Here is a 60,948-nt window from a genome sequence, read left to right on the forward strand (position 1 = left end):
GGGGCAGACATGGTGCTGTAAGAATACATTTCCAAAACTGAGCCAAAAAGTGTTAGGAAGAACTTGATTCAACCCAAACACAATGAGGTTGCTGCTAAGTATCTGTACTACTTATTTTTTTCCCAGACAAGTGAATACTTCAGGCCATCTGAAGTATCTGAAGCAACCTGACCATCACTCAATCCAGCAGATTCAGATTCAGCAGGTATGCTCAACATCTCAGCTCCTGCAAGCCCTAAGCCTTGGTGCCAACGAGTCACATGAAGGGGATTGCAGCTGACATAAACACAACCACAGGCACGGAGATATTTGCAAATTTAAGACTTAACAGGGATGATAGACTGAAGGAAACCAGGAGAATATAACCATCCTCTGCCTCTCATTTGCTGGCCAGACAGGGCTTTGTGAAGATATCTTCTTCTATTTATTTGCCTTTAGAGCCTGACAGGGACAGTGGTTCTCCAGCGTGGTACTGAATTAGGAGGCACTGTGTTTGTATTGTTAGAACCTTAATTGAAACAGTCAGAGAGAAATGTTTTATTACAGAGAGAGAAAGGACCTTTTTAATAAGACTCTAAGGAGACTTGGCTTTAATGATGCTTAACACACTGTTTTAAGCCACACGTTAAATCTACAGGCTATTTCTTGTTAAATGTTGGTTGTTTAACAGCAGGCTGGCATCAGATTGCCTGCTGTGGATAGTTAGGGCTGCCTTCTGCAACTTCTGACAGTCTCAACACTGATGAAAGACAGCACCAATTTTAATTCTTACAGTGTTTCCCTTCCTGACACTTTCTTTCCCAAGCTGCTTTTTATAACAGATGTTCTTCACATGGCACAAGCACAAATATAATCAATTGTATCACTTGAAACACTAGGTAAGAGACCAGGATTATAAAAAGTAGGTTCATCTGTTCCTCATCAGTGTTTAACACAAATGTTTGATATGGATACAATAACACAAGTAGTGAAATAAACTCTCATCATTAAAACCTTTAAATCATAAGTCAGCAATTGAAAAATCACAATACAGAAAACCAAATTTAATAGTATATTAGTAAATCAGCTTTCATTTAGAATGATGTGAAGACTAACAGATATCAAATAAGCATGTTTTTAGAAAAACCTAACGAAGTATGAATTTTCAGCTGAGGTTTTTAGCCACTGTTCAGTTATATTTCAAATCAGTTGACTACCTTTGTTTTTCCAAACTGTTTTTTTGTCTCTTATCCTACCTACTTGGGGAATTTGCACATTCTCCATTCAGAGAAAGGAATGAGGAGAGTTGGTTGTAGTGGGGTGGCATTTTGTTATTGGGCATTAAAAAAAAATTCCCTTACAAAGGAAAATTGCAAATAATGTCACAGATGAAGAAAACATAAAAATTTTGTCTATAGTAGATCAAAGTATAAAAAACCCAGATGTAACCCATTACAAAATTCCAGAGCATTAAAATTTGGATCTTTCCCCTTCATACACAGAGAAGCAGGAAACAAATTTTAAGGCATGACTGTTTTAAAAATCTAAGTTGCCTTTTTGCAAAAATATACTTTTTTTTGTCTAAATGCAGCAACACATATTCATCTGAGGGAGCTGATCTATACAGACAAAGAAAAGATGACAGTTCAAAGGGTAATTTCATGGACTGAAAATCGCATTTCTACCCAGCTTTGAACAGGAAAAAGCACTCAGAGTTCTGCACTAGTTTTGGTATATAAAATAAAGTAAAACACCTCAAATATCCTAGCACCATCAAAGACTTACATGATGAAGTTAACACAGCATAAAGAGGTCACAGCAAACAGCTCACATAACCAAGGCCACAGAAAGTTCTTTCTGCCATGTGTTTTGGTGAGCAAAGATTAAAACTTCAATAACACATTGAAAACAAAATTTCTTTTCCAATTACTAGAAGACAGACACACAAAACCAGCCAATGAAAAAACATCCAACTACACCAGCCAAACAAAAAACAATAAAGGAAAAATAATAGCCAAACTTCTTTAAATATTTCTAGCCTGGAATGTTTGTAATTCTATGTATGGAAGAATAATTTAGCAGTGGAAGCCCACAGTTGCCTGGCTGGGACATTTGTTTGGAAATGGAATGGTTTCTTACTGAAAAGCCAGCTGAAAGTGAGCTGAAATGCATGGAGAACTTGACAATATGAATGAAATACAGAGCACCAGAAGTAGGATGAGGGCAAAACCTTGCATTTCCACCTTGTAGGCATTCTTAAGTCAAACATTTATATTAGCAGACAGCAACCCCACACACAGGACCTATCTTTTTCAAGTATTACTGCACTCACTCTTGCATAAATACACACACAAATCAGAGATAAAAAACAACTCTGGAGCATTTCACAATTCTTTCAAAATGCCTGTCCCTTCTAGCTTTCACATTTTTAATGCTTGGAAAGCAGTCAATTTTAAGTTCTCCCACTAATGGATTCTGGGGTGGCCATTCTACAGCCTAAAGAATCTGATTTTCATTTACCATTTTTTGTTCTCCTTTTATTTCTATTCTCTTTTTGTTACTTTTCTGTACTTAATTGTTACTTTTCTGTAGTTAATTTACCCTTTTTATTTTCTTTGTTTTTTGCTCTGAGCTCCATTTACAATTTCTTCTCTATTCAAGCATTTGAGATGGTTATAGTATCCCTTCAGTTCCTGTGTCTCTGATTATGCCTCCTTTTTTGGTTGGGGCTCCTCCCTCCCTCCAAAACCAAATACATAATCTTCCATTGAATTTTGCCTGCATGAAAAGGGTACAATGAGACCATTTAATCTTCTCCCACTAATTGGTCTCTTCAAATCTCCAATCTCTTTTAACAGGTTTTTTTTTTCCCCCCGAGTTCCTTTCAGCAAATTCACATTTTGTTGTGCCAGCTCCAGCAGCACGAGCACGCATCCGGCTAATGCAGGACCGTTTACATATTAAAAACGTACATGCAAATGTTGAGCACAAAACAGAATGACTTCAAAACAGATTTTAGATGAAATCACACACCAGTGCAAATCCTTTGGAGAACACCCAAGCGTCCTAGAATTAAACTTTTACCCCAGGAAACAGCTGGAAGCATGTGGTAACATAGAACACTACCATGATTTGGGTTGAAAGGGACCTTAAAGATTACCTGGTTCCACCTCCCTGCCAAATGCAAGGACATTCTCCACCAGGTGAGGTTATTACCCAAAGCCCCAGCCAACCTGGCCTTGAACACTTACAGGGATGTGAATTTATGCCTATTTTGAGTAAGGGAGGCAGTGAACAGTGCCTGTTTGTGTCATACCAAGATCCAAGCTGAATGTTTCCATATTTTACAATTGTGGGATATATACATCATTAATTTAGGACACTCTGGTCTCAAACATAGGAATCATAGAAACCACAGTATTTAGATTTGGAAATTAGACAATTAATGCACATGGTGCAAAATGCTTTTGTACCAACATGTGCTGAATGACTCCAACTTGAAGGGTTAAAACATCTCACACGATGGGGTAAGGAAATAGGGAACAGTCTTCTTCAGAATCAATTCCACCGATCTATTTAAACTAGTCTAAAATACACTTGGATGAAAAGGAGTTTAAAATATAACTGCCTGCTAAGAGTACGTCCATCCAGAGAGGACAGTAATCCTGTAACTTCTGTAATCCTACACTCAGGTATTTTTAGTTTGGACATATCAAAAGTACTAAAACAAACCAGCTTGGTGTTTGCCAGGTGAAACCTGGAACCTAAAACCATCTCTGCTCACCATGGACTTGTGGACATCTGCATTTTTGCCTGTTTGAGCTTCTCATCCAGAAAAATGATTTCTGCTAGGAATAAACCAACTTTCTATTATACATGTATGCTCCACCTTAACCTTGTGTCACATCCAAGTAATTCTCCACGCTGATTTGTTCCAGTCTGACATCTGTGTGCTAGGATTGAGGTTAACCTTGTACATTTCTCTAACAGCTGCTCCATACACTCCAGTCAGGGATTTTAATTTCTTCCCTAATGGTGAGGACACCTCAACTTCAAGGGATTAGGAAAAAATGAGGAAATCAACAACAGGTGAATTAGAAGCGGATCAGACACTTCCCCATTGGAAAAAAATGTAAATTATAAAAGCTAAGTTTGATCCTCATGTTCATGCATGCTTTCAAAATAGGATTTGTCAATTGCAGATTGCAAAGCAATTTCAATTTTATATTAGTCACTTTGTCTAGTTTATATTCTGAAACATTAAAGCTGCATAAATGACCTGTCAAGTATTGATGTAAGCTTATTGACAAAACAGAATGCTTTACAGTAAAGGCATAATCTCACAAGACTCCACACAGTGACTCTGTAATTACTGTTTTAGCCTCTGCACATCAGACCTCTAATATACTATGCAAAATTCAGCAAAACTTAAAAACAAATAGCTGATTTGTGTAGGAATAAATTATCTGAAAGAAATATTCATTGAGAGTACTCAGGTTCAACAAGACTTTTAAGTCCATAAATTATATCTGTATTTAGTTTTCTTCTCCTGACTTTTATTGTCATCTTGTATGTGCTCTCTGCATTTCTACTTCCACTGTTCTTGCTTAGCGTGTTGCATACTTATTTTATCAGGAATATTTCCATTACTCTCTTTCTTGATAAAGAAATTAAGTGGAAAAAATGTTAAATGTTTTTCATAATCTGTGAAATGTAAATTATTTTATGCAAGCTCTTGGGACTGGATATTACACTTCTTTTATCAGAGAAAACATCTCTAACAATTGGTTTGTCAAATACATGTATTTTTACCTGGTTCTGGTTGCTTCTTGGCCAACCACTGCACAAACCTGCCCGAAACACAGAGCACAAATTAAAGACCCAAAGGTTTAATTCATGCTGCTTGCATAATAATGACCACTTAGAAAATTAATTTTGAAGACTGGCTTAGCAGTTAAGGAGTTGTTCTATGAGGATTCACTCCTTTACACAAAGAGCAGGCATCAGCTGCATCCATTCTCATCAATGCACTGCTCAATAATCCATCATTTCTGTATCAATGGCATTTTTTTAAATTGTACAATCTTTCTTCAGTTGCTCTATTTCAGAAATTTTTTATTCAGAATATCTTCAGGTCTTTGCCCCTATTAATATTCATCTACAAGAATGATGCCTTTAAATACCAATAACTGTCACTCTTCATAATTTATGACCTTCTTAACACAAAATCCATAGGTTTGACTTTTTGCCCCTTGACTCCAAAAATTAAAGCCAGACAAAGCTATAGGGAACATCATAGGAATGTAACTATCATTATCTGCAATCTCAAAGACATCTGCTGTTTACATAAAGTTCTTTTTTTTTTTTTCACATCTGGGCCAAAATCCTATTAAAGGCACCCTGTGGCTTCAGATCAATTTTATTTACATTTTAACAATGTTTGACAAGATAAACCTCTTAAGAAATATTGTATCATTTATGAAAAAGGGCACTGAACCTTAAGAAAATAGATAAACTGAACCCTTATAAAGGCTTCCCTCAAAGGGATGTTTTTGAGCCACAGCTGTCCATCAAAAATATGTCTTTGTTCTTCATTATGTGGAGAGTAAATTTCAAAAGAAAGAGTGATGTGGAAATATGAGGAAAAGCTTTACTCCAATGAGGATGAACCGGAGAGAGAAGGCAAAAGTCAAGTCCGTAAATCAACGTGAGAAACTTTTTAGAAACATTTCTTAATATGGATACAAACTTATTTACAAATTAAAAGATTTCATTCCTTTTGGTGTCTTCCAAATCTGAAGAGCATATAGAGCAGATTATATGAGGTGAAAGACAATGTTAAGATTAATTTTGAAAGAAAAGGAAGGACATTGGGTACGAGCCAATGAGCCTGCACAATCATGTCCAGTATATGTGAGGCTGCAAGATTGCATTATACACAATCACGCATGTAAAATACTAGCACAAAAAAAGTTACCCCTGCCTGAAATTCCAGTTTTATGTATGCAGATGGTCATGAAGGACTGGATCATGTTTCTGTTAAGATTCTTACTGTGTTTCCCAAGAAAATACATGTTATCTCATACCTAACACAGCAGCACAGAGACCCCCAAACTGACTGGGACCCAAACAAATCAGCCGACACTTTGAAGCCCAAAACGCACCTCAGCCATGTTCTCAAAGCACCAAAACCAGCCCAGCAAAGCCCTGCTTCCTGGCCCTGTGCTGACACACATACACACATCCCAGCAAAGCTTTCCTATCTACACACCAGCAATATTTATCAATATCCACACACAACTGCTGCTGTCACAGGAAAGCAGGAAAAAACAGTTCAATACCAACCTGTCGATTTCAACATCCTCCATTTTCTTACCATTTTTATAGTGTTTACTATCTGGACTTCAGGTAGTCATGTTTTTCTACAATTCTATCTTACTAACATAAAATCATGACAATTGATTTAAGTCCTGTATCCTTGGTTTACAGGCTGATTTCACTTTCCAGCATGAAAGATGAACTCAGAATCAGTATATAAACTTAGAATTTGTGCTGGTTTTAAATAAAAATCAATGAAATTAGCTTTCACGTTCAGCAACAAAGACACAGCAAGACAAGGGAAAAAAAAACCCACGTAAAACAGATATTTTACTAACATAATCAGTCTTCTAAACTTCTGTTTTTGCAATGACATGCTAAGCTGTTCAGCTTCCTGACTCTGCCTTACAAATATGGATAAAGATACCACATACAGACCAAGCACCTACTTCCCAATGCAAACTGTGCTTAATATAGGGAATCTCAGCACAACAAAGCTTGGTACTTCTGAATAACAAAGCACTGACTGACAAGGCACCACTCAGGAATCCTATCACTTAGGTTTTGATGGTATATGGGATGGATATTATCACTGGGCTTGGATATGATAAAAAGATAGACTGAAATTCTAACTGCAGGCTTTAATTTGCAGTAAGAAGTAGCTGAATAGTACAGCCATAGATCCTTTCTTTATCAAACATTCATTTAAAATTGGATAGATCAAGTAGCTGTAGAGGGTTAATTTCACAACTTCAAGTGGTCTATTTTTTCTGCTGGTGGATTCAGGCTATCAAATTTAAATAACATTATGTTACTCAGAAGCTTGCCCAGTGTTTCCTCAAAGGTATTGCAGAAGGACTTCTTATTGAAAATATTAAATATCACATTTTTCAATCTCTCTCTTGATAATTCTTCTTTGAATTTAGAGATGACCAAGCTGTCAAAAAGGCATACTCTGCAGCTCATACTGAACATGCACAGATCACAACCTGGAAGGCTATCTGTACAGACACACACACATGCACATAAAATCAGCCAAGTTGTTCCAACAAGGCTTGCATGAAGCCAATTTGTGCAATGTGCAATGATAACATACCCTATTAAATGATCTGTGTTGATCTGATGTATTTCTTAAAAATAAAAAGCTCCCCAGGGAAAGGACAATAAAACTTTAACTACCCTGGACAATCCTCAGATTCCACCATCTAACATGGAAATAAAGCTCACAATAAGGATTTCTTACAAGGTTAAAATCCAGAGAGAATTAAGCACTGTTCAGAAAACACACATGTAGAAATGCATAACCAACTGAAATGTAACTGAATGAGAAGCAGGCATCATAGTGGATTTCCATGCTGTTCAATTTACAGAGTCCCTTCAGCACGTATAAGATTAATTACATTATTCGTTTTGGTAGAGGTATGTTCAATTACTACTTCAGATGTAAGTAATACTTTTTTTCTTTATATTGTAACAGAAGGGAGCTTTTACCTGGCCAGCACCAACAAGTAGAGGGTTTCCTGATTTCATGACTTCTTTGTAATTCTGGTGTGAAGGATTATCGTGTATCATTATCAGTAGCTGTCACTGATTATAACTGGTTTACCAGATCTTTAGCAGTGGTTAGGGGTCAATTTGCTCTGTTTGCATTAATGTCAATATAATGTGAATTTGTCTAAACCAGGATCCAAAAGCATGCCTACAATTCTTGTTGCTGTATCCAAGCGAGGTCTGATTATCTGGGTTGTGGACCAAATTCAGTTTCCATCTATTTGAACTGGAAGTGTATAACCTACAACCAAGGGTCTCACTGCTGCAATTGCCCTCATTTCTGCACTGGCCAAGCAGGGTGACTGCATCTACAAGAGCTGAAACAGCAGCCTTGCAGCCAGGCTGAACCCTTTGGTTCCTGACTCTGGTGCCACTAACCTGCCACCATGGGAGCAAATAGCAGAGGTCACACTCCTGGTGGTTCCTATCACTCGGGTGCCTGAGGGCAGCACGCAGCACAGTGACCCAAAATCTCAGGAAAAAGCCCACTTCAAGTTAAGTGATCCCTTGCCTGCTGTTTTAAGCTGACATCAGAATATTCAGACACCGAAGCACTCCTGGCTGCAAAATGGAATTTTGCAGCCTGCAAAATCATCAGATTAATTGAGGAGGAACAAGCAAAGCAAAACCACTGAGTGGCTGTTTTGCACTACAAAGCCTGAAAGACAAGCATCAACAATGAAATGAACTGAGGGGAAAAAAACAAAAGCTGCCTTCCTCTAGAGTTGTAGAGTAAGCCTTAATGCAGTCAGTAGTAAGTGCCATCTCCATAACTGTTTGTTTCCACTCTGTTTCACAGTTTAGAACACACTTAAGTTTCTTCTGCTCTGGTAAATTGATTTTGTACAGCATGAGGGGATGTGTTCTGCTTCCAACCATAAATTTAAGGAAATAATACACATCTCCTTACACTAAGTAAAAATCAATTTTCTACCTGTAGGTGATGAAACTATTTCTCACACCTGCTGAGCAGACATATATCTCATAAGGCTTAAAGCTATAGCCTGGTGCAATTCAGCAAGAGCAAAAATAAAATGTAATCTTTTTAAAGATATTTTACATGTGACTCAACTCAGGTGTTCCATTCCAAAAGTTCTCTTTAGTTGTATTTACTGTTTTAATATTAAGCTTTCTTCTCTTCACTCTTGTATGCTCTGCTGTCATCAAGAGACTTGGTAAAACCCCAAACCACATTACATCTGAAAAATGCAAAGCAGCTGTCTCTCCCCTTCCCCTGATGGTAAAGGGCATTCCAGAAGAGCTGCATTAAAAACTCAGATCTGAATCTGAACACAACAGAAAGACAGCTGTTAATATTTGGCTGTAGACTGCGACAAAATTATCTTATTTGCAAAGCTTGCTGTGTGCTAAGCACATAAATGATAACGCCATGACACAGGAAAAAAAGCTTTATTCTACACATATCTGGGTCTGCCTTCAAATATGATATTCAATATGCAGCTCTGAACATGTATTAATACTCATTCACTCCAAGCAGTTCTGCACATGCAGCATTTTAATATGGGGAAAGCAGTACTGAACTATTTCCCTGTATAACAGTACAGAAACAATATTTTAACATTCAAGTGGAATAAAGTGCTCAGAAAAGGAATGGCTGGCAAAAAATTGGCTTGTTTCTGGCAAATGCAAGTCCAGTCAAATAAGGGAAACTTCTGCCTGTCAGTCAATTAATCAGCATTTGTTTATATTAAAGTGGTGATAATATGGCTTTCAAGATAGGAAACTAGTGAACAAAGATTATATTAATTTTCCTTAAAAAATAAAAAACCTCCAACAATCAAGCAAAAAACTTAACCATCTCTATCAGGTTCAAAATGGAAAAACTGTTCAGAAACAGTATCTGATATGAACTTGGTCAGTATAATGAAGCAGAAATAAACAAAGCCAGATGAGAAGCAGGAATTAGGTACTCCACGTCTGAGTTGGAGTAGTTTATTATCAAGGTTTCTTTTGTTAATTCCCTAATTAACATAACCATGGAAATACAAAATAAAGAAAGGGAAATTTCACTTCATAGATAGCCTCAACCAGAATTTTCCAATTTTGATACTAAGAAATTGATTGCAAAGATGCATATTTAGCACTTTAACTATATCAGTGTCATTTTAAAATCAGTGTCCTGCTTTTGGACAAGGCAACACCATGCCAGCTACTAGAAAGAAAATTAACTCTATGTTGGACTTAGAAGATTGATAACACATTGATGTTTCAGCTTACCCCAAAATCAAGGACTCTTTATTCTACCTCTCCCCAACACTGAGGAAAAGCACAAGAAGCTAAGAGGGCATGTGGCCAGAAAAGCTGACCTGAACAGGCCAGAGGGCTGCTCTCTGTGCATAGACTGCTACCTGCTGGGCTTAAACCCCAAAAATCAGGTAAGCACCCACAAAATGGAACGCTGCTACAAGTTCAGTGCCCAGAATACAAAGCAATTTTGATTTAAACTCCTAATTTTGAGTTTAATGTCAGGCATCCACATTTGACAAATTTGGTCCATATTCATCTTCCAGCATGAAAAGCATTGGAGATGTGCTATCCCATAGTAGACAGAAATTATCTCAGCCATGCTCTGGGGAGAGGTTGCACACCATGAGGATGATTTAGGAGCAGAGCTGCTCCCCATGCACCCCACCAGTGTCCTGCAGGTCAAGACAAGGCACTCCAACTTGAGGAGGAAGGACTTCAAGCTCCCCTTTAAGAACAGACCCTTTTCCCAGCTCCCCATGGGATGGTGACCACGGGCAGCCTCAGGGCTCTGCCTCAGCCTAGCGAGGTGCAATCTAAAATCCAGCAGGGACAAGCTCTGACATCTCCCTCACATGCAACGCTGTGCTCGCCAGTGAAATGTCAAGTCACTTGGCTCCAAAAAGCAAACTGCACCAGTAAGGAGCTTTGCCGCATGTGCTGTTCCTCTCTGTACTATTATATTACAAAAAAATTTTAATCCCAAGCCCACTGAAAGTTCCTTTCAGTTTTGCATAAAGAAACACATTACTGCATTTTTGATCAGCCCTATCTTCATCAATACAGATAAAAACACACTCCTCTTGAGTCCCCTAGAGAGGCTTACAGCTCAAATGAGACAAAGATTATTCTAAATGGTGGCACAAACCCCAAAAGAAAACATGCCTTACAAATGAGTGCAGCAGCTTTTAATTTCTGCATTGTGCAGTCAAGCACACACATTCTTGTCTGATGCAGAAGAATATAATCACCTTGGGGCATGTCAAAAATAACTGTTGCTTTTTCCTTCCTTTCCATTCTTGGGAGACCAGAGTTTGGTGAGGCAATCAAGAAATTAAAACTGACATTTCACAAACTGATTGTCATGTTTTGGGGTGGTTGTGGATTTTTTTTTGGTTTTTTTTTTTGTTTTTTTTTTTTGTTTGCCTATTTAGAGTATGTATGGCTATCAGGCAAATACAATGAGAATCTGACACAGCCTGCACAGCAGAATCTAAACTAATCCTGAAGAAAATTAATTCCCTGAAAAAATAAACCAAGAAATCTCAGGAGGTCATTGTGACATCTTACATCTTCCAATGTGAACTGAATGCTTTAAACTCTCATATAAACAATTTCAGCTGCCTACACTTCATTTTAAAAAATTACATATTCATCAGTTAAAAGAAATTTCAAGTTCATCCTATTTCAAAACACAGTCTGACGTAGATAAAGCAACAGAGTTTTTTGGGTTTTGGTGCACAGGTTTAGTTTCCTCTTCTTAACTTTCAGCCATTAAAAAAAAAAAATATTTTGCAACCATTCCTTAATATAGAACAGGATTCTCACACCCTCCTTAAACAAAATGGTCCTAAACCGAATAGTACCTTTTCTTTTTCCAGTACAGTATAGAGAAACAAGACAATTTGGGTATTTTAAATATTCATTTCCAAAGCAAACTGCATGGTTTGTTGCCTTAGTTGCACAACAGCTATGTTTACAGAGACCCAAATTTGACAGTCAGTTCCAGGATTCTTGAAACCTGCTTCAGAGTTAAAAAAAATTACTTCAGGTTACACTACTGCTACAGCTAAAAACCTGGTTATTTCTTAAGTTAGTTTACTTTCCAGAACGGTTCATTTCCAGAACAAATCTGTGCAAGCAAATCAGCCTTGTCCTAGAAATCCCTGAAATATGAGGTGGGAAGTGTTTGTACAACTGAATTTAATCCTTGACAATAAGCCTTAACATACATGCATTAATACTTGCATTATAAAAACTATCAAGATGACATGGGTCTGAGATAAATATTACTGTTTTTTCCATTACAAATTATATCTTCCCCAATGACACTGACAGACTTTTCAAAATTTATAAAGAACATTTCCAACACCTGCTTATTAGCATCTACACTTAATTTATGCTAGAAGCGACAGTTTCCTAGGTTTTGCACTCCTCTATTCATTCCACTGCACAGGGAAAAAAACACAAAACAGACCAGAAAACCCTGAATATTCCAAAAATTCTCACCAGATAGTCACATTGATAAAAGTTCATGGAATTATATATCTCATGTTGGAGGGGACCCATATTACCAAGTCTGACTCCATTTAAAGTAGAAAGCAAATTTATTTTAAAACTACAATGAATGAAAGACTTCATCAGCCATTAAGGAGAAATTTGAAAATCTGAAAATTAAACTGTACCTTGGCAGGTATGAGTAATTCCTATACCATTAAATAGTTGGTCAAGTTAGTAACTCCATTTGACATTAGCAAATTTGCTGTGTTCAACAGAAGTGATTTTGCTAAATCCCAAATTAAAGAACACAGGATTTTTGATGTTTGGAAGGGACCACAATGGATCATCTCCATCAACCTCCCTGCTCAAGCAGGGTCAGGTTATTTAGGTGCATAAGACTAAAAAGAATCAGCTATTCATTTCTTTCCTGTTACAGAAATAGCACCATGATATTCCAATTCAGTGCAGAAATATTTAAAGGTGTATGTCTTGCCATGCAAAAATTAGATTAATTGCATATGTTTGTACTGGTAGAAATGCAGTAGTTTGCTTCACTATTTTGTAAAAACACAAGTTACGTAAGATTATCATCATCCTTCTGACACAAACTCTAAATTCTCATGTAACTCAATAGTTAATATTTGCTTTGTGTTTCAAAAATCTGATTCACCGAGATGGTTTCTAAACATGGTAAATAATTTAACATACTGCAAAGTCTACATGTGGAAAGGTTCACATGAACCTTGAAAATTCTTTTGTTGCATTATTTAGTATACTTATAAATGTCAGATTACTGTTCATAGAGGTATGTCTATTTAGAATGGCATTTTCAGAATAATATCTGCAAAAGTTCCTATTAGTATTCCTCTCAGTGCTGCTAAACCCAGTGTTGGTTCCTTCATTTCTTCTTTTTTTTTTAATTTTTCAACATGGCAGGTGCCTTTAAGAGATACAGAGCTAAAAAGAGAACAAAGACGAAGCATGTTCTATGTCAGGTCAAAAATGTTCCAGAACTGTACAATTGTTATTGCCATTGTCTGTCTAAGTTACACACAGAAGCTCTGATCAAGTAACAGCATTCTCCACTGAGCCCTATGCACTACAGTTACAATTAAAACAAACAAACAAACAACCTTTCTACCATTAAAAAAACCAACAAAAACACCCAAAAAATTCACTGTTCTAAGGAGCTTTCCCTCAAAATTCAAAAAAAAGAACATGACGACAGGGGAATTTAAATATATATATATATGTATTTGCCAGGATCTATCCAAGTGCCCAGAGGAAGATTTTATTTTAATTAACAACAATGAAGATATGGAGTAAAAATAAGTCAGAACCAATCACTTGGTATTAGTTTCAAAAGTACTTGTCTTGTGTTTTCACATTGAAATTCTTTTTCCAGAGCTGGAAGTAATTACCACATAGATTATTTCTGATCCTACAAGGAACCTGATTCAATGAGAATGCCAGCTAAGATACCACTGATTACACTGAAGTTTGTGTTAAAAAACGGCAGATGGGGTTTTTTTTTAACTCTTCACCTCTTCTATCAGTTCTTTATACACATCCAAAATATCTGAGCTTTTATGACCTGTATTTTTTTGTTCAAGGGCAATTAGTCACAAAGTAGTGAAACATGCTTTTACAAAGCAACAGATCAGAATAAATTAGTTAAAAAAACCTCACTCCCAAGCTGATAGAATACCAGAGAAACTCATTAGGCAACAAGGCATCAAAATAACTATCTATATCATCTTATTGACCACTTTCCCATGTTTTTCAGCACCACAACTCGTGTTTACCAACATAAATTGCACAAAACACCAAGAAAGAATATTTACCTGCAGTGTGTAATGGTTCATAAAGACCTTTCCTAAGTTTACACTCAGCCCAAGGCACTTTGGCCAACTGATCTATTATAGATCTATTTCCTAGATCTATAGATCTATTTCCTAGATCTATAGATCTATTTCCTAAGATACATGCTTAATTGGTATACAGAACTGACAACAGGAAATATCACAGAAGCATAAAAAAAATAACCAAGATATCCAACACTGGCAATGTCACAAGTTTTAGAGAAGTCATATAATACAACTTCCTTTTCTTCCAAGAAAAACTTTTCCTTATAGAAAACACAGAATTATTTCATAAAAATAAGAGAAAAAAATTCTTATCCTAATTTTGGTTTTTTTTAGACAAAGCAATTTGGAAGAATTGCAAACAGTATTACTACTGCTTGGAATTTCAGACTGAATTTAGTTGCTACACTATTGAAAATACAGTTGGTTCATGTTCTTCATAGAAGAAAAGAAACTGTCATATACCAGTCACTATAAACATTTTTTGTTTGTCAACATCTTTTTCACTCTAAAGCAAACAGAATAGATATTTTGAAGCCTTACATTTTTTTCACTACAGATACTTGTGAAAATCTCATGTTAGGCTTCAATTTTAAATTATACTTGCTTTATTTTTCCTACTAATTATATTTCTTGATGACATCTCATTAGAGCATCTCGTTAAGACAATCCATTTCTTTCATTTAATTTCTGCTACTTCAATAAGTAACAGCTGTTGCCAAATAGAACTGCATGAATTTTCTCTTTTCTTCTGTCAAAGCATTTTCCATTTATTTACTTCAACAAATCAAACTTCTTTAAAAACAAATATTTTCTTCATATGACCTACTAAAATTTTTTTGATCAAAATACTTTCTTGGTGACAGTTTTTCCAAGGGAAGAGTTCTCAGCTATATTACTCAGAATTTACACATATACAAGGCACAAGTGTCCTAGGAAATGTCTTTCAAAAAATGTTCAGGCTCTATTTGTTTTAACAAATGAAAAAAAAATACCTAAATGACAAAAGGAAAACTAGACAGTTTTAAAAAGGCTAGCCACCTTTAATCTGGCTCAGTCTGTGACTGAAGAGGCAGTGAGGCTCATGTGATTTATCCCTATGGTGTAGTTTGCACTATAAACTATGAAGTGCTACCTACTGAAGAACATGGGAGGAGCAGTGAAGCTCCTAAGAGCAAAATTATTGCAAGTAGTAAATATGACACATGCAGCAAGACAAATAAAATTAGATAAGCCAAGTTCCAAAATACCAACACTAGATGCATTCTTCATATATTTATAAATTCCGGCAAATGCAGTCTGACACCAATTCTACTCCAGAAGCCTGGGCAAGGCTTTAGCAGTTAATAAAAACATGAAATAGTGTGTTCATAATGTGAATGAAAGCCTTTATTCCAACCAGACTCTCAGGGAGCTCACAAATATCACAGTGACATCCTTTATCAGAATTTATAATAAATACTTACTGCTTACTCTGATCTCCCCTTCAACAACGTAGAACACATAGATATTTTTGCCTTGTGAGGTATTTCAAGTGTCCACTGGCCAGAATTTCCTCAATAACACTTAAGGACTTTTCAGCCTCAAATATTACTGGTTTACCTCAAAGCCATCTCAAACTCCCCCAGTAGGAGCAGAATTCCCACAAAGTCCAAAGCATGATGCTCTGTGAAGGCACTGCCATGTGACTGAGAAAATTCACTCCTAGGTACTTATGAATGCTTTGCACTCTTGTTTGGGCTTTTAAAATCCTTCACTGCCTCTTTGTTTGCCACTTTTTAACCCAAGACTATCAACACTTTTAACACCAGAAATCATTAAAAAAAAAAAAAAAAAAAACAACAACAACAACAAAAATTCTTCTGGCTGACATGAATTTGGCCTCTATTCCGAATACTTCTCTCTACAGAGGAATTGAATATCATCTTGTAATTCAGAAATGGCACTTATCCAAAATATTGATTCTCACAAAAGATGGTCAAAGAAAGAAAAATTTAACTACATTTAACTAGGCAGACTAGATTAGAGTCCTTTAAGCGAAGTCTCCAAAGAAGGGTGAAAAATTAAAGAGATGACTCATAGAAGCCCAAATGTTAAAGGATTCCAAATACTTAGGAGTATGAAACATACAGAAAAGCATTCTCTACTTCTAATCTGTGTACTGCTTTCTGTCTTGGCCAAGAAAACACAAATATACTAGTTGGAAAATCAGGAGTTTACTTGCCTTCACCTACTAGTCCCAGAAAACACTGAAGACTCGAAACAGTTAAAGAACAGTTAATAAATAGCTTTGAACTACTGATCTTGGCCTTTAAATATGGGAAATCATTTATTCAGCCTTCCAGAAATCAAATCTCAAGAGCAAATGGAAAAATGAAGTAGGACAATGAAGTATTGCATCCTATCGAAAAATAGTAAGATATCTCTTCCAAAACAAAAAATTGCTTTTGCTGAATTATTCTCAGTAACACCATCACTTTCAAAAGAGGGCCCCAAAACCAGCTGGTTTTTCTTTGCTTTTTTAAAAAAAACTCATTCTCCTGAAACAATTTAAACATCAAACAAGAAAAAGCTTTCTTAAAGATTTCTCTTAAAGGTTTGTCACACTCCACAAGAGCATTTTAAAACCATATGGTGTCGATTTTTTCATTCAACCCATGGTTTCCAACAGGACACACTCATTTACATTTTCACTGTTATCTATCTTCTTAAGAGATAAAAAAGTCCTTGTTTTTTTCCTGTAAGGTGAAAACAGTTTCTCCTACCCCTATCAACTTCAACAAGAAAAACAGAAAGTGCCCACAAAACTCATTAGTAGTCTAAAAATGCTGGCAACATAGGACCAAAGTACCTATAAGAGAAATCAATGTTAACTACATTTTCCTATCTTCACCCTTCTGTACCTAAGTTACTCTTTGCTGAAACTAGAAATGAGAGAGACCTAGTCTCAGCAGAGCAGCAGAAGGCCTGGGAAATTGAAATTTCAATTGAATTGAACATTTTAAGGTACTTTTCTATGAGCTAAGGAGGAACTGGTTTGAGTTTTTTCCTCCTCTTTTTCTCAATTTCTTTATCCCACAGTGCTTTGGATTCTAGAGGGGAGAGAAAAAAAATCCTCAGTGTCGTCATTTCTCCCACCCTTTTTATTTCATCTGTGACTTTAATTATATTTCTTCTCATAAGCTTGTCTTGACTTTATTTTTACAGAGATAAGAGCTTTTCAGCAAGGCTCCCTAAAAAACTCTTTCAGCTCTATATTTAATGCACACAGTAAAGTCAGAAGCATATATTTAAAAATACAAAGAGTAGCTGATTATTAATTCCAGTTAAACAGAGAGAATCACTGATCTGAATTATATTAATTAATTTTATATAATCAGTGTTTTTCTACAAGGGCAGCTTTGTGAGTACTTACAGTCTGTGAGACTTTGCTTAATGTTAAATCCTCACCTTTTCTGCTAGCACACTTTACAGAATTGTTGGGAAAATGTAGACAAAAAGTAACAATTAAACTTGAGGTATATGCATGAGCCAAAAATGGAATTCCTTTCTTTTGATATTTAATTACTGCTTTAGAGTTATGTAGGAAAAATGTTTACTAATCTATGTGCAAAGTTCTCTTTAAGGGTAATCATTTTATCACTGTACACCATGATTCCAAAACACAGTTCAGCACTTGACAGCTTTTGATAAGCTTGGTTTTGATAATTGGATACAAAAGTGGCTTTTGGCCATTTGGATTTGAGTTTCATGGAGCTTTTGAAAGCAATCAAACTTAAACACATCACTCATTCTGCTGAGCCGGCTTGACAGCTTTGATAGCCCATTACAGTAGTTTATATTTCATTTTTCAAAGATTTCAGTAGACACCTCAGAATTAGACTAGCTTGGAATATTCAGTTCCAAGGGGCTCTGACTTGGATCTCTGGTCATCATTTCTTAATGCAAATAACCCACAGAGAGTGTTTTCATATTAACTGTGAGCTATATTCTCGCGCCCTTCTCATAATAAATAACTACATTGAACAGCTCAAGAGACAGTTATGTGAATGAACACAAACACTTTGTTTGAATAAAAGCAAGTCACCAACAGCCTCATGGAAAACAAAGTTGTTTGCATTTTATTACAGAGAAAGTGAAAGAAAAAAGTACATTGGAAATTCTCTGTTCTTTTCTGGTTTTAACTGGTCAGAGTGATGCACTACTGCCAAACACAAAGACAGAAAGCATCCAAGAAATGTAGTCAGCAGGTATTTCTGCACAAGGCTACACAGAACCCAAAATCGTTCACTAAATACTCAACTGTTTCTTGAACCATCAGCAAACAAAATCCCCATACTTTAAAATGTGCTACTAAATAAAATTTCTGTGAAATATGGTCAAGGTTAATTTTTTAGGCACTCCAGAGAGATGTTCCACTGCCCTTACTATTGTTCTTGGTTCCTTCAGGGTTTTGGAAAGGATGAGTAGGGTTTGGGGTTTTTTACAAGTTTTTATATTCCCCCAACCTTCCCACCCACATTTTCATTAAATGTAAGCAGGCACTAACTTAACCCATGCATCCAGAGGTAAGAGTGGCAATTCAACGATCCTTTCCCTCTCCTAACAGTATAAACCTTTTTTTGTGAGAATCATAGAAGGATTCTAAAAGGGCATATGCCACACCATCCTGCCCTATATCTCTTCCTCATTTCAATCAAAATAAGTGAATGCTGCAGAAATTTATCAGAAGAGAATCTATTTTTTCCTACTTCAGGCCTTCCTCTATCAGGAAAAAGATCTTAAAACTTCTGCAAGGTCATACCTGAAGTCACTTCATACCAATAAGCACATAGCCCAGGGTTGATGAGGGCAGTGTGTTACCGAATTATATCCTCCAAATATTAGTATTACCAGCAGAGGATTACATGATCCTACCAGTAGCAAATCCTACTTCTTCTCACCAGCATGTTACAGAAATACCTCTATGTGTTTTTTCCTTTTCTGATAAATATAACGATCCTTGATGCTTCAGAAGCACTAGGGAATAAAGCTTTTCCATACTCATAACACAATACAGTTGTTTTTCTCATTTATATAGAGCAATAAATAAAGCTCAGAAAAGATAAATCAGTTTTAGCCTATCATGAAAAATGTCTTGGCAGAACTTGTTAATTACAGGGAAGAAGTAATAAAATGACAGTCCCAAACAATTAGACAGTATCCATACCAAGAGCAGAATAGGAGAAGATGTGTCAGCATCCTTGGCAGATTCCGGGTGTGGATTACACCAATGATTCTATTTTCCCCAGAAAAAAAATAGTAGATCCACGTAGAGATGACAAGGCTTTTTCAGGTCTAAGGGGCTACAGTTTGGGTGAATTTGAGAATGTGAGCGAGTGTGACTTATGACTTACATTTAAATTTGATTATCAATTCAGTAGACAGTCTCTTGGGCATCACTGTTTTGTCCCTGTTACAATGCATACACAGCATGAAAGACAAGCAAGCAAAGATGTCACACAATTGCAAAAAAAAATCTCAAGGTTTGTGCTTGTGCATGTGTGTGAAACAGGTAACTGTGTTGAAGTAAAATGCATCATTATAACAGTCAGACATTCAGGTAAATTCTTTTTTAGGTGTGCCTAAAATTTCTAATGTTGGATTTTGCAGCAGTTTAGCACCAGTAATAGAAACTGAAACTCACAGAGCCACAGAAGCCAAAGTTGCTGAGCACCTCTTAGGAAAACCTCGTCCAACCACTCTGCTCAAGCAGTCACCTAGACCAGGTTACTTAGGGACACATCCAGATTGAATTTTAAACAACCTCCAAGAGGTTTAAAGACTCCACAAACTCTCTGGCCAAGTTGCTGCAGTCCTTGACCAGAAAGAGAGGTTTTTCATTTTGTGCCCATTGTTTCTTGCATGTCATAAGATACGCCGAGACATTTGCCTCAGTATTTTTCACTCCTGACATAATTATAGATATTGACAGGATCCCAGCAAACCTTTTCTTCCCTAGGCTGAGTATTTGCAGCTCCCAGCCTCTCTCCAATAGATCTCTAATTCTCTTTTCCCTTCAACTTTGCCCTGTACTAGACTCACTCAAGCATCTCCTCAAGCATTCTCACTCAAACATTTCTTCTGTATGGCTCAACCCAAGTGCCAGCCTCCAGATGCATTTCATCAGTTCTTCCTGGAGAAGAGGGACCAATTTCATCCACCTGCTGGCAGCACTTATTGATCCAGCCCAGGAGGCTGCCAAACCTTCTGGTACACAGGCCCATCCTGGCTCATGGACACACTGGTGTCTACCTGGGACTCCAGGGTCTTCTCTGCAAAGCTACTTTTCAGCTGGCTGCCAGTGCAGGAGGTTATTCCTCCTCAGCTACAGGACTCTGCATTTTCCTTAGTTATATTTCACAAGATTTCTGCTAGACCACTTCTCCAGTCAGCCAAAATCCCTGTATTGAATTCCACACAGTTCTGACAGACCTTCTTCACACTGCCCCCAGTCATTTCACCAGATTTGATAATGAAGTAACAGCACACATCACAATACACACAGTGAAGATTTCCTGATAATTTTACCTTCTATTTAAAGAGCCCAAATCACCTGGTACTGTAAAAATTTCTTCACCCTAGGTATAGATTAACAAACTGATCACCACTTTTTCAAGATCCTTAAAAAAATCCACAAAACTGCAAAAAGGGTGGGATGTCCTAATTCTCCTTCTTAAGAAATTCTCTCACCCCTGCACAGAGAATTATTCTCTACCAAACCCTTCTTAATGAAATCCACACACACATCTCAATATATGCAGTACAAACCTAACAAACCACTCTGGTTTTAAACTTTCATTATGTATTTTAAAGCTTTTGATTAATCACTGGAAAGCAACATCAGTTGGGAACAGTGATTTTGAAAATAAAAGGTTAAATGCTGCATTTTAAAATAAACTTATTGTATTTTTTAGTTCAATCCATTTCTAATTTTATGGCATTTATAACATAATAGAGGTTAGTTATCTATTCTTATTAGCATAATAAAGAACTATAACCTGTAGCACTCAGGAAACTAAATTACTGCTTTTACATTTAAAGTACTACATTGACAAATACATTGACCTTTACATTACATTATGCTTAGAGGTTAGAAAAATGCATTATTGTTCATTTTATTTTCTTTTTGGACAAAGTTTTCTCTGAAAGGTCTGTTGAAGGATAAAAAATTGATATAAATGGGGAGGAAGGAATAAATTATTAATATTGTGGGATAATTTACACAGCAAGTCTTCCACAAGGTCTAAACTAGACATTCCCATGGGAACAAACCAAGAATCTAAGTGGGGAGAAAATAAACTTCTTTTGACTTTCTGACAACATTCACCTGAAAATGACATCTTGGGTACGGTTATTTTTTAAGCTTTATGTTGTACTGACCAGTCATAGGTTTTAGATACACATTTGTTCCCTTCGTTCATAAAAATTATATATACATTTTCCACAGCTTGTTTTCAGAGAGTTTAAAATGGAAACTGGAAGACCAACCAACTCTGCATGGCATTTCAGACATGTATGTGCAAGACACATCAATGCATGGGGTCTCTAAAACAGAGTTTATTGCCTTGCCCCTTCTGACAATAGTATACCAGAAAAGAACACCTCTATTGGAAGTGACCTACAACAATCATCTGGTCTGGGGCAGGTTCAGGATGTAACATTATCCATAATAATTACAATATTTACATTATATTCAAAATAATATTTAAATTCATTCTAATATCTCATAAGGCATGTTTGAAAATGCTAATGATTCACCAGGTCCAACCACAATCTTGGGAGCTCACTCTCAGGTATGGATGCTGTAACGATGAATTTGTCACTGGAAGAAAAATACACCAACAGAAGTTTAGTCTTTAGGGTGGAGGGGAAAAAAAAGAAAAATCAATCTTACTTCTGGTCCAGTTTAGGTACTTCTCTCATCTTTTTCTGTTTATTCCAGAGGCCCACTCAGAAGCACAAAGCAATGCAAAGAATAATGGGGTTGGCTGTGGGCTTTTTGTTTTGGGGGGTTGCAACTCTCCTCCAAAAAATGATGAGCTGCATATTCTGTAAAAAAAAAACATTCATTTTCTACCTTGTTTTAACACACTTGTGGAAGTGGCATATAAACTCAAAGACACGGGGCAAACCCAATGGAATTCTTTTTGTGGGGGGTGTGGAGGGGAAGGGATTGTTCCACTGGCAAACGGCTCTTTCCTTTGGCTTGCAAGCAGAACGCTGCCCTGGCTGGTAGCACTCACTGACTGATCTGTTAGGATGATGTCAAACCCACTGTGCATTTTTCACTGACTGTCTACAGTGTGGCATATTGATTTTGCTGTTCCCTGGTTCACTTCCAAAACCTACGCAGTCAAAACTGTTACTTACTTGAGGCTTTCTGCTTTTCCAGCCCTGTTCTGACAGATATCTCTGTTATGGCACCATCTGCTATCTTCATACTCCATGACTGAACCACAGGCTAGCACTTCTGCTGTGACAGTTTTTGAGGTGCAAAACACACTTCTCCCGATATCTGCCTCAGCTCATCCATCCTCCAATTAGAAAACCCTGAGAAAACAGTCTTGAAATGTTTTGTATTTTAATTGCTCCATAGGATCCTTCTTCAACACAAGGAAGCCAAGTCTCTGAAGTTTGTCTTTCAATTTTAAAGAGAGATAATAGTTTTTGTACACAAAGTGGTATAGTGTAGGCATGAAGATTTGATACACCAAATTAACAGTACTTAGTCCTGTCCAGCGTCTGTAAAAGCACACAGGAACAGGCACAAGAAGGCCAGATATTCCAACTCTTTTGACTGCAATGACACACCCCAGGTTAGATAAAACACCTGCTCTTCCAGAAGGAAAACACAAAACAAGCTGATTAAATGAATTTTGGTCTACTGAACTAGGAAATGGAAGTTGTTCCCATCTAAGGCTTTATCTCTGCACACAGTGAGTTCAGAATAAATATATTCTTTACAGGTAACATTTTGGTAACATTCACCTGGTTTTCTCACTTGGGTAGTGCAAGTTTGTTAGTGCTGCAAAATTGCTTTGATAATTCACCATCTACAATGGAACTTATTCTCCAGCCTTTATCAACCACGATGCAACAAAGCTACCTAAGAGGAAGGCATATTTTTAAATTATTACCTCATCAGAAGGAGAGGCACATGTCTAATCAAAGGAAGAATAAGGGTTGTGAATATTTCTTTTCAAACTATATCTGACCATCTACCAATTCAACATAGTCAAATACATGTGGAACATGTTAGAATTCCATGGAGGAAGTCATGAGAAGTAACAGAATGAAAGGCAACCTATGAAGGACAAACAAATCTCAGTTACAAAAAATGTAGTAAAACAAAAATATCAATCAAAATTATAAACACAAAAGACAGCATGGGGTTGGTGACCTTTCACCTTTACTAGACACATAAAGAGAACCCATACTACTGAACAGAGTGATATTACATTCCAAATTTGTGTAATGCAGCACAATGCAGAGGAGCACTCTTTAAATATTCCAATAAACAAAACTAGAAATCAAATGGGTTATTGCCATTCAGTTTGAGTTATTATTATGATTAATTTCTTATAGGCTTCTTAAAAGCATTCAAATACATTTCATCCATAAATAAGATAGCTGCATCTTAAGCTATCTACACATCTTAAGTAAAATCTGTACATGTTCACATCTTGCCAGCTTCAGTCACAACCAGCAACAGTTTGTATATTTTGTATTAAGTATATAGATTTCCACTACTCTCTCCATTGTTCCAGCTTCTCTCTTGCTTCTCTTTGTCTTCCATTGCTCATTTTTCCAAGCCATCCCTTTCAGCAATAAATTTGCACATAAGGAAAATATCCTTTTTCTCCTAAGTGCCACAGGAATACTTCTATTTTATACCTCCTCAGTCTCCCCACAAATAGGTCTCACCCTTCCTTCTCAGACCTCAACTCCTACCCCCTCTGGGTTCATCCACCTTGCTGAAGTCACCCATATTCATCTCCTTTTATTATCCAAAATGTGGGGAATTCCCAACTCCTACTGTGTCTCACAGCGTCCACTCCCTTGGCTGGTGCTACCCATCTTTCCTGCCCTTTGTTATCCCACAGGTATAAAGGTTTTCCCAAAGGTGTAAGATTCATGGCCTCTCCCACCCAGAGCTCAATCTGCATGCCAGCCTACATCTCATCCTGCAGCTCACAAGCCCAGCCCCTCAGACCAGATCTATTCCTCATCACTGTCAAATGTATTTCCAAAGCTCCCGCCTGCCTAATATATTGTCCTTCTGTCCAAATGAGCATCTGTTCTGCATCAACTAACTTGCTCAATGCCTTACTTACACAAGGTCCAGGGCTTTCATAATACTATTTGCAAACAGTTTGCCTAGAATAATTCCCAGCTGATCTAAGTGTATACATCAATCTTCATGCCCTTCCAGTTTATCTGACTGCACAGTGCCAGAATCCCTCTGTCAGCATTCATTCATGACACAGACCTAAGCCACACACAGTTAGTCAAGCTCTCTCACTTTTGGCTATTATAAAAACCCTTCCAGGAGAGGAGGACTCATTCATGAATGGTCACAGCAAATAAACCTATCAAGGCAGCAGTTCAAATTTCTTTCAGTGTCCTGTAAAATGAAGATCCAGGGACACTTATGTCTGTTACCTTATTTATTTTATCCTAGTTTATGATGCAGCTAATAAGTTTTTTCCTTCATAATTTTAAACAAGTGGACAGATTTTACTTGCTCTACTGGATTTTTTTTATTTCTGTGTCTAAATTTTTAATAAAAATTGTACAAAATTATCTATTACCTCTCACAAAGTGATTTCAACATCCTTCACATATGGTACTATGGAAAAGATCAGTGATTTGGCCTCTCTGTGAATAAAACAGACTTACAAAAAATATTTTCCTAATGACAAATTAAAACCTCTCTAACTTTCATTTTGACCCTGCATTTAGTTTAGAACTGAATTTTAATTGCTCTGCTAGCAGACCTGGGACTATACAGATTAACATCTTTTTTAATTAAAGGCTAGAAGAAAATCACATTTAATTATGGACACAGAGTAAAAGCATACTGTCACTACTGACTTAAATGACAGATGTGCTTTCCTGAGTGTCACCCAACACAAAACCATGCAGCTCTCACAGGCAGCACTCTAATGGTGCATGTGGCAGACAAGCAAATTGCAGGCTCGTGTCAAACCAGTGCAGTTACATCCTGGTCCCCTTCAGTGTCACCAGGCTTTGCACAACTCCACTTTTCCACATCTCACTGAAAGGCTGTGTGTTTGCCACAAAAACTTTTGTCCCTTACAGAGTCAACTTGCATCCAGCACAAGGACTGAAAAGGAACAACAAACAGATCCTGAGCAGAGATACTGTGGATGAAAAGAGCTTGTCTGGGACAACAGACCTCATGTGATGATGCCTGAAAAACTGGGGGCAAAAATATGCTCCCTGAACTTCTCCTTCCATAACAGTCTGAAACAGCTTTTATCCCTTTTCCTTCAGCTCTGTATTTTTCTCCATCAAAGTCCTTCAAATATAAAGAGTAAAAAGAGTTCCAAATTCTTATGCACACCCAACCTTGTCACTGGTTAAGGCAGTCTGGAGCAGAAAAGGCCTTGACCCTGTGTCAAGAGCACTACTCCCTAAATTATCAACACCATTTACAGCACAAATACAAAACACAGTCCTATACCAGACACTGCAAAGAAAATTAATTCTACTGCAGCCAAAACCAACACAAACACATTTGCAAGCCCTGGCAACAGAACAGTGCATTTGTACTCTTAAAACAGAGTTTTAGTGACATTTAGTGTCACCAAGATCAAAAATAATTGCTCACCCACTGGCTATAAATTAAGTATGCTTATTTTGCCAAGGGCAACATTTACTAGAAATTGTAAATAGCAACGAAGTCAGAAATCAAGTAAATCATAATCCCAGCCAATTAAATTCTGCATTTAATGGACTAATATTGACAGCTTACTAAAAATTAATTAAGAAATACAGTAACTTCATTTGTTAAAAACAACAGTGTTATTAGCGGGGGGGTCTTCTTGGTGTGTCAGTCGTTTGAGTTGTTGCTTGGTTGGGGTTTTGTTTTCAGTTTTTTGTGGGTTTTTTGCAAGCACTTAGAAGGTTGCTGCAAAATTCCCCCAGGCCATAATGTTAATATACAAAAGCCAACTACTATTCTTTAACCAAAAAACTCATTCCTGTTTATTGGAAATTAAATTACTGGGGCTGTTCTCACCCAGTTTTATTCCTGCTTAAGAGAGTGGACACTTACTAAACTTTGAAACCTAGGAAGGCAACAGCAAGATGTTAGCAAAGCACATGTGCCAGTTTAGTCTGTTAACTTGTTTTGGTCATTTTAGTGTTTCTGCCCTATACTTTGGAATTAATTACTATGAACATCTTTTTATTAAATAGCATTCAAGGCATTTTCTGACTTCACACTGAGATTTGGAATATGGGTGGGCAGATGATACTTTATCATGACTTGCAATGTACACTGACTTCTGACCTACCCATCCACCCACTGGTTTAAGTTTTAAGCCCAGAAACAGAAGTCAGAAAGTTCTAGCAAAAAAAAAAAAAAAAAAAAAAAAATTGACCAAAAAGGGAGAGGAACATTAATTAAATAAAAGGAAGAACATTCACTGTTCTGTGGTAAAGAGTGACAAGATGGGCAAAAATGAAATAGCAAATGAAAATTAAATAAAAAGAGGTCTGAAGGGAGAAAATGTGCAGCAGACTCAACACAGCAATTTGTTCTTGGACCAAAAAAAAAAAAAAGGGGTATTTTATAGCACATGCAAAAAGGGTATTATGAAAATAACAAAGAAGCTAAATGCAGCATCTGTAAATAACCAGATGTGCAACAATGGAGAGTACACAAAGGACAGGGGGGGAAACAGTAGAAAACTCCCAAGAAAACAAGAACATGCTTCTGAGGTTAACAATAAGTAAAGAAAAAGGAAATATACCACTAGCATCTGTGCTAATTAGTAGAGTTTCAGGATTTCTTTGGGAGTCTGAGGTGGTGACCTAAACTGCAAAAAACAAGCAGCCACTTATCTGAAGACACTTCTATATTAGCAGTGATGGTAAGGACAGAAATTTTGGTCAGATTAGAGAAACTGCCACAGGTGAGGATCTTTTATCTCCACTTGTGGATACCAGGCAAGGCACTGCTGCCCCAGGTTCATTCTCCCCATGCAGCAGCAGGACCACAAGGCACCCAGCAAACCACAAACAGAGGAGCAGGAGGCAAAGGGCTGTGAAGTCTGATGGGAATAAAGTCATGCAGGTATTAACAGCTGCAGTAGACCAAAAGATTCATCATGCAGTCTAAAACCACTTCTAAATACTTCACTATTCATAGTCTGGAAATAGCCATACGTAGCACCATGGGATACAGCAAGAACTGAGGAACAAATGTATACATTCATACACACTCTCAATAAATGCAATGATATTTAAACAGAAAAATCTTAACTTCCAAACCCAAGACCCCAGTAGAATCACATACAGCCTTGGGTCATGTCCAGCTTCCCCAGCATCTCCCAAAGAAGAGAGGCAATTTCAAGGGGAAACAGGTAGAAATTAAGAGAACATATAGTACTTGCTGGTGCTACAGTTGGCAGATATAAGCTACACATAGCCAAGAGGATCAGCTTAAAATTCTGCATCTCTCAAAATCCTCAGCCCAGAGAAGACTTCTCTTGGAGAGAAATCCAAAGAAAGAAATCAAATAAAGTTATCAAATTCTTAAAATACATGCATTTCCTTTGACCCATTTAACTTAACAAAAGCCCTGGCAGTTTGTAAAACCCCTTAGGCAAGAGCTATGCATTTTCTTCTTTCAAAATTGAAAATAAGACATTTTTATCTTATTAGTTATTAGTATAAATGTGTCATGCCCTACTAAGATAACCAGTGTGAACAAAAAACACTCAAACTAAGCAGCTGCTAACCCAAAATTCTCAAAAGCATACACAAAGGTTGGAAAGTTCAAATACTAAAGTAGTAAGATACTCAAATCTCTGAAGTAAATTAGAATCTGCCATGCAATTCCTGTGGATTGCTTTTAAAAGTCCATGTTGGAAAATCACCAATAATAAACAGAAAATCTACTTTAAAAGCAGTAGTTTACAAAGAGAAAGGAATTAGATTTAGCCTAGTTCATCTCAATTTCCATGTCAAATAGTTCCACATCTGCACACCCTACAAACAAAATTCCAGATCAGATTGTTTAATTGTCTTAATATCTGGCATACCCTTCCTAACATATCAGAGATATTTGTTTCTCTAAGTCCTTGTATATCTGCTGTACATCACAGGTCCCTGTTTTATAGAAACTTTTCATTAAGAGTTCCATTATTTAAAAATCATTCTAGATACAAATTATTCTGGCTTTTACAGCTGTTAAAAAATTACTGCTATGGCAATTTATTTTTGCAAATGATAAAAAAGAATAAAGACAACACATATAAAAGTTAGATGAATTTTGTCTCTGAAAAGCAGTCATTTAAATTAATTCCAAGAGCTTCACAGTATTTCCAGTCCCCACAGAAAAAAAAAAAAAGATTTCTAATGTCGTCTTCAATTCACTCTTCATGCAAAGAGATTTGATTTTATTATCAAAATATACTATTTCAAGGCATTAACAATATCTGATCTAAATAACTGTGGCATGACTGTTGTTTTTATTTAATTTTTTTCATACAACATCATGCAAAACAAATTACAACTATGGGACTTGACACTTAAGAGATATTACCATACATTGATGATGATAGAAGGATCCTTCATACTGCTGTCAGAGACAAAAGGTTCTTTTTCCTTTGGTTTATTAAGCCAAAGATCAGAGGAGGTTTGACTCTTATCAAATCATTTATCTTAAATCACTTATGCTGCAAAATCATGTAAAAAGCCACTCTGCTACTACACCCAAACCCCAAAGGCACCCCAGCCATATGTGTTGACAACTCAAATGTGAATTTCAAGAAACTGGGCCAGCACAGCCCACTGGGAACATGAAGCAACAGCAGCAAATTGTCTAGAAGTATCTACCTAGGTGATAATAATTTCCAAAAGTTGGGATAATCCTTGTCTCTATTTAATGGGTTACCACATATTTGCCATCACAATCTAGCACACTGGTCCCTGTTCTTCTAGTTCCCTCTACCTTGCCTCACTCACACTTGGAGCAGTCATGAGGCAGAGAACAAATCATTAGAAACACCCAAGTAGCATCACAAACCCTCAGCAGCTCCTTCAAACTCCAGCTTCACATTTAAAAGTTGTGGCAGCCACATTGTCAGTATTAGAAGTTTCAGTGAAGTACTGGAAAACACAATGAACTCAAGGGAAAAAACAGCACTCCATGTTTTGTATTTTACTGGAAAGTCCCAAAATAAGTCTTGTCATCCTTCATTATTCTGTCACAGATATGATTCTGTTCCATTCATAATTGCTACCAAAGAGTCACCTTAAACTCATCTTTATGTACACTCATCAAACCACTGAGACAAAGAGGTACATTTAGCTAGGAGTCAAATATTCTAAGTTGTATCAAATTATTATCAGGTCTGTCCATGCCAACAGAATAATTTGCCTTAGATGGCAGCAAGTAAAATTCTGGATTGTGGATCCAGGTAAATTTTTTTGGATTTTGAGCATACTATCTCAGTAAAAACAGCTGAAGGAAAATAACCATCTTGTCACAGCACATGCTACAGCCAAGATAGCCACAACACACTGAGTATCATCACACAATTCCAGAAGGTTTTAAGCATTCACCCAAAAAGAGTCACACCATGCCTTATCAGAAGGCTTCAGCCACCTGCCCACACAGAGAAACACCCCATCCCTTCAGAAGACTGCAAGTATCTTTTCCTCTTGTCCTTCAGCCCAGCTTTTGCCCCTGATGCTGATGCACAGCACCTGTGAGCCCCCTGTGCCCTTCTTGGTTGGGCAGTGCCCCTGGGCACTGACTGCCCTCAATGCTGCTCACCTGCTCTCACAGCTGTGCCCACTGGGGATGAGGCTCAGCCACAGCCCCACCCCAATTAACATAAACTGTGTGCCTACACCATTTCTGTCTTACATCTATCTCACATCAAAAATTGTGAAGGAATAAACCTCACTATATTTTAATTCACCCTCTCCAAAACACAAGTACACAGAGTAGGAAGAGTTCTCAGCTACTCTGAAGTTAGAGGATGAGGTGGAAAATGATACACAGATTTCTGAGAACATCTGAAATTCTGCTCACACGTCATTCTGCTCAATGAATTTGAACAGGCTTGCTTTGAGAACACTGACAGTCTGGAAACATCTAAAACAGTATCAGTTTGAACAAGATCACATTCTCTAGGGACAGATTTCAGATTCTTGTTGCATTTTTGTGTGCAAAGACTGATGTCCAAGTTATTAAGTACATCTTTCAGTACTCATTTCCTAAATGCAGAAAATACTCCCTTTGGAATAAGAACCTTGAGTGGTCAATATCATGAAGCTATGAGGATCTTTTTTTCTTCTTCCTCCCAAGTTAAAAAAAGGAGCACAGTTCAGACTTTGGAAAGATAGGAACAGCTGTTCCCATCTGAACAACCGTGGTGCCTTTGTTATCCAAGATGAGAGGAAAAAACATTACTTTTAAATCTTCAACCAGTAGTTCTCTGGAGAGAACAAACTGCTTTCTGAAGAATAAATTAAGCATTCAATTAAACTCTACAACAGGTAACTACTGTTCTTACACACTTTGGGGGAAATACATTCAGTGGTATTATTACAGTCCTGTGCAAATAACTCCAATAAAACACATCAAATGGAAAAATTCTCTTCTCAGTTCCAGCAAAATGTTCAATATTAAGATGAGAGAAAAATATTAAAGCACCCAGAATACTGGCATTATATCAGTCCCTGAGTGCAGAACTAGGTTAGCAGACACATCTATTTCTGTAAAGATCTATATGTGCATAAGGTCTTCTTGTACCACTTCAGATGCTCTACTTCCCAGAATTACAAATGCATATATAGAATTCTGAGGTATTTCCAAACACCAAATAATGTGACTTCAAAGAATTCATTTGTCTCCATTGGCAAAGCATTTAATTCAGGTTAAATTACTATGTTTATGAAATAGCTTCAGGATTTCTTGTATTTCCATGATAACTCATCAACTGCACTCTGCCTTGAAGGAATATAAGAGAACTTAATTAACACTAATTTTCAAACTGCCAAGAGCTGCTGTAGGTTCAAGAATTTTATCTACATATGAGCATGACCTAAATAAATAAACAGAAAGGTACTGCTTCCAGACCACTGAGTCTTACTAAAATTGATTGAGCAATATTAACTTGGATATTCCGATCATCAAAAGCTGAAGGCAACAGTAGCCTCTGAAGATACAAATTTTTAACTTTCTATTAAAATACTGACCATGGTGAGTTAATTAAACAGCATATTTATCTGTAGATTTGATGTTACTTAAGCAAATATTATGTTAGACACTAGCTGCCATGTTGAAAGGTATTCACCAAGCTCAAGAAGGTGAAATAGAGAAAAACAAAACAGTGAAACAATTGTTAAGCTTTTTACCTGATTTAATAAAACCGTTTAGGAATAAACTATTGAGGATAAAAGAAAAAAAAAAGAAAAATGTAAAATTGTCACATGAGTATAAATCTGAAAAATATTTAATATACTAATAGGAAGTAAAATGTTGAAACACAATACCATTATATAAACTTTCAACTCTTAAACAACATGGGTGTAAATTTGAATTGAACATCTCCTTTTTATCGCTGTGTACCAGACTGTTTTTATTTTGTTCTTAAACCAAAGAGGCTGTGCCCTTTAACATTATTAAATAGCTTATTGGGTCAAAGCACTCTTGAACTGTAATGCTTTTTTAATAAGATGTTTGAAGTGTTTTCATGCAAGCAAATCATTATTACAGGCAAAATCCTCTTTCACAATAAGATAATTTTAACTGCTAAAACAAAGATGTGCAATAAGGAATGGCTGTAAGTATAAATAATGCATAATTTATAGTAAGTTTTTCTGAAAGGAAGCAAACAATTTCAGAACACCGAGGAATAGAGTGCAGCCACTTGGGTAAGATTATTAGAATGACTAAACACTACTTGTGTAAGTGTACCATGATTGTGTCCACAATCAGTCGAAATTTAATGTACATACCTATAATGTACAGGTAAATAATATACACACATTTTTCTCTCAGTAGAACCCTGCCAGTGTGCTATAATTAATAAAACAGGAGAGAGTATTGCTTAAACAGTGTCTCAAATCAAAACCACAGCATTATATTCCTAGCTGCAGTTAACAGCATCTCTAAAATGTGTAAAACACTGTAGAGCAAAGCCATGAGATAGCAGGTGAGGATGGCTTCCAGCTTAGAAGAGCTCTTGAAGCTGCTACCACATTTGGTATGGGATTTTGGTAATTGATTCTGCAGGAACCTCTGTAAGTTGCTCTCTGTTGGAAATCGCATCCTGTACCATTTGTTACGTCTATTCAGAGAATCTGCCAACTGGAGTTAGCAGCCAAAGGAACTGGCAACAGGAATACTGTTGGCTTCAACACTTCCTAAGCTTTCCGCCCAGGAAATATTAAAAGAGGAGCATACCTAAGCATCACTTCAGGTCTATCAGAACACACATTTTACTTCTTCAGCCACTACAGATGTCATGACAATTTTGTCATTCTAGAAACCATTTGGCATTACCAGAGTTTCTTGTGATTTCTTCCAGTGTAAATATATCACTCAGAAACCTTTTCTATAAATAATAAGCTGAAGGACAAGCTATTAGTCTGACCCCAGACACACAAACCCTCAACACAATACCCATCCCTGCAGAAGGCTCTGCCCCTGGACCACTGCAAGCCACCAGCAGCAGTCATGCAGCATCTTGATTAGTAACAAGAACCAAACCACAAAAACAGTATCTCGGATGTCAAGAGAAAGGAGACTTCCGTGGGAGTCTTCTTTAATTGTGAATTTAATCACAGCCATGAAGCCAGTCCAATTACATGTCAGTAGGTGTGATAATAGTCAGATGGAGCAGGGGAAAAGGAAAGAGAATTCACAGATAAAAATTACAGCTTGGGTGTTCTGCTAGATTGATAAAAAGATGTAGGATTGGATGCAGAAATGTGTTCCAATGATGACCTAGGCAAAGGCAAATGCATGCCTTGAAGGCTTGTTAGCTAACTTTCAAGAGTGGATAAATTGTCTCCGAGCCATGATTATTTAAGTTCTTATTAAGAACTGATTTATTGTGGCAGAGATTAGTAACCCATAAATTCCTAACATATTTACATGAGGAGGGTGCCAAATATTTTACTTCAGCCTTTCAGTTTCAAACCCTTCAGTCAGATATGTACACTCAGATAAAGAGTTTGGTCCTCATTGCAGATCATTTATGTGATGCTACAGCACACACTGGTTTAGAAAGTGTCCTTAAACTGCCAATATACAATGTAAATGCAAAGAGAAAGGCTGCAAATTTTGAAAAAAGCTTTTTGAAAGACTTTTTAGGCATTTACACAAAAAGGGGATAAATTGCTTAAAAAGTATAAATTTACATAGCAGTCACAGCAAGAAGAGGAGCCAATTTGGTACCAAAAAAAAGTCACTCAGAAAAAAAATCAGCATCAGTAATGAAACTGCACCCCTTTTTATGTGGTGCAAGCCTTTAAAGCTCCTGTACATCTACATCTTCAGAAAGAGTCTAAAATCTCTGAATGTTGGAGCAGAAACCTGTGGTAGAGGAAAAGGGGATTGACATGATGAAAAGTAGGCATAAAAAATAAAAATATCATCCACTAGATTTTTGGTATTTGCCAAATTAATGGATTTCAAGTCAGTCCAAAAAATGATGAAATATATAATTGCCTAGTCCAAGAGTTAAGAGTTGCCTTTTTTTTTTTTCCTCTTATATAAAACCTTTCAGTTAATCTATTTACACAGATGACCTGTTAGGACAAACATAATTGCTGCAAATTGAAAATTTAGGCCCTGTGAAAATAAGAAAAATCAGATGCCCATCACCTATTTGTTTCGTTTGTGGATTTTAAATCAGGTGACCTGAGGGCTTTTGCTTTTGCTTTTTCTTATTAGTTACTTGGAGACACTTAATTTTTTGGGGTTTTACTAGGGTTGTTTTTTTTTGTTTTTTTTTTTTTCCCCTCAGCTTCAGAGGCAAATGCCTTGCTCCATTTTGCTTTCTCACTGACCCTGTGATCCCTGCATTTTTTTCTCTGTAAGGAGACACTCAGAGTCCTGGAGGCAGAAGGCAATTAAAACATCATGATCAAAAGTGTAAATTTTCCAAGCAGTCTCACTGCTGGCTTCTTTATGAAAGAATACTAGAGGCACAATTAGTATTACATTCTTTAAAAAGAAAAAAAAAAAAGTTAATAGGCTCAAAGCCTACTCACGAAGAGAACAATTTCAATACCCAACCTACCAGAGAACAAAGAGTTCAAAATTTTTCTCTTACATTTCACATTTAGGCAGTTTATAATTTAGTACAGATCTTTTGGATTAGCACCCATTTGCACTCAAAGAACCATTCACTTAGAAACACCAACAAAACCAAAACACTTCCAAAAGTTAGCCTAGTCAAGTAAGAATTGGCACACTACTTCATGTCAGGAAAAAATTACAAACTCCGAAGATTTCTAGAACAAGTAAGAGCTACTATATCACAGGAAAAAAAGAGATAACCACAATCTTTTACTTCATGCGCCTATTATCTAATCTTTCTTGTTGAGATGATAAAATTTGAAAAATACTGCTTCAGTTTATGCCTGAACCTCCAATTCAAATTTCTGCCCTGGCAGGTGGTTGAAGACATTTCCAAGGAAATGGAAAGTTTTCTACTAGATATCTCACTAGGCTCTGAGCTGATAAATCTCTGCTCTCTCCTGCTACAAGGGAAAACAAGTTCACCTAAAGAACTCCAGCTCTTACTCCCAACAGAAACACAAAGCTTCCAACAGTTTTCTCCTCTTACAGACAAGAGCCAGAAGAGCTCAAATCTCTCTTCGACTTTAATCACAAGTTCATACCAGACAGGTCATCAAGAGAGTTTGTTCAACCAATGGAAAATTTCTGAAAACTCCAACATTTTAAAGTTTTTTTTTTCCACATTTCAGCCATAACTGCTCAAAATATAAATCAGTATTTGAAGCATCCACAGCTGGTCTTGTATGACATGATCAGGCAAATGGTCCCTAACACTTACTAACTCTAAACAGTCTAGGAAAAAAACAGAAGCCGTTAAAAGGATGGATTTTAGCGAATATCATTATACAGATACTTAGTTCCTCAAAGCATTAAATTTAATTAATAAGCCTATTTCTTGTTAGAGACACTTTATTTGAAGACAAACACATTGATGGGCACATATATTCTAAAAATCCAGAAATGAGGTTGCTTTCTGGGGAAGAGGAAGAAAGAAAAGGGGTTTCATAAGAAATGGGGGTTCATACGGTTCATAATAACGCTGATAATTTTCCTTGAAACTGATAGGGAATTATGGTGGCTAAAAGTGCAACAAGAAATGTTAATCTGGAGAAAAAAAAAAGCAAGAGGCTGTGGAAGATGTGGTCAGAGGGGGAAAGGCAGTCAAAAGTGGGATCCAATAGGAAGAGCACAAAAAAAAAAAAAAAGAAGAAAAGGTAGAAAAAGAAAAGCTCTCAGCAGGAACCATTACTAGAGGAGGGCAGATGGGAAGAATATACATGTGGCAAGAGGTCTGCAATGCACATGCTGTTGTGTGCCAACTGCAATAGCATCCCAGTGTAGTGACATTAAAAATTACTTGGGTTTAGCAAAAGTGAATTAAAACCATCAGGAACATGCTTGTACTATTTAGGACCTTCTTTCGGCTCCTCTTTGCCTAGCTCCCAAAAGCCCCAGTGTGGGATAAATTAAATCTTCTGAGGAATATTTCTGTTCTGAAGGGTACTGTCATTGGTCCTCAGTGGAATTAGACTTCATTAGCAGGCCTGCAGGGCATGCTGCAAGGCGCTTCCACTTAGCCAGCCTGCTGTGCAGACCTGGGATTTGATCAAGGTGAGACCAGGACTTGGGAAAACAGCTGCTGATGGGCTGAGTTCTGTCTGTTTCTGTAATTTGTTTCAGGGATAAAGAAGACCTGGAAAACAGTTTTGTGCCAGTGAATCACAGACAACCATCCTGCTGAAACAACTCTGTATACCTGAACAGGATATTCCTTTAAGCTTCAAGCTTCATTGCTGCAAAGCTCAAGCAATTTATAAGGCTTCATATGAAAGTACAGAACTACAGACAGACTAAAATGCGAGTTGTAGAGTCCATCAAATCATCAAATTGCTTCATTTTTTTTTTAACAATGAAATCAGCTCCAAGAGATCAAGTCAAGTCTTTGGTGTGATTTATGTGGATAACATTAGCTATTAACATGAAAACTTTGCTAGTTTTAGTAAACCATGAATGTTCAGCAAACCTTTACACTCAAGAGGATCAAATCTGTCATGCTTAGAACAGCAGGTATTACTACTCTTCTACATCAAAAAAGGGATTTAAAAATAAAAGGGCCATTGGTATCACATGCTGTGCATTGATCACTAGCATCCACTACACTTTCCTAAAACTTAATGAAAGTAGAAGAGTTTCTAAGAAGAACATCCACTTTATCCCACCAGCATACAAAGAGAGAAACAAAGATAAAGTACTAGTGTGAGAACGCAAAATTAAGTTGTGGTTTGGAAAAGGAAGGCAACAGCCTTCACCCACAGGGAGGTTTTTGAACACATTTGCCCCATTTGCATTTGCTATTTTTTAAAATGTTTGTTTCATTTTGCAAGACCACTGCACCCCAGGCTTAAGAATCTGTAAATTCCATATGTACACCTTTACAAAAATACAAAAAGCTGGAAGAAACTTGGTTATTTTTTCCTTACACACCTTTATAAATCCAAGCATTATATCAACTCCCTTTTAAAATTTGTATTACATAGAGAACTTTGTCTAGCATAGTCTAACATTTGGTTAGTTTGAAACCTCAGAGAAACTTATGTGCTTATTCATACCAGCAACAAGATTTGCTAATTACTTGTCTTACAGAATATGTTACTCAGTTTTCATTTAATTCATACTTGTTTTGGAGATTTAATTGGATGAAAGATTTTAATTAGGCAAATGAAAAATTAAGGTTAATGTTTAAGCTTCAGTTTCTGGAGATAAAAAATTATCTTTTCAACAGTTTCTGGCCTTTACAGAGAAGACTGTGCAACCAGCTTAGATCAGACAAAAAAAAAAAAAAAAACCACAAACCTCAAAGCACTAGCCCAAAGAAACTCAGGAGGCATAAGAGAAAAATATGAATATCATATTTTTAAATCTCTGCTTCTATCCTGAAACACAATAAAACAACACTCTGGTACACAATATCCTATATTTACTAAGGCAGTCAGATGTTTAAGAACATTACCTGTCAGTCTCACAAAATGCCCCTGGATTCTTGAAGTCAATAAACCTTTAGCTAGTTCATATTCTATCATCACCAATGAGCAGACTGACACAGTCCACTCTCATGGCTCCCTTGTCCCTCTGGGTTTTATTTTGTTTATTAAAACTGAATGTCTTATTAAGACAGCAGAGAGTACGCAATTAGCTAGAGAAAATATTGGAAAAAAAAAAAGAGAAAGACACTCTTTAATTTATATGTCAAAGCTTTACATAGATATGTTATAGCTCTTGGGACACTGATTTTAAAACTTACTTACCATTCCTAAGCCTATGTTCACGTGTTCCTTGTAAAACCATCTTGGAGAGCATATCTCATTACAGCTTGTGACACAAGTTATGCTCTCCCAGTAAACCTGGGGAAAAGAAAATATACCCCAAAGAACAGCAAAGTAATAAAATCTGACATTAAGAAAAAAACTTATCATTTAAAAAAAAAATCTAATAATGGCTCCTAGCACTTTTTAATAAAAGATCCTCAACTGCAGCATCTTGAGGAACATGACTTGTTTTAATTATTTATTGAGAGTTGATGGTTTATTTGAAAGAAAATGCAATTATATCCTGACACTTTAATCACTATCAATTTGTTTTGTTCACCTGATACTGCTAAGAGGAAGGTTACCTTCCTGTGGAAATTCTGACATTTCTGTAATTGGTTTTGCAACCATTCCAAGAGACTGAATGTATTCCTTTTATTAAAATTGTGCAAAAATTGGAGCTATGATATTATTAAGATTGATGGCCAACATCACCAATAACCAAAATCTCAAACAGAGGTAATTTTTTTTTCCTGTTAGACACAAGCAATATATAGGATTTGGGCATCAAAATTTCCACTGACACAGCCCCTTAATAAACCCATTGAAATCAATCCATTAACCAGACAAAAAGAAATTAAGGAAAAAATAATCAAAAACTAGCAAATGAAAGGCTCATAGGATGGGAAAAAACTCTGCTCCACAGTAATAAAATGGAATTTTGCTAAATTTAGCCATTAGGTTAGAGGTTTGTTTGCCAATTGGTCAAAATCAAGAAACACTCTAATGACACTAACAAACTCTGTGCCAAGCTTGGGCTAGCTTCACTACTTAAAGCATTTCAGAATATTTAGTAAAACATTCAGCTGAACTAAATATCTAGCTTCAAAATAACGTTAACTAGTTCACCAGAGATTCTAACCTTGTTTATCCGTAGTTGTGAGATGAACCTGTTTACCACCCATCAAGGAGCACTACACACACAGCTGTAAGAGAGAAAGAGGAGAGAAAAGGAGAAAATGGTAAGCAACAGAACTATATCATTGCATTTTTTAGGCTGACTTCAGTACCCATTTAACCGCATTTTCATCTTTTTATTGGCCTATCCAGAGACTTTAAACACACTAAATTATTCTGCAAGTGAGAGATAGTTACCAGGTCACTTAGAAGAGACCTGAAAGTGTCTTGGCCATGGTTCACAGCACAATTATCAATGGGACTGGTGCTCTGACTTAGTAAATCTATGAAGGCTCACCCAGCTCCTGACCAGAGTGGAGGAAGCTCAGGAGAGGATCCCTTCCATGCTTTTTGAAGAGGGGAAAAAAAAAAGCTCACAGGGTCAAGTGAAGCAGATTAAATGCTATGACAATTAAGAACAGACACACTTCCTTTCCCCCTCAGAGTTCCACCACACCTTTGTACAATTCAACCAAACACTAAAACTTTATCTGTGCCAGACCTATATTACGTAACCTTAAAGGCTTACCCAGGTCAACCAGGAGAGGAAAAAGCAATCAGAAGCTGCAGGAAATTGGATAGACCAGGTGTTCAAACAAATTCCAGCTTCCTAAAAGCATGCCGAATGTGAAGAGTCAACAGGTACAACAAATATCACTAAATGGAGAGTTATTTTAGGTTCTCTTTGTGGGATTTGGAGATAAGCAGGGAAAACATAAATTCATGAATCTGTCAATGACAGAGCCTCTCTAAACAATCCAAACTGTATGAACCTTCAAAGTGATTTGAAGGTTCATACCGTCAACACAGTTCATACATTAAAGTAGCAACAGGTATTGCGAAGAGAAAGATGTACTTACTAAAATTATTCCCCATGGTGCATCAATACCTTACTTTGTGCCCTCAAAGCTTTCCAAGTGTCACAGTTAGTAAATGATGCTGAGAATTCTGGCCTTTACTTCCTGCATGGGATAAAAACCTAACAAAGAGTTAAGGATGTGCAGAATACAAGTTCAGTCGTGAAATTAAACACACTAGAAGAACCCATCAAAAGTTATTAAAACTGGACCTTGCAAAATAGATAAATACAAATCTACTGCCCCTTGATTTGAAAGAAAGGCCCTCCTCAGATTACCATGTCAACTTCTCAAATTGCTTTTTTCGCTGGGTCACATATGAGACTTGAATCAAAGGAATCTTTGCTTGCAGTCCCTATGCTGTGTCAGTCTGAACTGGCACCTTTTCCAATATTAAGTGTACAGTATGCCTAATTTCGGAAGTTAATCCCCCTTAATAGTCAAGAGAGCGTGTGTGGTTTCCCTTAAGGACATAATGCATCAATATACACTTCTGTGCCCACCATCCTGCACTGCATTAGCTTGCAAACAACTTGTTCAGCTAAATTACAGCATTCCTCTCATTTTCTAGTCCTCATGCTGTGAGAGATGAAATAACACTGCTGCAGCCAAAGAAATGATTATTGAGTAAAAGAATGAAAGCTGTTGGCTCCCTATCTGCTGTCATCTATGATTTGGACATGTTCTGTTTGATCTGTTGGGTGCTGCTCTGAGCTGGGAGAGGGGCAGGGTTGAAGAGAGGACAAGAAAGGAAGGAGGATGAGAGGGGAGGAGACACAAAAGTAGGCAGTCAGGAGAGAACGTAAATTCCTGATATCTATCCAATGGGAAAGAGGACAGGAACCACCCCTGGCTGGGAAAGGGTATAAAAAGTTGTTACTTTGTTGTGGTGTCTGTGGTCAGCTCATGGAGGGACAGGGACTGGGCTCTGCTGACTCATCATAAGAAAACCATTTTCTTTTGCTTCAAAGACTTTGTCCCCATTTCACTGTAACAAAAGTTGAGTTTATTTCTAACAGTACAAGTAAGATTTTTCTTAGCACCTGCACTGCATACATTCTAAACATGCACAACTGATAAAAGTTCATCAACTGTAAAGTTATTCTTAAAGCTAATTTAGCCTACGGATACACAGCTTTCCACTGAAGTTTGACCACTTCTCCTCAAGAAAAAAGGCTAAAATCCTCCTTAGCAAAAATTGTAGCCACAGCTTGCACTGAAATCAAAATGTCTTTTTTTTATCCTACTTACTTATTCACATAAAACTTATGCCATCAGATTTATCTAAATACTTTATCAAGTTTGATATAGGTAAATTTTTCATTCTACCTTTTCACTTTTAAAGAAAACTTTATAATGTATTTTATTGGTGCTCTTCTTAGATGATTGTTTTCCAAGTGCAGGTCATGTATTGCCATTGCTTTCAGGATTTCCAGGCCACCAGTTCCTGATGTGAGACAGTGATCTCAGAAGATGACTCACAGAGCAGTAAAACAAAATATCCTGACAATGCCCAGAAATACTTATTCTAAAGTAAATATTGTTATGGTACTCTGTCAAGTGAAAACTACTACATCCAATTGCAATAAATATTGATGTGTACCTGTTCACCTGATTTAGATGAAAGATTCTCATGAAAGCTTATTTCCTCTATTTGCTAATGCACCAAAACATGAGAACCATTTGTTTATTCCCAGCTGCATAGTGTGAAATATCTAGGTCATTCACCTGCATGCTATTCCTTAATTACATAGCTCTTGATATTCCCAGGGAAAGAACACATTCCAGTGTAATCAAAGAAGTACAGTGAATAAGTAATATACATTGATGAGCTGCAATGGAAATGTTATCCAGTCTGATAGAAACTTTAACTTAAAAGAGATCACAATAACACATGGATGTCTACTAAAAGGGGGAAAGCCACACAGCTCTCTGTTCACATGTGTACTTTTCATCTCAAAACTCTCCTATCATAATATGAAGAATGACATTAATTTATGTGTTTCGCCAATGACTTTTTATATTCATTATCTTCTAATACCTAAATAACACAGATCAACATAATGACATTAATGGCATTAATGACATTAAATGATTAAGTGGTAACTCAATGCAAAGTGTAGAAACTGTACAAAATGGGCAGTGTACAGAAAATGTACAAACTTCAAGAGTTGGACTTGATGACCCTTGTGGGTGCCTTCCGACTTAGAATATTCTGTGCTTCTGTGTGAAAAAGCAAACTGACAAGAAAGTATTTTTTTGTACAGCTATCAATATTTTAAATGTCTACTATACCACCACCCATTTCTATGAACTGCTCTGTTCCAAAGACACAAAAAAGCTCAGAGCAGAAACACTCCCCACTCGACTCTTTTGCATAATTTTGGCTTTTTAAAATGACAGCACTCACACAGTCAAACTATGATAACAAAAGTAGAGAAATAATCAAGATACTGACCACTGTCAGAAATGGAACACAGTCACAGTCTTATTTCAAACCACAAATCTCTTAAAATTTAAGTTTGCCCCTCAACTATATGATTCAAAGCTATTTCTGTAACACTTCTGGTTCAGTTCAAAGTCAAAGAAGGATAAGGCCTATTTTCTAGATGTTATCGCAAGCTAATGGAAGCCTTGAAAGATCTATACTTCTTTTCCTTTTTCCTTTTTTAATCAGTGTGATGATGATTTCAGTCTGTCATATTTAACAGATTATTTCACTGCAGTCAAACACTTTTTTATATATATTCTTCTATATGAAGATTTTTTTTTACCTTCCCCAAATTCAACTTATCCAGAAATCAAAAGACCATGTGTGTTTTCACACTGAATTTTCCTTTTTTGATGCACTTGTACTTTTCTGTAAGGAGCATCTGGGACAGGCAACCTTAAAAAATAATGGCATTCCCTATGGCAGAAAAAAAATCCAGAAAAAAAATTCTCCTATTACGGCCATTTAGTTTCACTTGTATTTAAATGAGAAAATAACCAACATTACTTCTGTAGCCAGCAGCCTGATTTGCTGGTACTGTGTGCCTCCAAGCCAAATTACACAGCAGCAGCCCTCTTTTTGGCCTAATCACCTAATCAGGCCTAATTGCTAAAGGCCTTTAAAGTATTGTGTGGCCTTAAAAGACAGTGTGCACAACAACACCTAGGAATTGCTGCTACAAGCCTTAGTCTTTAAGAATATCCTCAATTCTAAACTCCATGATGTGCTGAATAAAGGATAACTACCATTAAGCTTCTAGTGTAAAAAGAAAAGAACATGCAGGTTTGAAATGCAACATAGGTATTTTACAGTGAACACATGCTATCCAGAGCTCAGAAAATCTAGGAAGTTGGACAGGAGCCCAGGTCTTCCTATTTGCAAATAAGCATCCTCACACCTAGTCAAGTCTTCTCCTATCTTGGGACATTCTTTACTTAAAAGAGTAAATTCTGCACTTTTATTATATTTTACCTTGCTGAATGTCTTACCCACAGTATATAATTGTCATGTTTTAATTGCTACACTGACTACAACCTAGGTATTAATAACCTCTACAATCAACACTTTAACTCTGTAAAATAATGTCACATTAAAAGAATCTAACACATAGGATTTTCTTTCTGAATTAATAATGATCCTGATGCCTTACATTTAAATTAAATTTGCACAAAATCAGTTCACAATATTAAGTTAGGAGTGCATATTTATTATTACGGTGACACTCTACAGACAGATTCAAGAGAAATACTTTGCCAAGAAGGGCAAGCAATTCACAGGCACTAGACAGTCCTGAATGAGGGGCTACAGCCTCAATTATGCCTTGAGGGTGTTTCCAACTCCTGTGCTGGGAAAAGCATAATTTTGCTTTAGCTACTTTTAGGAAAGAGGCATTAGGAAGAAGCTGCTTATAGGTTAAAGACTGATGTTTTTTCTGAGCTAGTTTCCCAGTGGTGTTTGGAGGAGGGAGGGAAGAATTAAAAAAAAGAAGGGGAACTCCATCAGAAGATGGAACTTTGCACTGCCCACAAGAAAACACAAAATAGTGAATATACAGGAATCACCTGTGCTCTAGGCAGTTTTCTGTCAGCCCTGAACAGACAGGAAGGGAGGAGGCTCCCCTAATACAATCATGTCAACCAGATTCCCATTCTGATTTAAAGCAGCAAGAATTTATTTTTCTTTATTGATTTTTGTCAAGACCTCAATAGACAGTGAAATTTCATCCTCCTCCTCAAATTTCACACTTAGTTGCTACAAATGTTTTCCTACATCAAAAAACTAGTAAAATAATGTTATTCAGCTATGCTTTTCAAAGTACACTTCTAACAGTAACTGAAGTAGTATTTATTCCATTGGCATAGCTGTGTCCTTTACTAGAGGCAGCTGCATATACTATCATCTTTTAATGCAAGAAGTTTCCATGTTTATGACATTTTATGCAAGACATTTCATAGTTATAGAATGCAATCAGTAGACTTCTTTCCTTAAAAGGCTTTTTAAAAATTGCATGTGCCTCAAAAGAAATTATGCTGTATCTTGTCACAGATTTATGCATTATGGTAGCAGCCATTTAAGATCCCTAAAAAACCACCTCCCTCAATAACCATGAGCAAAACATAGAAGTTAAAAATTCCAGTACCAAGGAAAAAAAAATGTTTAGTGCTTGATCTACAGAGATTAAAAAACCAATCCATCAGATTCCTAAAGTATGATTTTGAACATGATAAAAGTGTAAAATCTTGAATGGATTACTTCTATCATTGCTTCCCCTATTCTCAGTGGATTTACTGAAGGGCTTTTCTTTTCAGGCTTCAATACATACTTAATGTAGAGTTGCATTAACAGGAATTCTGGTGTGCAACCTTCAGCTGGCCAGTTGCACTAATTCATTCATCAGTCTCACCCTCCTGCTGAACCCAAGCAAGCCCACCTGTGCAGAACTATCTGTAGGGCATAGGAAATCAAACATCAGGTTATGAGTGAATCCTCTTTTATTTGGAAAAATCTCAAAGGAAAAGGGTTCCCCATGTTGCCTTACTTGGCTTCAGGAGGGCAGCAGCAGATGTGAATAATGTTTCCTTCAGCAGCAGGTAAAAATCAGCTCCCAGCTGAATTTTACTTTCCCTTTTTCAAAATTCTTTCATCCACGTGTCACATCACTCACAGGCTTACCAAGGCATGGCTGACCAAGCTCACCCCTCCCCATCAATCCCATTAGAGATCTACAAATAACAGACTAAGGCTCATCTGCCCAAAACAAGGTTACTGAAAGAGATTTCAGAACCTGAAATAACTAAAAGGTCTTGCACCATGATAGCAGGCTGCTTCAGGATGCCATCCATGAGCAGTACAGAGCCCAGAACATTATTTGGAAAGCAGGGGGAGACTAAATACAGGTCATGCTCAAGAAACCAACTTGAAAGTCTTGTAAGCACCTAATCAAGCCAGAAATTGCTTCCCTGGTGTCAGCTCAGATGGAAAAAGATCATCACCCCAAATAACTAGTTGGAGGTATATTTCTACACAATGACAACTTTAAAGCAACAGACATATAGAACAACATGAGTCCAAAAATTCTGCCCTGTAGGATTTCTCAGAGGACTCTGACTAGACTAGGAAAAAATCCTATCCATGAAATTATGCTTACCACATGAAATGAAGTTTAGTATGAGATACTTCGTACATTCTTGAGAAGATTGGAAAAGACTATTGGAAACAACTTCTTGGAAGAAATAAAAGAAAACCAGTTGCAGGGAAGGAGCATTTACACATGAACTATTAACACATTAAAGTCGCTCAGAGTTCTGAAAATATCTGAATCCCAAATGAAACACTTCTAAAACAGTAATACTGTTCAATGTATACTGTAACAGTTAAAAAAGCAATACATTGCTAATCTGCATAAGAAAGGGAGTAGAATAAAGTGAAAGATTGCATAAAGTCATCATAAAAATCAAATTTGTATTCAAGTGATATATTGTGTTCACTTCAAGGGTCTTCATTTCAAAAGGAGCACAAGATAGCTGATTATTTCAGAGACAAGCAAAAGATGTGATCAGATGTGCTTAGTCTCTATATCCAAGTGACAGGGCAAGGAATAACTTCTGAATTATAAAAACTGACTTAAAATATAAATAGTTTAATTACTACAAACCTTTTCTTGAAAAAGAGGCCCAGTCAGAAAATTTTTTAACAAAATCCAAGATTTCTCTTTATCTTCCCTTACATATAGCAATTAGTCTGTGAAAGTCATTGCTACAAGGTTATGACCTAAATAGGAACTGCAGAATACATCAATGCTTAAAGTTCATTTTTGTAATCAGTTAGCAGTAATGACAAACAGTAACTTGTGAGGTCAGCCTTGTCAACTCTTGAGTCTTTCTTCTTTCTGTCTTTTGGAGGAATGCTTTTGAAACTCTCTTCTCCTTTCATTTTAGCTTTTCTCTCTCATCACCTTTTTTAGCCATATGTGGAGGGAGAATATTTTAATATTCAAGTTTCAGTTAAGAAGCCCAAACATGACTAAGGAGGTTTTTAGGTTTATTGTTGTCCCAAACATTTTTTAACATCTATACATACATACAAATACATTTGACTTATTAATTGCAGACTTACCTTCATTATTAAATTTCCTGGGGTGGAAGCAGGATGTCTTCTCTCAAGAGAGCATTTCTTCCCCACACAATTATAATTTTACAGTGGGCACTGCATATAAAGGAGATGATTTTACATAACATTCATACGAGAAACACACTATTTACTGCACATATTTCTTTTCCCCCAGGGATAATGTATTTAAACCTCTCTAAACTTATTTAACTATCCCTGGATAGAAGCCATTCTGCTACAAAACTGAATCCAGGAAACACAGCAACAGCTGAATTTTTAACATAAGAGAGAATGGATTGTACTTTCGCTAAAGAAAAGTCTTCATTTACACCCGATCTGGTGTTTAATTTTGAACTCATCTTCCCTCTCCTCTTCAGAGGAGCATGCTTCATTCATCTCATTATAATGTATTGCCAAATTATCCAACTTTTTTTTTCAGTTCAACAAGTTTTTCAGTTGAAAGTGATTATCTCCTTTCCATTTAGTTTGCTTTTTTTCTTTAGGAGGCTAATTTTTCCCCTAGTTGTTATAAGAAATTAGTCTACCTTTTCAACTGGGAATTATCTCTACTTACCAGAGAAGACAGTGTCCATCCTATAAGGAACTTTATATGAACTACAAAAAATAAAGCTTTATGAGGTTTTAAAGCAGAAATGTACCTTAATATATTATTTCATGTCAAAAGTAATAAAGGTATTTTAGTAATTAAGAAGTGTGAGAGGAAACAAAATAAGCCCAACCAAACTTAAGTTTTTGTTTAAATTCTGATAAAAGACTGTGAACAGATACTTTAGTTGCTTTTAGTGTTAACAAACAATAATACTCCATACTTAAGCAGGGGGGAAAAAAAGGGTTTTAGAAATAGTCAGGAATTATCCTAGCAGTTTTCACACTAGCTAGAGTCATAAGCTATGATTTTGATCGAGTTTAATTTTGAGGGATTCCTACCCGAGCTCATCAGGGCAGTAATCTAAAATACCTCGTGGTCTTTAGGGTCGCTTCCAACGCAGGCCATTGCACAAGCGTGCGAGGGAGCTTCGCCGGGCGGCGAGGCGTCGCGCCTCCACGGCAGCCCGGGGCTCGGCTGCGAGGCGGCGAACAGGGTGTCGGGACTTGCGGAAGCCGGTCAGCTGGCTAGTTTAGAAGAGCCAATCAGTTGGTTCACTTTAAAGATTGATACCTGGTTAAATCACTTTTTTTTTTTAAAAAAAAAAAAAAAAAAAAAAAAAAAAGGTCGAATGCCCCTGTGTAACGGCGCATTTGAAAATGAAGAAAGGCTGGGAAAAGCCCTCATGGCCTCTGGTGTTTGAACAGGCCGGGCAGCCCCCCCGCGGCCCAGCTGGGGTTTTCAGACCCGGAGCCCCGCAGCGGGGAGACCCCGCGGGTGGCTGGGGCTCCTTCCCCGGGTGGCTGGGGCTCCTTCCCCGAGGGGCCGGGCCCTCCCCCGGAGCCCAGGGACCAGCACCAGGAGTGGCCCCACAGTTGGTGCTGGGGGCAGCCCCAAAGCTGAGAGAGGTCGGGGCCAGGAGTGGCCCCAAAGCCACAGGAGGGCAGGGCCCGCAGTGGCCATGTGGCCGCCACCATCCTAAACCAGGAGCAGCCGCGTGGTCGGGCGGTCGGGATCGGAGCGGCCGGACGGCACCGCATGGCCACGGCTGTCTTGGCATGACGCAATAGACTTTGCTCAGCTGCTTTTAGCTGGCTGTGCTGTGGACTCAAGGGCAAACGCAGCAGCAGCAGCAGCAGCAGTTTTTTCTTTCTTTGCCCTGGCACCCGGCATGAAGGGAAAACGCAGGATGGCACCGGCAGCCAGCGCGGCTTGTGCAGTGCCAGCGAGGAAGGACAACGTGGTCGGCAGCAAAAGACAGCGATTCCTCGATTGTGGAGCATGGGTGAGTTCAACCATTAAACAGTACAGAACTCTAAAAACTCTTTCAATTGATAAAGCTTCAGAACAAATTAATTTAAGAACACCGATTCTCTCCTAGGAAAAAGAAACGGTGAAGACGCATAGAGGTGGCAACAACACGGGGCTCTAAGGTCAGTGAACAAGGAGTAAAAGTTCTAGACAGGAGGAGATTGAGGGCCTACCTTAGTCTTAGGCTGAAATTCTTTTTGTAAGATTATAGAGAAGATATAATTGATATATGAGACTCTTTTTTCCGCTGTAACTCATAGAAATGCATTGGGGGAATGTTGAGTTCTAACCCAACTGTGAACTAAAGCACCAGTATTGAAGCAAGTAGATGTTGTTTTAATCCAGTGAGAAACTTGAACAGAGAGAGATGAGAAATTTGGCTCCTGGGATAGTAATAGCAAAACCTCTGTTCCCAGGGACAGATGAAGAGAACCTTTTTATTTTATGCTAGAACTGCTCATCCTTAAAATAGCACCCCAATGAGTTTGCATGGCCCACAAAAGCAGCTGTGGGAAAGCTGCAAAGCATGAGAAGGACTTTTCACACTGCAAATAGACTTTCCTTTCCTGGGTGGCTGATGTGCTGTGACATTTAAGCCATGAGAAAACTGTTTCTTACGGAAAAGTCTCCATAGCATAGCAAGAGGAACTCCTCTCTCTAAGTAGACTGAAGGAGGTGGTAAACTGACTGAAAGTCCCAAGTTTTGTCTTCTTACGTTGTCAGTGGAAAAGAAGGTGTGGGACCGGGAGAAGTGAGGGTCCATTCTGGATTTTTTTTCTTAAAGTTTTTTCCTGTTAGTAAAGTTTTATTTGTACTCTTTAAAGTTTGTGCCTCTTTTACCTTCCTTCTCCTAATACATCTCACAGCAGAAAAATGAGTAAATATATTCCAGTGAGTGCACTGGTGTTTAGGCAACACTGGACCCACTACATAATTGGTGCATTAGCCAGGAAATCGAACAATTAGCAAACCAAAACCTCTACACAAGGCAGTAAAAAATTTTAGGAAATTACTTTTACTGTCAAATGCGTTACTGAAGGCTAGTATGTATTTGAACACACATATATATTTCATATATATATGAAATATATATATATATATATATATATATATATTGCATATATACTTAGAGTAGACAATTCTACACTTTGCAACACAAGCCCGAGATCTCTGTTTAATGGCACTGGGTCTTACTCACTTTCACTACATTTTATTTAATATGATAGAGTTAACTTGCTAAGGAGGCAGTTCATATTTCCTCCATTTTTTATATATCCTTCTCAAGATCCCAAAAGCCCAGGCTTTTCACTGCAAAATACTGTTTACAAAATATTTCTGGCACTCTGAAAGAATTAGAGATTCTAATTTAAATTTTATGACACAGAAGCCAGAGGCAACATTAAGTTTCTTAGGTCTAGAAGGGACATCCAAATGCCATCACAAATTCTAATCATATGCTGCTGGGACATCTAATCGTCTATATGTAAGTATCTTTTGGCAAGGAGAAAATCCTGAGTAAACATCACAACCTTCTTTTCACATCTGGCATTTCCAAATGGAGGATTACTTTTCAGTTCCTCTCACTTCCTGTCTTACCTAAGTTAGATGGAAAATGTAGATACATCTTAGTCTCCTGTCTGGCCAAGAGAAGACAGAGAACAAAAAACTGCCACACACAAGGATCTCCAATCTCTGATCAACCTAGATCCAAATTCTAACCAGACAGGAAAATTTCAGTACCAGCTATATCTTAAAGAGTTTCCTCCACGTCTTGATTTAGATAAGCATTTCAGCAAGTGCTTAACACCAGCCTTGTCTCTGAACAGTTGTATTTCTGCATCTTTGTAAAATGTTCAGACTTAAAAAGCAGCACACTCTTCCACACGCACACCACTGCCTAGGCACCTAGCAAAACAAATTCTGATTTCAACACACAGGTTAATGCTTTCAATTAGATCAGGAACATACATCAACCTGAGAAATCAGCAGGTAGGTGCATCTCGACCTGCCAGCTCAGAGACAGTTTTATAGAGTATTGCATTGGTGAAATGTTGATCTTGGTCCCATAGCCAGCTGCCTGCCCCTTCCAAAGCAGCCATTCACCCACTCCAGCCGGGCCCCACAGGGAACCACTCTCCCCTCCCTCCACTGAAACCAGGCTGTCATTAGATCACAATGATTTGTCCCCTCCAGGGCAGGTACCTGGGCATTCCAACCCAGCCCAAGCGTGTACCAACCCACTGAGCTCTGTGTTTGTGGGGGACCCTCAGCACCAAGATGGAGAGCATCCATGGGATGCCATTGGGATCTGCAGAGTAGTGAAGTTTTCTAATAAATGTCTCTGTCACTCTCTTTTTCTCCCCCCACCTCTTCTCTATTTCTATTTCTTTCCCTCTCTCTGTCTCTCTCATTTCATTTTAAATAACACCCATACTATTGATTTTGGTATATGGTCTCATTTGCATCTTAATTCGGACAGAGGCATCATTCTATAAATTTTCATAACGAGATCTTAATACCAATACTAAAATGCTCATAGTGTTTATTTCAAGTATGGCAGGAACTGAGCATGTACCTTGATTAGTTCGATGAGACTCCTACAATAGTTTGTGCTCTAATATATTCCCTTCAACATGAAAAATCCACATAAACACAGGTTGTTAACACTTTTTAACCCAATATCTCAGCATGCAATGCTTTTCTCAAATTCTCATGTCATAATATTGCATGATTACAAGCTGATTTAGTTTTGTTTCCATTTTAAAAATCTATTAACAGAATTTTGATTGAATAAAAGTTTCAAAACTGAATTAACATATTCCCAAACACTTTTCACCTAAGTTCTTGTAAATGATGTATTCAAACACCTGAAAAGTTTTCTAGTGAATTTCATAACTGGAGAATTTTAAAAGCCAAAACAATACAGATTTGCCTAGATGTAAGCCAGCACAGCAACCAGCCCCTAGTTTGGTTTTGTCTAGGCAAGAAGAGTAAATATACACACACTCAGGATTTAAGAGAAAGAGACAACTGAGAGCTTTGTAAACAGTGAACATAAATATTTGAGTTTGGATGTTTGAAACAGGATGTTCTCCAATCACACACAGGATGCAGATGAGAAGCTATTAGATGGCTACAGAAATGTGTCATGGACAACTCTCCTTGCACTGTGGTAATTAAAAAATATTTCCCCTTTCCTCAACACGGTGGAAGTTAAAGAATTTCCCCTTTCCTCAGCACTTCTATGATTTTTCGATTAAAAAAAAGAAAATTCTTTTGTCCTTTCAAGAGTAATAAAAGAAGAAACTTGCCTGCATTTAAATTCTATTAAAATTAAAATATACTATGACTCTAGTTTATTTGTACAATTTTACAGAGTCCTTCCTATGGAAAAATTACTTGGTGGATATCTTTCTTGGGGTTGACCTCAGATTTATTTCAGAATAGTTCTTTTTGCATTCCAGCAATTTAAACTGGAGTCACAAGGTGCTTCTTCAACTTCATTACAGCCAAGTGCCTCGGGGTTTTGTTCAGCACCAGTAATACTAGACTTGATGGGTGCTTCATGGTCAAAAACATTTTCCAGGGTAGTCCAGGGACTTCATATCCAAACTCAATGAATTTCTGGCATTACCTGTTTAGGTATGCAAGGAAGTTCAAGGTCTCAAGAGGAAAAATGGATCCTTATCTGAGCCAGACAACTTTGTCAGATCTCTCCACATCCATGTCAGTGCCCAGGTTGCCAGGCCAGCTTTTTCTACCTAATCAGTGAAGCCGGTCACATCGTGCACTCCTGCAGGCTGTACATGCTAAACTGTCTCACCCCAAAGTAGGATCTTTGCTCAGCTGAATTAGTGTCCCCAGCTTCCAATGAATTCCTCCAACTCAGACCTCTGGAAAACTTTTAAATTAAACTAAACATTGACATGTGGGAATTAGAGAGATTTCATATTTGGTCCTACTGAAGAATGAACCACTTCTGAAATCTGTCTCTAAATAATTTAGGCACAAAATTAAATAATATAATCCAACACTTACTATTGATCTGCATGATTCATAAGTGACCTACAGTTTATGCTCTCTATGAATCAATAACTTTTAGCTTTGCACTTTCTATCTTTGAAGGGCTTGAATGGTTCCAAAAGTTTTTGCTTACATCAAATGTCAAAACAAAACAAACAGTGATTTATCAAACTCTGTAGGCTCTTGTTTTTTCTTTTTGTATTTTCTGGTTTTTTTTTTTCTATACATAAAAACAACGTCAATAATTTCTATATAGGATAGATAAACCATCTCTAATTTTCTTCCTTAGTATGCTCCTTCTCTATATATAAAAAACTCTTAATTTTTACTTATCTTTCTATCATATGTACATACATATATATACATGGATGGCATTTTAAACATTAGTTTGAAGTTATATATAGTAGGTAATATTAATGTATTTTTTACTGTACCCATAACTGTGTATTTTAAAAATTCTATACCTATACTATATTCCATCCATAAACTTAGACCCTAATTTATTACAACTGCCCTTCAATACCTACTGCTCTGAATTTATACCAGTTCTATAATTTTGCCAGCCCCCAAAATATCTTTGTATTTCTTTTGGTACCTAACTCTATTTAAGGAACATCTGCCACTTAAAACATGTAGGTTTTCTGATTTATCAGTCAGTATATGTAGTAAAGCATCTTAAAAAGGCAAAACAAAAAACAAAACAACCCACAACAACATGCCTGTATCAGCTGGTTTTGTCCTCAGAATGATGAATTACAGTCTTCAGATTTCATGCTGAGTCAGAGAATATATTTTGATTTACTACAGTATTCTCTTTTTATGTCCTAGTACACTGAATTTTGTCAGCATCACTCTTTCAGGCAGATGGGTATGTTTGTGTTTAAAGTGTAGGGAAAATTGCATGTAAATAAGTTTCTTCCTGATTCATTTTGATTCAGTGGACTCAAGAGGGGCACAAAATGCTTCTGTAGAGTCATGGCTCCCAGAAAGCAGGTTCATGGTTTACATGCTTGGAGGCACAGGTTCTCCAAGCACTGAAGGACCTCAGAACTACCCTTCAGAACACAGTGCGAAAACAAATTGGAAGTAGCAAAACAAGGCAGGATGCAAACAAACAGCTGAGCTCCACTTTGATCGACAGCATCAAAAGCACCAGACTTTGTCAGCAAATTTCCCCCCCAGAAGGAATTACCTGGAACTGACATGAGTATCTCTAATAATGCTATAGTATATACGACAGCTGAAAACCATATTTGCTTTCAAACACATTCCTTATTCACACTCCACACGAGTTCTGAAAGACAGCTGAAGTTTCTAAGGCCACAGCTCTGAAGAGACTTAGACAGCTCCAGCTCTCAAACTGTCCAAGATCTAATTGCAAACGGAAGGCCTGAAACCAAAATTGGGTCCTTCAACTAAAATAATGAGAGAGGGAAAAAAGAAATCAATGCACAAAAAAATACCTATTGAAGCATTGGAACAAATGTCTCCTAGCACATGAAAAACTATTTAAATAAGAATAAAAATATAAGGTACGAACAAGATTTTAAAATATTCCCAGAAATGCTGATCAGCTCTAGTATTTGCTTCTGCATTATTGGACATACCAATCTCTTTTGTAAATTCAAGGGATTATTTTGAAGCAAATTGCAAAACATCACAGCTTTTAGGGTAAGACTTTATCTTACCTCCAAGATAAGAAAAAGAGCAAACCTCTAAGCTGTCCATAGGTCTGCAAAGATTTGGCATGCTAAAACCTTTGACAGTCATATCCATAAGAATGATGTCTCCATGTTACAAAACAAGAATTCTTTGATGGGTCTTTCGTAGCAAAGATATTATAACAAGACAGTTAATAAATACAGTATGGACAGAAACTTGTCTTGAAGCAAAACATCCTTTTCCCAACTAAAACTATACTAGTAGTTTAAATCTCTAGTCCCTTGCCAATGAAGGACTCTGACAACACAACTGGTGTAACCTAGGCGGACAGGAAGTGCAGATATAACCTTGTCAATCTAAGCAAAAGACCCCCACAATGTTTCAAATCCTCCGTCTCTTTAGTATATAATGCTAATGTGACTAGCTTGCTAATGATGAATCCAAGTGTCAAAGCATGGTGGGTTTGGAAAGGTGTTAAGGTCATTCTAGATCACTATTTGCAAAACATTGCTTTGTTCTGTTCAGGTTAAGATTCATTGGATCTTTCTTGCAGGATGAAGTTCTCTCATGAGACTCATATTTTTGTTACTTAGATGCTGGAATTTACCACTTGAAAATAGAGAATGTTGGCCTGCATTGGCATAGCTTACCAGTTTTAACTATAATAATTATATCTGCTGGCTACTACAATAATATATAAACTATACTTGGCATCATACTACCAAAATCATTAAAAAAGCCCAATTAATTATGAAGTGGTTCTTCCTGTCAAAAATCCAGGCTATCTGTTGAAGGCCAAGAATTCATACAAATGAAACTTATTCACATAAAGAACTGACATCAGGCAACAACATGTCATTAATTAATGCATTGCTGGATTAGTATTTACTAGTGATACTTATTCATTCCCAAAGGAATTAACACTAACTCTCTACTAAATATCAGAGAAACCTCACACTTTGCGAACATAAGAAGATAAACATCATCTTTTTTAGGTTCTTTTTGGTTTGGGAATTCTCTGTTTATCTATTCTTAACTGATGCCCATCTCTTCTTCAGATTCTTCTATGAGACCCTGCCAGAGGTAGGCAGCAGATCTTTTCTTATTAGCAAGCAAATTTTCTGGAAAGAGACCAAATGACATGAGCCCTCAATTTGCTTTCCAATGCTATACAATTCTCCCACTATTCAATTATACCCAGTCTATAGGGAACACAATAGTTTGTTGTTTGGTGGTTTTTTGAGCATTACTTCAGTATGTGCCATTAACATCACAGTCTGTTAACAGAATGAGCAAGAAGACTGGTGCAACTACAAATAAATCAGTAGCAACAGTGGCCAGAATTGCTGTAACCCCAAAGTCAGAGAAAAGAGAGACCAAACTTTGCAAAATTATTAACATTAAAGTTGGGCAATCAGAACTCCAGGCAGCCTTGCAAAGTGAGGCCTAAAAATTCATTTTATCCTAATCTGTCCTTAAAATTCTAGCCAGAAAAAGAAATTCAGGGGTACCTTTTCTGCAGAATAATACTATCATTTATTGTTCAGGCTGAGGTGCAAAGATACTGAAAATCCCTTTAAAATATGTGGAATAAAATCTTAGACTCCTTGAAGTTTCTTAACAAAATCTGCATGACAATTCATTGGACCAAGCTGCAATCAGTGGTCCTTTTTCCCAAACACTATGATTACAAACCTTCATTTTGCAAGGAAGTCTCCTAAAATATCAGTGTGTGATTCTTGCAGATATTTTTACATGTATTGTAAGAATACATTCATTCTCTACAGTACAGATTTTTATTATTACTATTTTTCCCCTCAAAATGAAATATTCAAAATGTTTTATGTTTTTCAGTGCACAACATCTCTAATGTTAAAGGCTGCCATACTTGGTAATTATACAGTTTGATCAGGTGAAAATGAAATAAGTGATAATACTGTAAAAATTATAATGGCGGTTATAATGACAACTATGAACTGAGCAGATCTTTGATCAAAGTCCAAAAGCTAATGAGATGTGCAGGCAAGACAAAAGACAGATATGTGTAGAGAGCAATCTGGGAGGAGGACAAGGAATTTTTACAAAAATTCTCAAAATGAAAAAAAAACCTAAAAGATAGAAGATAAGTGGCTTTGTCAAAAGGGGATGAGAAAGAGAAAATGAGAGGTTAATTATTACTCATGCAAGGTACGTAGAGGTAAGATGGATGATAAGGGAGATTAAAGTCTGGAATGTTAGATGCACAGCTGAGACTCTGAGACTATTAATTGTGAGTGGCTGCAGGAAGCTGGCCAGAGATGAGCATGAAGTACAGTGTGATAAATGAAGTACAGTGTGATAAAGCTGGCAGAGCTGTGCTCTGCTTGCTCTGTAAAGAATGATCTACAGGCATTGCCACCATCTGCCAGGCAAAGCCAGAGATCACGAACGGAAAACTTCATAACATTTTCACATCATTATTCTTCAAGGATCAGACACTATAAAACTGGTTAGAGTATGATAAAATATTTCACTGGAAATACAAGAGAGGATTCTGTTCAATGGGAATGGAGAAAATCTGGGTCACAGTGTGCTCCTGAGCTGTGACCACTGCATGGTCAACAGGTTGAGAAATGTGAATTTGGGCAACATATAAGTCTTCATAAAAACATTACTTTGTACATGCTACAGTGTGATCTGAGTTAATATCATTATTTGAGTTAAATTCCCTGAAGAATAAGGCCATTCTAGGCATGCTCCAGGAGTTGTAGGATTTAAGCAGGGTTTGCATGTGTTTTGCATCTTCTGGACCAAAAGGTCTCTTTGGGATGGCTTTTCTCAATAAGAAATCCACAGAACAGAGGAATTACTAAAATTCAGAAGATATATGAAACAAGACTTAAACATTAACCACATGAGTGTGTGAATGGAATAGAGTAAAATTCAGGAAATTGAATAAATTGATTTTTTTTTTTTACAGGACTAATTTAGCAAAGAGATTAAAGGCCAAAGCAATTGGCAGTAGGCACAGGAAACAGGGACCAGCCTGTCAAGAAGACTAAGTCCGTAGTCAGAAAGGGAGATGGGATGGGACACTACATTCTAAATAATGAAAAAACTAACAAACTTCAGTTTGGATGGCAAAGACAATTCATGTGAGACATGATGGGTTTTTCTTACTACTAGAAATGTAAATGCTGATGAGAATGTTAAAAATAAAATATTGATTACATGCTTATTAGTTTGGAGAAAAGGAAAATTACAGGAAATAACACCTAAACAGTAAATAAAGCTGCACACAAACAGACATTCCTGTAAAATATACATATTGCTGAAATCAACAGCGCTATGGTGAATAAAGACTTTGGGAGGAAAAAAGGCTACCATGCCAAGCAGATAAATCCATATGAACAGTTAAAACGGATTTTCAGCCCAATTCAGATTTAGACAGCAATCAAAACAGCTTAAGATTGCCCTCAGATCATGTCAGAAAATGCTCGGATCTCCTAGCTGAAAATAATAATGCTAATTCTTTACCTTTTCCAAACTTCTCTTTGGCCATGTGAGACTCATGAAGCTGCTATTTGCCACCTCAAAGTAAGCTAATAGCATTTTCAAAATGCAATTAGAACCTTTCAGAAGAAAGCTCAAGTTGTGTTTGGATAATATGAAGTTAACTCTCTACTACATTTCACAGACAGGCACACCAAAGCTAATAAATTCTCCTCATGTCTTCAGATTATTAACACACCTACTGGCAATGTCAAGACGTTAGTTTAAAGAATTTCAAATATGAAACAGTTCAATAATCTGCTTTACGACAACTGACTGACAAAGCTAATTAACTGCCTGGAGAAGATTCTTTATAAATGAAGCAACTTCTGTCTGAACAGATTTTCAAGAACAACAAAATATTTGTTTTGTCTTTGTCTCTTCTGTCATATTTTCTCCCTTCCAGCCTTCCCCATCTCATGTAATCTTTGAGAAAAGTTTCCTTGATGGTATTTATATATTGCCTTTCCTCTGACTTGGTGGTTTCTTCTGTGTCTTTCTCTGTGTCCTTTTATCTTCCTGCTGGAAATTTCTTCCCCTCCGGACCTTTTCAGGCCCTCTCCACAGAGCACTTTCACCTTTTGTGTCTTGCATCCCTATGCTCTCCTCAGCTGTCAGGTTGCTGTTTCAGCACCTCCATCTGTTTCAGATATTCTTCTCATTGAGAGACGTTCCACCATGCATCATTTCCAAAAAGAAAGGAAACTCTTTGCCTCCAGCTTTAGTTGCACAGAAGGAAGACAGTACTTCAAGATTTTCTTTTCTTCACTTGACTCACTGAATATTACAATTTGGGGCAAATTTTTATGCAGAGGAAGCTGACACTGGATTCTAATAGCCTTTATTGTCAGAAGGCACCATGGTGCATCTCAGTCTTGCCTTGAAAGACATCATTCTGCCTGTTAGATGATCTCTCCTTAGTGAGAACAGCCTATTTATTATACCAAGTAATGTACCAGTTTAATGAAATGAACAGAGCTAGTGAAATTACCTATTGCATAATTACAGATTAAGGGCACTGAGAGTACTGAGATTAAAAAATACCTGCAGAAATCAAAACAGCAACAAGAGGAGGAGTTAATTTATGAAGATGAACAGACTCTTATTCCCATCAGAACCCAACTCTCAATATAAGTATTGGTGCATTACAGGCAGAACATCAGCAGGACTGGAAATAGTTATTTTTAGGCTCTTGCTACATGATGCCTGTTTCACAGGCCATCAGCACCAGATTCATTTTATCTAGAATGTTTCTTTTTTTTAAACATAAATTAATTTTAAAAATGTAGACAATTCTTCTTGAATGATATAGCATTTTCCTCGGATTTTTTAAACACCAAAAAACAGACTGAAAAAAAAATAGTGCATCTCTTGGTAAATTTCAAAACACTGAGGGATCAGATTTCCAGCTGGACTTGCAGAAGCATTTGCAGAAATTCTGTTTACAGGTTCGTTTTTGTCTGATCCTGCTCAGTCCTCTCAGAATGAGGGACACCCACTGGAGAGAAGTTTGTCCTGTGACTCCCTGTGTCATTCACCCCCTGCCCTTTGACTTGCTGGCAGCATATGCAGAAAAGAATCAGGATTTCCCACTGAATCATCACTTTAGCAATGGCATTATCCTCATGTTGCACAGCACCGTCAAGGAAGGGAGGTGGGTTAAAACAGCTAGAGAACTACTGAGTCTTCTCCCACATCATTTCTCTTCAAGAGGAGTAATTTTGTTGATCTTGCCACATGCCCCCCTTCACTTTTTTGTGGAATACACACTCACTGTCTTCAAAACATCTACATCTCCCACTATTCAAAATACAGAGGGACCAATGTTTTGTTAGTCATTGATAGGAGGCTTAGTGAGACATGGAAATCCACTTGTAATGCTGCAAAATTGAGAGCTGTGTTATTGTCACTGTCCTTCCCCACTCTGCCCTCTCCAAAAGTCAGATAACATTTGTAGTAGTAGTAATATTTGAAGCCCTGCTTAGACTCTACACTTAAATTCATTGAATGTATCACTTTAGAATCAGATATTTTGCACAGTTTAAATCAAAAATTAGACTGCCCTTTCTGCTGTTGGATAAGACAGATGTGACAATAATTCTTAACAGACCATCTAGACATTAGATTTTGGGGAAATAAAAGCACATGAATGTGTGGTTAAAGATGCTTATAGTATTAAAGGATAGTTGGTAAATAATTTTTATTCATGAGCTTATGAAACTCAAGCCTGAGAGTCCATCCATAGATGAGACACTCCTCCCCATCCTTCTTTAAAACTCACTGATTGTACTTTGCTTTTATAGGGCTGTGCTAGCTAATTAGGGAATTTCAGTAATCTATTTTTAATATGTACCATCTTCTGTTCTGTTTAGTGCAGCCTTAAGATAGACTTTTATCTTTACTGCTGTGCACAGATCATCCAAAAATACAAGTTCTGTGCTACATGACAATTTATAATGAGCCTTAATGAAGCTTGGGAACAGCTGTTAGAAACTCCAGTTGAATAGGTTTGCCCAAGCAGCAGTAGCTTGTAGTGCTTTTTCTCTTACAGCACTGTTGAGTCATCTGCTACCGTACACAGAATGAGAAAAATCAAAAATGAAACACCAAAGCTGGTTAATCCTTTTTTCCCAGACATTTTATTTTAATCAGAGTTTTAATAAGTACATTATGAACCATCATCTCTTAAGCCTTTCACCTTTTTAATTATATTACTGCTCTGAACATCGACAAAAGCAAATGTTATTATGCAAATTTTGCTCCAAATTCGTGTCCTTACTGAGAGCATAAGAGAGTTCAAACACAATTTTTAATTATACTATAGCTAAATGAGCTGCAAATCATTAAAAATTACAATAAGCTCTCATGATTTTACGTGTTCCCTAAGCTAAAAAACAAAGATTATATATTTTGAGTAGGATAAAGTATTTAGAGAACTCTGACAGTCAAACATGATTGAAACAAATAAGTTCCCTTTCTTTATACCATTTGTCTTACCTTTTTGACCTTTAAATGCTTAGACACTAAACTATCTGGCATAAAGAACACTCAGTGTTTTTGTATTGCTTTTCTCCTTACAAGGATGTGTAGGTTTCCTGAAGCTTCTTCAACTTACTTTTTAAATACTATTTGCCAGTAATTCATTTAGAACATATGGGAGCAGTTCAATTTCAAAGAGTACAGCATGAAATATGAGGGGTCTTTTTTTCCTCCTCCAGTATCCTTGTTATCTGGTTTTGTTTCGGTAACACCTGTGGGCTTAATTCTCACTCTACACGGCATGGGAAAGCTGCAACAAAAAGCATAGATCAAAAGCACATAGTTAAACTCTAGAGC

The 60,948-nt window shown here is 37.1% G+C and overlaps 1 long non-coding RNA gene across 1 annotated transcript; it reads right to left on the minus strand.

The window, feature by feature from the left end:
- Window positions 1–27,345: 27,345 nt before the first annotated feature.
- LOC146767733 (uncharacterized) lies at window positions 27,346–47,601 on the minus strand. Its single transcript, XR_014955010.1, has 4 exons — window positions 47,458–47,601; window positions 39,550–46,574; window positions 38,986–39,049; window positions 27,346–38,159 (listed from the first exon to the last, which is right to left on the minus strand). It is a non-coding gene; the product is annotated as an uncharacterized LOC146767733 (long non-coding RNA).
- Window positions 47,602–60,948: the final 13,347 nt, after the last annotated feature.

This window comes from Lonchura striata, chromosome 4 (assembly GCF_050655825.1).
Source record: "Lonchura striata isolate lonStrDom1 chromosome 4, ASM5065582v1, whole genome shotgun sequence".
NCBI lineage: Eukaryota > Metazoa > Chordata > Aves > Passeriformes > Estrildidae > Lonchura > Lonchura striata.